General features: G+C 36.0%; 4 protein-coding genes across 5 annotated transcripts; 3 read left to right on the forward strand and 1 right to left on the reverse strand.

Moving 5' to 3' along the window:
- The first annotated feature begins 21,092 nt into the window (after positions 1 to 21,092).
- LOC142638965 (putative phosphoribosylformylglycinamidine synthase, chloroplastic/mitochondrial) lies at positions 21,093 to 26,350 on the forward strand. The gene is made up of 4 exons (XM_075813043.1): positions 21,093 to 21,209; positions 21,460 to 21,511; positions 21,802 to 25,996; positions 26,085 to 26,350. The coding sequence occupies exons 2-3, from the start codon at positions 21,470 to 21,472 to the stop codon at positions 25,993 to 25,995; spliced, it is 4,236 nt and encodes a 1,411-aa protein (XP_075669158.1). The 5' UTR covers positions 21,093 to 21,209; positions 21,460 to 21,469; the 3' UTR covers position 25,996; positions 26,085 to 26,350.
- A 962-nt stretch (positions 26,351 to 27,312) lies between these two features.
- LOC142638966 (LOB domain-containing protein 33-like) lies at positions 27,313 to 28,544 on the reverse strand. The gene is made up of 2 exons (XM_075813044.1): positions 28,147 to 28,544; positions 27,313 to 28,045 (listed from the first exon to the last, which is right to left on the reverse strand). The coding sequence occupies exons 1-2, from the start codon at positions 28,423 to 28,425 to the stop codon at positions 27,635 to 27,637; spliced, it is 690 nt and encodes a 229-aa protein (XP_075669159.1). The 5' UTR covers positions 28,426 to 28,544; the 3' UTR covers positions 27,313 to 27,634.
- Positions 28,545 to 33,363: 4,819 nt separating this feature from the next.
- Positions 33,364 to 37,248, forward strand: LOC142639260 (ribulose bisphosphate carboxylase/oxygenase activase, chloroplastic). Of its 2 annotated transcripts, none has more exons than XM_075813421.1 (7): positions 33,364 to 33,539; positions 34,307 to 34,623; positions 34,743 to 34,848; positions 35,128 to 35,213; positions 35,377 to 35,849; positions 36,198 to 36,514; positions 36,973 to 37,248. In XM_075813421.1, the coding sequence occupies exons 1-6, from the start codon at positions 33,495 to 33,497 to the stop codon at positions 36,482 to 36,484; spliced, it is 1,314 nt and encodes a 437-aa protein (XP_075669536.1). In that variant the 5' UTR covers positions 33,364 to 33,494; the 3' UTR covers positions 36,485 to 36,514; positions 36,973 to 37,248. The 2 variants fall into 2 exon arrangements, with proteins under 2 accessions (XP_075669536.1, XP_075669535.1); XM_075813420.1 differs by having other exon boundaries at positions 36,198 to 36,479.
- Positions 37,249 to 46,643: 9,395 nt separating this feature from the next.
- LOC142638908 (L-type lectin-domain containing receptor kinase S.4-like) lies at positions 46,644 to 48,761 on the forward strand. The gene has a single exon (XM_075812980.1). The coding sequence runs from the start codon at positions 46,665 to 46,667 to the stop codon at positions 48,660 to 48,662; it is 1,998 nt and encodes a 665-aa protein (XP_075669095.1). The 5' UTR covers positions 46,644 to 46,664; the 3' UTR covers positions 48,663 to 48,761.
- The last annotated feature ends 23,328 nt before the right edge of the window (positions 48,762 to 72,089 follow it).

The following is a 72,089-nucleotide window of genomic DNA, read 5'->3' on the forward strand; positions in this document are numbered from 1 at the left end:
TAAAACAAATGAAAGTGACAAATGTATATATTATAAAACTTTTGATGATGCTCATGTTATAATTTGTTTATATGTTGATGATCTTCTAATTTTTGGTCATAATATGGATATTATAAATGCTGCCAAGATGCTTCTTAAAAATAAATTTGATATGAAAGATTTAGGAGAAGCTAATGTGATTCTTGGCATGAAAATTTCTAGAACTTCAAATGGCATATTTATAGATCAATCTCATTATATAGAAAAAATTTTGAAAAAATATAATTACTTTGATTGTAAACCTGCAAGTATTCCTTTTGATTCTAGTGTGCATCTTTTTCCTACTAAAGATGAAAATGATATTTACAATAAAAAAGAATATGCTAGTATTATTGATAGTCTTAGATATGCTACTGATTGTACTAGACCTGCTATTGCTTATGCCGTAGGAGTTCTAGCAAGATTTACTAGCAAACCTAGTTTTGAGCATTGAAATGCCATGACTCAATTAATGAGACATTTAAAAAGAACTGCGCACTATGGTTTGCTATATCAAAGATATCCTGTTGTTCTTCAAGGATATAGTGATGCTAGTTGGAACACCTTATCAGGTGATTCTTTGTCTACCACTAGCTATGTATTTATTATAGGTGGTGGAGCAATAAGTTGGAAATCTAAAAAACAACAGATTATTGCTAAATCCACCATGGAGGCAGAATTAATTGCCTTATCTTCAGCTAGTGAAGAAGCGAGTTGGTTACGAGATTTATTATCTGAAATTTCCATGTGGGAGAAACCTATTTCACCTGTCTTAATTCATTGTGATAATACTGCCACTTTGGTAGAGTGCGCAATAAATACTATAATGGTAAATCCATATCTATTAGAAGAAAATACAGTATTGTGAGATCATACATAAACAATGGTAGCATAAATGTTGATTATATTAGTACAAATGATAATATTGCGGATCCATTAACTAAAGCTCTAACTAGAGAAAAGATCTGGATAGCATCGAGGGGGATGAGACTTAAGCCCAAAGAAGAATAAACTACCTATGAGGATACCTTACCTAGGGACTGGAGATCCCAAGAACTAGGTTCAAAGGGAAAAACTAATCATAGAGTAGTTTGATTGACATGCACTAAATATATGTATGAGTAATAATACTCATGTCCCTCCCTATGGTGTGCGCGCATGTATCTTGTAACATTATATAGGATGAGTTTTTATTTTTATTTTTTTTAAAACTCTTAATGTGGACTATAGCTCTTATGAGTGGGATGTTAGAGTTACAAGAATATCCTTGATAGCCACACCTAAGTGAGCATGGAAGTGAGGCCGCTTCCTTTGAGAATGGGGCTAGTTTTCTAAATAGCTCATGAATGCTGGGATAAAGCACAAGGCCGTAATGTGCTGGCTTAGAAGCTCGTAGTAGAGTACTAGAATATTATGTGTGTGATGTAATGTTTTGTATCCATAGAAAAAGTTATAGTTCAAGACTTAGATTACTACTAACTTCGGAACAATGTTGCTAAAACACTAAATGAGGGTTCAAGCCATTGGCACTCTCATTATGCATAATGCTCTACTTAACCCAGAAAAAATTGTTCTTTTATATATATATATATATATATATATATATATATATATTTATATTTATCTATTTATTTTTTATAAAAATAAGTGGGGGATTGTTGGATATTTTTATAAAAAATATCATATTTATTTAATACTCATTTATGTAAATTGAGAAAATCAATTATCCCTTAATGTCAGATACATTAATTGCTAAATTTTGAAAATTCAAATATAATTCAAAATTTGAATAGCTATTGTCAATAGTTTTAATCAGGAAATCTTTGAAAATTAATGTAAATTTTAATACCATATATTGCCAACTTTTAGTATACTTTCCTTTATAAACTTTTGCTTTAAAACGTTTCTTTTAATATATTTAATAGTGACATTATAGATAGAAAGTATCAGATATTGTACAAATATATATTTATATAATTACCGTTGATGGGTTATAGCATTATATAGTACTTTCCATTCTTGGTTGTTATTATTGTGTATAGTCAAAATTTCAAAGAAAATTATTACTTGGTATTTAAAGGACAGCCACGTAGGGGCTGTTATTTTGTTTTTGTGGCATCTTGACACTAAAAGACAAACTTGTTTTGTCTATTAACTTACCTCAACGTACAAACTTTGGAGAAAAAAAAAGTTTTGACCGGTTTATATATATATATATATATATATATATATATATATATATATATATATATATATATGTATATAAAGAAAGCTATTGAATCAGACATTGATTTCAATATTTTTATGACCATTTAAAGTTTTAAAGATAGCAAATGGCTTTATTTTTTGGCTAAGGATAAGCAATATGTTTGGCTATATATATATATATATATAGAAAGAAATAAAAGTTTCAGATACACTTTTCATTTTTGAATTACTAAGCTGCAAACTTTTCAAAAACAATTTTTTTTCTTAAACACTTAGGGTATGTTTGGTAACTGTTTTTTCATTTTATTTTCTGTTTTCAAAAACAATTTTCTATTTTTGGAACTAAAAAACTTGTTTGACAAACCTAAAATAGCTAGAAAACAAAAGCTGTTCTTAAAACTCAATTTGTGAAGGAAACTGAAAACATGCAAAAGACTGTTTTCAGTTTTTAATTTTTTAAAGTTAATGAAAATACGCATTTAATTTAATGAATCTGTATCATTTAATGAGTTAGCATTAAAGTTCAACTTCTAGTAACAACATATTTTATTATTTTATTTTTCAAAAAACTATATATTTTTTTAATTTCAACTAACCAAACATGTTTTTCATTTCAAAAATACAAGAAAATTGTTTTTTCTTTATATTCTCAAAAACAAGTTTTTGAAAATAGAAAACAAAAAATGTTACCAAACATAACCTTACCATCTTTTGCTTCTTACTACTCACAAAAAAACATTTTATCTTTTACAAAAAAAAATTTGGGAAAAGAAAGTACTATAGAGAGCTTATATCCTACAAGCAGTGTAGGCTCGCAAGGATAATCAGCAAAGGTGGCTGGACTGTTGTATCCTGGGGACAACGTGTAGAAACTATTTGTCTAACTACATCGGATATACCGTAGACGACACGATTTGTCTCAAGACAGTGACTTGGTCCACACCTCATCTTTGCCACCTCTTTTTGGTAAAATCAAATTGTGTAATTTCCAAGAAAAATTCAGGTATTATTTCTCCTTTATTTCCAACAGTTAAAGCCTAGTGCACTTTTAGGGAATTAAAATAGTTAACACACTCTGTAGTCTAATACTATATATAAAAGCAGAAGCCTTTAAGGAGGTGCTGCCGTGTTAGGAAAAGTGCCCATCTAAATTTCTGACATGTATAAGTTAAAAAACGATAAATTATGTTAGTTGGCAATACCACAACACCGTTTAAAAGCCTCTCTATAAATAAAAAAAATTAACCGGTTAAAATACAATTAGGCTTGCGATATAGAGACAAAGAAGGAGAAAAAGAAAAAGAAAAAAAAAGCTTGCGATACGGATATGAGAAGGAGGCAGAGTTCGTACGGCCGGCCGGCTATCACCATTATTTTCCCACCACCGTTCGACCCTTGCCGAAATTAGACTACCGAAACCAGCACTGGTAACCTAAAGGTGCACGCAAGATTTGAGATACGGACATAGAGAGAGAACTACCACTAGTAAGTTTTTTTTTTTTTTCATTCTTTCTTAGATCTGGGTATGAAATATGAATTCGTTTTGAGAAATTTGGTTGGATTGATTTGTATTTAGGTATTTGGGTTACATTAGGTTTTGATTTGATTTTTTGATTCAATTTAGTTTCTCAGTATGCTAAAAACTTTTGGGAGTATTTGGATTCAATTAATTTTGTGTTTGATTTTGGCTTAATATTAGGGTATTTATAATTGGCTTTGGATAATCAAGGTTTAGAGGCCAAAAGTACGAGAACGGTAGAGAGAGATTTTGAAGAAATCTGGTGATAAAAACTGAATTAGGGTTAGATTTTGTTTGAATTGAGGTCTTTAGGTTAGAGTTGATTTTGTTTTTGCTAATTATGTTTGATTTGATTTTGTTCAGGATTTTTTTTGGTAGAAGAGATTGAAACGGTGTGGCCGTGTAGGTGCTGCAAACTGTCCTTCTTACCTTACTACGTAGAAACTTGTCTCGATTCTCAGAAAACCATTTTCTCTTTGTTTTTTTTATTTCTATCTTGCCCACTTGATAAAACCTTCTTCTTTTACTCTCCTGGGCTTTCTGCCTCTCTCAATTCTCGTAGGTGAGATGCTCTTAAAATCATTTGTATCCAATCTATTCCACCCTCTTTCTCTTTCTAAATATTTTTTTTATTAATGTTTGCTGGCTTTGCTTCTTTTTGTTGATTCCTAGACTGAATTATTATTTTTGTGTCAGTAATATTTTTTATTAAGTTTCTTTTGCTAATATTTTCTATTCATTTTCTTTTGCTAATACTGTTGTTAGGTATTTTTAGTGCTACGTTTGTTAGGTTTTTGCTAGTATTGTTTTTGGGTATTGTTAATGCAACTTTTGTTAGTTTTTTTTTTTTGGATTTAGTTTTGTGAATTCTTATCTGGGTTCTTGTGGCTATCACTTAGAAACTTGATTTTAGGGTATAGTTTCTCTTCTAAATACAAATTCGAAATTCTCAAGGAATTTTAAGTTCTAATTTTTTTTTGTTTCCATTTAGGATTTATAGGTTCTAATTTTAACCAAGATGGAACCACAACAGACTTTGAGATTGTGTATTTGAACTTTTAGGGAAAACTGATCTTTGGGTTTGAATTTTATAATTCATTTTGTGGTGGGTTTGTGCTTTGAGATTAGAGTTTGGTATTGGTTTCTTTTGAATTGTAGGTTTGGGTTTGATTTAGAGGTGGATCTGTGAATATGAGGTCATATGTTAGATATTTTTACTGATTTAGTAGACTATTGGTGGTGGTCTTGGTATTGAACTTGGACTTGGTCTTAACGTTTTGGTATTAAAGGAGATAAATTGAATCACAATGGTCTTTGAGATTATGTATTTGAAAGTTTAAGGGATATTGAGAAGAAGGTTTGATTTTTCAATGTTTATTTCATGGTGGGTTTGTGCATTGAGATTAGAGTTTGGGATATTATCTGCAAATTTGAAATTTATCATTGAGAATGAATTGTGAGTTCAGTGAATTTGGGTCTAATTTAAAAGTGGTCTTGGTCTTAGGTTTTGTCCAAATAGGAAAGATTTATACCAAACAACAGCAATGGCTGCCACTACTGCATAAGATTGGTTTACAAAACTAGGGGGGCCATTGCTCCTTTGGATCAGCATTCCCCAACTGGTTTGAGAGGATCACATAAGCACTTGGTGTGTACTTTCTCACAGCATCATACCCAGATTTATAATAGTCTTTAAGGTTGTCTAAAGTGACTTCTGGTGCATGATGTTTGTTCATTAACTCAATTGCTGTAAGACTTGGATTGTTGGCATAACTGCACAAAAAAAGGTCTAATTTAGGATTTAAGGAACATTCAAAAATCATCTGTTGCTCTAATTACATTTGGGTCTTAAAAAAAAAACAATTTTATCTTTTTAAGCCTTGGTATTGAATTTGTGTTGTGAGTTTTGTATTGTAGTTATTTTTATGGGTTAGTTGAATGGTGGGTTAGCATGCAAAGCCAAGATTAGCGCCATTAATTAAGGACAATTTGCCATTACAGATCTTTAGAATAATATATAGTTCATGGCTATGGGAATTTACTTTTTGAACTTAGTATTTTATAAATCCTAGGGTGTTGAAGCTTTATTTCATCATAGTTTGCCACAAATCCATTGGTTTTGTATGTATGACCTATTACCTATCCCTTTAAAAGAAAAGGTCTATGAAAGAGTGTTTTTGGCCACTGTTTGATACTTTCTCAATGGGTATCATGATTCATGACAAAGTTATTATAATCTGCCCATCCATTTTAAGAGAGACTCATGGCCATCATCTATCTCTAAAGTATGGTCCTTCATTACACTACTTACTAGATTCATTTATAGACTTATAGTAACCCTGTTCTCTATTGGAGAAAACAAGGAATTAAAATGTTAGAAATAGAAGCAGTAGCACCCTATTTCAGCACTAGTCTCATTTGCTATATAGTTTATAAGATTAATTTTGCAGGTGATATATGTCCTGGAGTTTTGTGAAATTTACTTTGATCTTTTGGGAGTTTTTGGAGTTAAAAAGTTGTGATTAGGATTTAGGGCTATTATAAAATTGTTTTTCTACTTTTAGCATAAAAACATTTTTATTTTTCATTTCCCTTATCCTTCTGCCATTTATTATATATCAAATTTGTATCTTGGGCTAGCTTTTCCCTTTCCATAATTGCGTGAAAGGGCTCTTAATTGGTTTTAGGGAACAACTATCCCTTTGTTTGTAAGTTTACTTCAGTTGTGACTAATTGTTAATCTTCTCTTCTTATAGGGGCATCTCGATCGCTTAGGCGTGCATGTTTGCAATTATGCAAGTCTCTCAGGTAAAGGTGGTATGTAATAATACTCATGATCTAATAATTGTTGAATTTCATGTATATTTGGACATATCAATGCATGTTTTTGTTTGAAGAACTTTGAGGAGTAGTTTTCTTTTTTCTCTGTCTTTGCTCATAATTAAGTGTTATCCAATCAAGATTGCCCCCATTTAAATAGTGTGGAAAATTTAGAATAGCTGTGATTGCTTGTGTTATTACTTGAGCCTAAGTTATTGTGTTGAGTGGTTAACTCCTTTCCAAATATTTGAAATGTTTTAATATCATAAAGCAGCTCAGCAAAGTGCTTGGCCACCTGCTGTAAATTTTACATTTTATGAGTGGTAACCTGGTGACCAGATATAAGATGTTATCACTTATCATTGTTATAAAATATGGGAAAAGCAAGAACAAGGTAGCAGCAGTTATAGAAGAGAATGGTATAGAGTTGTGCTTTTAATTCTTGGTCACAAATTTAGAAGCTCGCTTACATGCAATTAAGATGTTGTGGTAGTTATTGGCAGGTCACATTGTGTTATAGATGACCTGGCTAATTAGGCATGTGCTCAACGTATTATAGAGAGTGAATGTGATAGATTAGGAGTTAATCAGTTTCAGTTTCAGTTTCAGTTGCAGCTTAGTTATTGTTATTTCCTTTTATGCATGTTTTGATCTCATGTTGGGTTAAAATTATAGGAAAAATTAATTGTGTTAAGTTCTTAAAATTTTCTATTGCATATGACTAATTGTTAACAGTGTTCTATTAAGTTTTTATCTTTTTAAAATTAGTTCTAGGACATATTTTGTTTGATGTTTTTGAAATGATTTCAATCTGCAGAGTGAATATTTGTGGTGTAAATTCGAAATTATTTTCTAGGATGTTTAAACTCTCATTGTGATTCTATTTTTGAAAAATTATCTCCTCAAACTAATTTTCAAACAGAATAATAACAGAAAACATCATCTTTTAAAAATAGTATTTCTCACAATAAAAAATCTGGGTAAAGCCTTTTTGGCCTTTTGACACTTTAGTAAATAGTAGTTAATCTAGGTGAAATTTATTAAGTGGTTATAATATTATTTACTTGAATGGTTTCAGATAAATGCCTTCACAGATTTATATGTTTAATATTCAATTGCAGAAGAAAATCATGTAATAACATTATTGCAGTAGAATATACTATTACTTTACAATTTGATTCAAAATATAGTAATGAAAAGTGAAAAAAAATCATTAATAGATATTGATGAAGATCGTTAAAAAAAAACTTTTAATGTGATTTAGTTAGCGAAGAAATTTTTTTTTTTATAGGGCTTTTAAAAAAATAAAATTTCATGCCCTGTCATGGTTATTTCTGTTACGAATATTAAATGAAGAAGAAGAGCATCAACTTTACTAAAATGTTATAGTACTGTTACGAATTACTAAATTATATGCATATAAAAATGGACTTAGTAGTTTGCTATTGAAGAAACAAATTACATAGTCTTTTTTCAGTTTATGTAATGTCTCATTCCCAACTATTTAATGCTACAAAGGGCTCTCTCACTAATAAGACCATTTATTATACTTCAACATGAGTTGCTGAATTAATTTGAAAGGTTAGAATTGCTTCATTTATCTTATGTTGCATTTATTTTTAAATGAATTTCTATTTCATTTGTTACTGCTTGATTATTGAACAAATAAACAGAGAATAGAGTCAGTATTTGGCTGTCTCCACACTAATGTCAAGCCTCTTGCCACTATCATGCCAGAACCACTACCAGTAATTTTTTCTCTTCGCTTTTAAGTTTGACCATTAAATAAGATCATAATTTGATATTTGTTTGGGTAGTTTCAATCTAGGTCTTTAAGTTATGTTTTTCTCTTAGCTTTTTAGTTTGTGCATTAAATATGATCAAGTTTTTTTTATATTTGTTTGGATTGGTTTTAGTTTAGATCTTTAGGTTATATTTGGTTTTGATTAAGGCATTCGAGTAAAAGTGATTTTAGTTTAGTTATTTGTGTTAATTTTTTCGTATTTATCTATCTATGGTGGCTGGGTTAAAACAAAGGAGCGGATTTAAAGAACTTAAGTGAGTCTTAGTCTCTTACGGGCACTTCGAATATTGAAATAGAGCAGGAGATTATTCTAGACAAAGTTATAAGCAATACAAATCAAGTGGGAATGAAAAAGTAAATTAGGAATTTCCCCTTAATTTATATAAGTAGTAATGTGAATCTCTGTGGAGGGAAGGCTTTTCAATTCTTTAATTTTTTAATTCTGCTGAAGAATGAAAGAATAGGATGATAAATTCAAAGAATGGGTTTGGGTCATATTCAATGAAATTTCATTTAGAATCATTTGGGCATTATTTATGATTTAGATTTGGGTATTTTGGTTGATTGGTTATGATTTAGGTTTTTGGGTTAGGAATGGTTTTGTTTAATTAGTTTAAATAGATGGATTAGATTTAGTTTTGATTAAGGGATTTTGGTTAGAAGTTTTGTTTAGGTTAGCTAGCTTGGCATAAATTGGTTTTGGTATCTAGAACCGATTTTGCATATTTGGGCCGCTTTGATTTTGAATTTTCCTTCTCATTCAGAGTTAGATGAAGATTTGCTCCATCACTCAAAAGGCAAATCTTTAATAATCAAAACCACACCAAAGTTTTATTTTAAAATTTATTCTTTTGGGTCTGTTGTTTCTAAAAGGTCCCTTTTTAAAATCCCTTTTGGCCTGAATATTTTGGCCGGATTGGCTTTAATTCAAGTTTGATGATTTGGGTTTATACTAAGGTATTTGGTTTAGAAATGGTTTGGTTTTGCATATTTGTGTTAGATTTGATGTTGTTTTGAGTATTTGGGTAATCGAGGTTCGTTTTTCTAGAATAGGTGATTGTTAAGGAGGCTTACATGCAAATAATTCATTGTAAAATCTACAAATTTTGTTTTCAAAGCTATGTAATTGTTACTATTGTTTGTTTGCTTTCTCATGATTTTTTTTGTTCTGTTAAGGGTAACTGGAGATCTCTCATATGTCATCTTGATCTCTTAAGGGATTATATAGGATGCCAATAGAATAAATTAATTGTTTTATGGCAGATGCTACATATAGATCTTAAATATGTACAATTTCCCATGTCATCTTTAATTTGCTTATGTTATATGTAATTTCTTTACACACGTTCTCTGTTGTAAAAAAAATATTTTCGCCTTTTAATATTGAATTAGATCTGTTATAGAGAAGAAACTCTACTCGTAAAATTTGATTGAAAATATGAAATATTTTAATAGTAAACTAAGTCTTAACCTTCGTAATACATATATAAATTCCATATAAACATTTATAAGCCTTAACACACTAGAAATTTGGACATGGTAGTAGTTTCCTAACCACAGTGGGAAGGTTGAGATGTATACTCTCTCCAATCTGTTGCTTAGTTCCATGCTTTGCCTTCTCAACCCTCTTTTTTGTTTTAAAGAAAGATTAGATAGATGTTAGCAGATTGAGCACAAGATTCTTTCTTCAATATCTTTGCTTAATTTTGGTATAATATTACTTTAGCCACTTATAGTAAAGAATTAAGAAATCATTTTTGTAACTGAACTTGCATTTGAATAGAAACTAAAAGTGCTCATATATAATTTTTCAACAAAATCTCAAAATTAGCATTTTCTTTGTCCATTAACATACAGCTAATAATTTGGTTTATAAACAATATGTTTTGTGTAGTAATTTTGGTTGGTATATATGTTATGCATTAAAAAAGTGCATATAAGTTTAGACTTCAATAGGAATTTTTTTTTCTTTGTTAGTTAGTATGGTTTAGTAGGAGTTGTGAAATTGAATTAACCATCTACTGAATGGATAGAGTATGGAGAATATGTGTCTAAAATTAATGAGGTTGAGAAAATTTATGTCCTCAAGTGGCTTAAACAAAACATAGATTATGATCAAACTTTATGGTTTATATGAATTTATGATTTTTTTTTATATTATAATTTCTTATTAAGCTTCTAAGATACATTTACTTTGTGCAGTATATAACTGTTGGCATTAAACGGAATGTACAAAGGTCTATATTTATTCCTCACAAAAGGGACATGATAGGCAGAAAATAAAAAAGGGAAACGATATTTGACCAATTGGAAGGGAGCAGGAACAAAAAGAACATCTGAGATATGAAATGAGCATTGAGCACATAACCACACAAAAAGCAATGTAGAGGCACATTGGAATTCAAAAGAAAAAAAAAAGTTAGCTGATGCTGAATCAGCATCTTTAAATGCACTTGGTTGGATTGTTTTAGATTTAGACATTTGAGTTAGATTTGGTTTTATTGGGTTTAAAATATTTTTTTTTTTTGAGTATATGTATTAGATTTGGGTTAAATTAGTTTTTAATATCTGCCTATGGTGTTTGTAATTAGATTTGTAAATGGAGATCTGTGTTAGGTGTTTAGTATGTGGTAAAAGTGTATTTAAATATTATTAAAAAAAATTCTTTTCTAATAAATGTAAATAAAAGGTTCCCGCACATAGTGCGGTTTAAAAAGCTAGTAGTTATAAACACAGAGTAAAAAACATGGATAAAGACGAGGGAAACACTTCAACTTGTCCATGGTGCCGCTTGTCCAGGATGACCCTTCATTGATAGTATCTTCTCAGATGCTCGACGTTCTAAGGGTGCTTTAGCTTCTGTCCATCTAAGGCTTTCAGGTAGTAGGATCCTTGCTTTTTGCAATTAATGACCCTATAGGGTCCTTTCCAATTAGGTCTTAGTTTTCCATGAGCCGGGTTCTTGGTTGCCAAAGAGACCCTTTTAAGGATGAGGTCCCCAGTGTTGAATTGCTCGGGTTTCACCATCGCATCATATTGCCTAGCCATAAGATTTTTTTACCTTGCTCTACGTCCATCCTTACCTCGTCTATCAGATCAAGGATGAGACGAAGTTGCTTTTCATTATCCACATCTTGATACTTCATCACCTTGTGATTTGCCATGTGCACTTTTGCAGGTATCACTGCTTCACTTCCATAGGCTAACTTGAAAGGAGTTTCTCCTGTGAGGGTTCTCACAGTTGTCCTATAAGCCCATAGAACACCTGGTAGCTCGTCTAACCATACTCTCTTTACCCCCACAAGCCGGATCTTAATGATCCTCAATAAGGACCGGTCTGCAATTTTTGCTTGTCCGTTCGCCTGTGGGTGGGAAGGTGAGGAATAATGATTCTTGATTCCAAGTTGCTCGCAAAAGTCCCTGAAAGGTGTGTTGTCAAACTGTCGTCCGTTTTCAGACACTAGTACTAGTACCTTAGGTACCCTGAACCTTCATACAATGCTCTTCTAAACAAAGTTTTTGACATTCTGCTGAGAAATTTTTGCTAAGGGTTCAGTTTCCACCCACTTAGTAAAGTAATCGATTCTTACTACAAAAAATTTCATCTGCTTGGTTCCTAGTGGGAAGGGACCTAAGATATCTAGTCCCCATTGCACAAACGGTCATGGGGCCATCATTAGGGTTAGATACTCTAACGATTATCTGGGGACGTTGCTGAATCGTTGACACTGGTTACACGCTTTGACATAAGCCTTAGTATCTACTTGAATAGTTGGCTAGTAGTAGCTTGCACGGACGACTTTATGAACTAGTGATCTCACTCTCGAGTGATTCCCACATGCTCCTTCATGAACTTCCCTCAGTATGTAGTTTGACTCGTCTGGAGCTAAGCAACTTAAGTAAGGCTGAGAGAAGCCTCGTTTGTACAACACTTCATCTATGAGGACATACTTGGCAGCCCTGATCCTTAATTTCCTAGCCTTGTCCTTGTCTTCTGAAAGCCTTCCATCCTTGAGATAGACTATTATTGGGGTCATCCAATTTTCTTCCCCTCCTATTTGCTGTATCTTTGGAAGATCTATGCTTGACATATATTGGACTTTGTCATACTCGTCCATAACTCCGCCTGCTGAAGTTGCTTTTTACAAAGCATCTGCTTCCATGTTTTCCTCCCTTGGGAGTTGAATAAAACTGGTCTCTTTAAACTTTTAAATGAGCCGCTTTACTTTGTTGAGATACTTCTTCATTCGATCTTCCTTAGCTTCGCACATTCCATTCAATTAATTGATAACTAACTGAGAGTCTCCTTGGACGATTTCTGACTTTGCTCCTAAGGACTTAGCCAATTCCAATCCTTTAAGGAGAGCTTCATATTCAGCTTTGTTGTTGGTGGTTTGGTATTGTAGACGGGCTGCATATTCCAACTTATCTCCCTCGGGGGATTTGAGTATGACTCCAATCCCCCTGCATATAAAGTGGACGAGCCATCTACATTGATGATCCACTTTTGAGCCCCTTCCTCTCTATCTAGCTCGTCCTGACTGGGAGTGAACTCTACAATGAAATCTGCCAATGCTTGTGCTTTTATCGCACTTCTTGGTTGGTACCTGACATTAAATTCACTAAGCTCCACGGCCCATTAGATTAGTCATCCTGCACCTTCCAACTTGCTTATGGCTTTCTTTAGGAGATGGTTTGTCAGGACGTTGATGACATGAGCCTGAAAATAACGCCTCAACTTCGTAGAAGCCGTAACCAAAGCAAAGACTAGCTTTTTCATCATTGGATATCGTCATTCCGCTCCTCTTAGCGCCCAGCTCGTATAGTAAACTGGCTTCTGTATCCTCCCTTCTTCTCTAATCAATGTCGAGCTCACTGCATGTGGGGACATCGCTAAATATAAATATAATTCTTCACCTGGTATGGACGGGCTCAGCAGGGGTACTGTGGTGAGGTAGGTCTTGACACTCGTCCGTCTATTTAAATGTCTTCTTGAGAACTTTAAAGAATGGTAAACACTTGTCAGTAGCTTTTGAGATGAACTTGTTAAGGGCGGTAACTTGTCCGGTGAGAGATTGAACTTCTTTGATATTTCTTGGTGGCTTCATATTCAGTATCGCTTGGATTTTATTAGGATTTTATTAGGATTTGCCTCAATTCCTCTATGCGAAACCATGAGCCCAAGAAACTTACTTGACGAAACTCCAAAAGCACACTTGCTCGGATTTGACTTCATGTTATACCGCCTAAGAGTATCAAAGGTTTCTTGAAGGTCGTGCATGTGCTTTTTCTTGTCCAAACTCTTTACTAGCATGCCATCTACATAAACTTCTACATTCCATCTAATCTGTGGACGAAACATATGGATAACCAACCCTTGGTAAATTGCTCCCGCGTTCTTTAAACCGAAGGGCATCATCTTGTAGCAAAACAAACCCTGGCTAGTAATGAAAGATGTCTTCTCTCCATCCACCTCTCCATCCTGATTTGATTGTATCCTGGAAAAGCATCCATGAAACTTAGCAATTTATGACCCACAGTCGAGTCCACCAGCTAACCAATGCGTGGCAACGGATAATTATCCTTGGGGCAGGCTTTGTTCAGATCAGTGAAGTTCACCCACATTCTCCATTTGCCATTAGCCTTCCTGACCATGACCACATTAGCCAACCAGTCCGGGTAATAGACTTCCCGGATAAAGTTTGCCGCAGTTAACTTTTGGACTTCCTCTTTAATGGCGTTGTCTCGCTCAAGGGCAAAAATTCTTTTCTTTTGATACACAGGCTTGGACGAAGGATACATGTTTAGACGATAGGTAATGACACTTGGGTCAATACCTGGCATGTCCTCATGACTCCATGTGAACACATCAAAGCTCTTCTTTAAAACTGGACCAGGTCTTGCCTCGTCTTCTTTTCCATGCTCGCCCCAACCCTAGTAAACTTTTCGGGGTTGTTCTAGTCCAAAGGAATGTCTTTCAGTACTTCCGTGGACTTCGCGGTAATCCTTCCCTTATCTATGCTCATTGTCTGTATGTACTCGTCCATAGCCAACATGGCTAGGTAGCACTCTTTGGCGGCTAGTTGATCTCTTTGCACTTAACCAACTCCATACTCAGCCGAGAACTTGACAGACAAATGGTAGGTAAATGTTACCGCCTTCCAACTATTTAAAGTCAGTCTTCCAATGATGGCATTGTATGACGATGAGTAGTTAACAACAAGTAAGTTTACTTCTTTGGTTATCTGTTGTAGATATGCTCCGACCACCACAGGTAATGTGATGGTACCCACGGGTTGCACTTTCATTCCTCCAAATCCTACCAAGGACGAGTTTACTGGACGAAGCTGATCTCATCCAAGCCTTATTTGATGAAAGGCGGGGTAATACAAGATGTTTGCTAAACTCCCATTGTCTATTAACACCCTTTTAGTCGTATAATAAGCAATGAGCAAGGTAATGACGATCGCGTCGTCATGTGGGTGGTGAATCCTTTCAGCATCCTCGTCTGTGAATGTAATGGCTTACTCGTTAGCTCTCTTCTTCTTTGGAGATCGTCTAGACAGTTGGATGTTTTGCACCACCTTTAGGTATGTCTTCCTTGACTTGGTAAATTGACCTGTCGAGGTTCCCCCTATAATAACTCTTATTTCTCCAAGTGGGGTCGTGACGACTCTTCCACATTTGCCTTCAATTTCTCGTCCTTGTGGTCTCATCCAAGAAAATTTCTTAATTTTCCTTGTCTGATGAGATTCTTTATCTGCTGCTTCAAATCAAAACAGTCGTCTGTGTCATGCCCATGATCTATATGGAAGCGGCAATGCTTGTTCCTATTATGCTTGTTGGGATCTCTTTTCATTTTATCTGGCCACTTCGAGGATGGGTCATCCTTGATTTGCATAAGCATTTGTTCAAGTGGCATATTCAAGGGCGTGTACTGCTGACTCCTTACTGAAGAACCTGCTTTTTTGTTATCTCTGTCTTTTTTCTCTCTTGCCCGAGCCTTCTTTGGACGAGTACCTTGCTTAGGATGGCGTGGGAGATTTGCTTCCATCCGCTCTGCTCTCTTCCTCTTCTTGGCTATGATTGCATCCTCTGCATTCATGAAATTTTGGGCTGAATGGACGAGTTCAGCCATGGTTTGTGGCTCTTGCTCGTAAAGCTTATGAATGAAAAAATCAGAGTTAACTCCATTATGGAAGGCTGCCAATAATAACTTGTCATCCATCTCATCCATCGTTAGTTCTTCCCTGTTGAAATGGGTAATGAAGGACCACAAGCTTTTATTTTCCCTTTGCTCTATGGTTAACAGGTTAGACGAGGAACGCTTATGCTGTTGTCCTCGGATAAAATTGTTCACAAATAACTTACTCAATTCTTCGAACGAGCCCATAGTATTTGGAGGTATCTTGCTGAACCACACTCACGCTGGCCCCTTGAGGGTGGTAGGGAAAGCCCTACACATAATCTCGCTCGGAACCCCCAAGAGGTGCATGGTAGTCTTGAAGGTGGCGATATGATCACATGGGTCGCACGCTCCATCATATGAATCCAAAGAAGGCATCTTGAACTTTGGAGGTAAGGGGTGACTGTTGATGGAAGCAGTGAAAGGGGAGTCTGTTCAATGAACCAAATCATCCATGGGGTTTGCCCTTCTCATATTCTCCCTCATCTTGTCCATAGCCTTCCTCATTTGGTCCATCTCTCTTTTCAAATGTGGAACCCTTCGCGAAGTGGTCCCCCTTGACTGGTTCTCGGGCTCAACATTATCTCCTCTATCTTCTTGACTCTAGACTTCTCTTCTCGCGTGTCTTTCATGGTACTGCCTCTTTAGACCAATCTCCCTAGTCAACTCTTGGTTCTGATGGGTTAATGCCGCCATGGCGGCTGCCATGGACTGTATGTGCTAGACGGAAGGCAATTGCATGACAGGTGCTGACTGACGGTCACGGTGGGGATTACTAGAAACATCCCTACTCTCTTGGTGGCTTGGGTTAGTGGCCCTTGATTTTGTCCGAACCATACAGCCTTTTGTCGGAGAAAAAATGTTGCAAAACACAATTTCCTTTCCCACAGACGGCGCTAACTGATGATGCAAGGAAAATCAGTAGGCTGGATACTTCGGGCTTCAAGGGGCTAGCGATTGATTGGAAGGCCTAAAAAAAGAAAACACGATCAAAGGTGACTGGGGTAGACCGGCCAAGGACCCTCCGATGCCAAAGTTAGTTTCTTTCTTTTATTCTAGAATTTCAACTTTTTAGGAGTTGTTTTTAACTTACCTTCACTTGATGTGAATGAACGTTTATATAGTGTGGTCTTGGAGTAGTTACTTGTCTCATAACTTCTCCTACAAATGAAAAGGTTAGGGGATTCAAGGTTAACTTCCACAACCACTATATGAGTTAGAACATTTTATTTCCTATAACTGTTATGGAAGTTAAGTCCTGCGAAGGAAGTTACAATGGTGAATCAGGACCTAAATCATGCCTCCAAATAGTGACACGTGGTCCAATTAGTTCTTGTACATTTTCTGGAATTATTTCGAGTGTTAGAGCTCGTCTAGGGGTTTTCCTTATGGACGAGCCACATGACTATGGACGACCTTCTTGACAAGGGAAGCCATTCTTGCCTTCTTGCCCTGGACGGCCCTACCCTAGACGACCCCTATGGACGAGTTGGAGTTTGTCTATTTTTGCTCACCATCATATTGCACTTCCTAAAAGGGCAATTGGACTAATTGCAACATGTAATGTCACTTAGAAGCTTAATTGTCTTTAACTTTCTTGTCTTAGGGAAAGTAAAGAAGACAAGTTAAAGGATGGACATAAAGATGTTATGTGCATCATTACTTTGTGTGGGAGATCCTTGATCATGTACAAAATCTCATAATAAAATGATAAATCATAATTAAAAATAACATATTTCATTATTATACTCAATTATTTTTTTCACATATTTTAATTAATTCAAAGAAGAAATTTTATACCACTGCGCACCCTTGATGCAGTGGTCACTCCACAAGTATAAGTGATTATGAGGTGTGGGGGGTAAGGGCCGGAGTTCAAGTTTTCAGAAGAGAGCTTCACGTATATGTATACTTAGATTAGGCTAGAGTAAAAATTCTATATTATATATATATATATATATATACGGATTTAATGAGTATGGGATAGTAATTGGTGCATTGGTATATAGAATGAGATAGAGTAATTAATGCATTGATAGATGCATTATACCTGCGAAATTCTTTTATCTCATTTTTTATGTTTTATTTTAGGTGAAATTATGTTGTAAGTCCTTAAATTTTGCTTGCTAAGCGCAATTAGTCTTTAAAGTTTTAAGTGAGCACTATTGATCCTTGAAGTTTTAAAAATGAGCATAATTGGTCACTTTGTTAACTTATATTCTTTTTTTTATTTTATTTTATGTGTTTGACAAAACAATATATGCCTTTTTAATGACGTGGCAAATGTTTTTAGTATTAAAAAAATTACATGTCAGCAAACACACCACCCACCTACCACTACCTCAAGTCTGCCATAGTCTCCAGTTTTTCACTGCTTGATCTAGCTAATACTTTCGTCTCGCTCCTCCTTGATTCATAATTTGTCACATAATGATTTTTTTTTTAATCTTATAAATTAACTAGAGTTTTAAAAAAAATAAAAAATCAATCACATCTTAAATTGTGATGTGCTTTTGTGTTAGAACATATATATATGTATATATGTATGTGTAGACAAAACTTAGGTATAGTACCTTAGGTGTTGTTCCTTAAGTTCATTTTTTAAGATTCAGCCATGTGGCTACTTAACTAAAAAATACACTTCCATCTTATGAGAAAAAATTCACATGGCAGAATCTTAAAAGGGGAACCTAAGGAACAACACCTAAGTGTTTGTTTGGATACCGCTTATTGCTGAAAACTAAAAACACTGTAGCAAAATAATTTTTAAATGTGTGAATAGTGCCGTGAGACCTAGTTTGAAAGAAAAATTTGTTGAAATCCATACTTGCGAATCTCGTGAACAGTGCATGGGACCTACACAAAAAATGCTAGACGCAAATTTTTTTCCTTTTCAGTGCAATCCAAATGGAGGCTAAGTAATGTATCTAAGTCTTTTTTTAATAAACTACTGTACCTAAGTTTTGTTATATATATATATGAGAAAGATTTTATCAATTATAAAAGTTAGTCAATAAATAAAAATAACAATATCCAACAAATAATACGGTTAACTCGAAGTGCACGACAAACTTTAATAGTAATTTTTTTTCTTTTAGAATATTAAGTATTTTTAATACACACACGAAGAGAGGAGAATTTAAAAAAAAAAAAAAAAATTTACAATAGTGTATATTCAAAATAGCCAAACTCTTGGATACATAAGCTTTTTTTTTGGGAGAGATTTGGATACATAAGCTTTAAAACTACCTTTAATTGTAACTAAAAAAAAACAGAATCAAAGATCTTCAAAACGTAATCCAACAAGAATAAGAACAAGAACTACCCCGGCAATTATTGTAGGAAGTAAGTTGGAACAGGGAAAAAAATTCTATTAAGGATTTAGTGGGCCAACTCCAACATGACAAAGATTAAGAAGAACTGTACTGAAGCCCAGCTTCATTCGATTTTAGTACTCATCCAAAATGCAAAATCACCCAACCTAAAAACCATAAAAGATTTTCTAGTACACGTGCAATATATATATAACATTAGTTAATTACTACGAGTCAGTTCGTGTAACATGTTAGATTTTCTTGCATAAAAAAGAAAAAGAAAAAGAAAAACTGGATTTTCTAGTACACGTGCAGTGCCCAAAAAACCAAATTGACTTTTTTTTTTTTGATGGGATTTTTATTTTATTTTTATTACTTTGTAAGAAAAGAAAGATGAAAAAAGAAAGAAAGAAAAAGCAAGAGAGAGTAAACACTTTACAGCGAGAGTAAGAGTATCACCGTCGCATGACTATGAACCCAACTGACCTTCATTATCACATGTTAGATTAAAATCCTTTTGAGTTTTTTGGTTACTCTATCGCATAGAGCTTCTTAACAGAGGCGGGTTGATGGATTTAGGGGCTTAGGCGAAAATTGACCGGAGACTTTTTATATATTTAAATATGATTTTTTTTAATAAAAAAAAGAATATTACTTAAATTTTATTATTTTGTTTTAGATGTAAAATTATTAATTAACCATGTAGATTTTTTTTTTCTTTAGAAAATTTATAGACACAAAAAATTGACAACTTTTCAGAGTTGTTGATGTAGGATAATGGTAAGTAAAAATGTGATGTTAGTGGTAGACCTAGATGAAAACTAGTAAAAGTTTGCCAGCTCAACTGTTGTGAAATTCTTTGTGTATTGCTTTTTTTTTTTTTTTTTGTACAAAGTGCTATATTGAAAATATTTTCACAACAAATCCTAAATATTAAGTTGTTACTGGTTCTAATTTAAACCCACTACTGAAATTATTATTATTTTTTTTCAACTAATAACAGCCGGTAACAATCTGCCACTTAAGATTTGTTATGAAAAATGTTGTGGACATAATATTTTTCTCTCTTTTTTCTTGTTTTTTATTTGATAAAAAAATTATTTTATTTATTGGCTAATATTTTTGGGTTTAATGAATAAGTTTATAACATAAAAAATTACTTTATTGGCCAAAATTTAGGGGCCTTTTTCTACTTGGGGGCTTTAGGTAACCGCCTCACTTGCTTTCATACTAGAGCCGGCCTTGTACTTAAATCCTAATATTTCCTTTTGTATCTTTTGTATTTAAAAGTCCAGATTATGCTAAGTTAAAATTCCACTAACAAACCCATTAAAAAAAATTATGCCATAGTATCAAGTCATTCTCTCTTTTACGTGGTTAGTGAAAGATCCAAAATTTGAGTCCAAATTGCTCTCTTTGGTGATGCAAAGGTTTGAAAAGTGTTTTCGATGATTGAAGTGCGATGGAGTTTTGGCCAGAGAGACTTTTGATATTTTCTCTCTCTAGAAACGTTAACATTAAAGTCAATGTTAACCATTAATTGGATTTTTTGTTTTTAAAAACTTGCACACTATATATTTTAGATAAAAGTTAATAATATGCATTTATTACAATTTGGAAATATATATTTTTATTTTTCAAACAAATAAAAAGGATAAACTTTAGTTATAAGTATAAACTGTAATTTATTTTTTGAACATGTATTTGAAAGTGTTGCAAAGATATAGACAAAAGTTTGGGTAGCAAAATAAGATCAAAGTGAGGGAAAAAATACTAAATTTTAAGAGTTCTCTTAGTTTTTTATTTTTTAGTTTTAAATTGGGGTGTTTTACTTTTATTTGAATAAAAATGGCTAAATTTTAAGAAATAAAAAGATGAATTTGAAAGGAAAAAAAATCTTAAATTTTAGAATTTTTATTTTTGAATTCAAAATAAAATTTGTTATTTGACATTTATAACTCTATTTTTAAGATAAGTTACCATTTATTAATGATGATATTTTTAAACTATATAAAAATTTCAAAAAAGGAGTTCTTATAAATGGGTTTTTACTGCCCTAAGCGCTATGTTAATAAACTATTTTAAAAAATTTTTATGAAAAAATAAAAAAGGTAACTGATTGATTTGGAATTTTTTTTTATATGACAAAATAAATTATTAATGTATATCTTAACGGACCAATATTACATACTATAAAATAGATAAATAGATTATTTTATATAGTTTATTAGTAGAACGCTGACTTGTTGGACTCAGGAACTCTAGCTTGATCCCATACAGTGGGGTTTATATCAGTCTAAAACCCTAGCTCATCGCTCTTTGCCACTGATTCACACAAAGGTTCTCTCTCTGTTGTTATTGTTCTTGCTTTCGTGCTTGGTCGATTATATTTTCGAAACTTATATTATCATTGATAATGAAATGTTGGTATAATTGAGTTGTAAAGGAGGTTTTTTTTTTTTTTTTTTTTTGGGGATTTGTTTCTGGGTACTTCTTTTTTCCTTGGGAGAGCATCAAATTTTGATATGGGTCTATGTAAAGAATGGTTTTTGTTTTTTTGTTATAATTATGATGTGTTATGTGGTTTCAGGTCTTGGGAAATGGCTGGTGCTCGGGAAATTACAGCGGCAGAGTTCTTGCAGGTATGTTGTCATGTCCATTCTGTTTGGTTGCAGAGGAATTATAGGAAAATGTATGAAAGATTGGGAATTTTGTGATGGTAAAGTAACTTTTGTTTTGTTTGGGTACTAAAAAGTGCAAGTTGTTAAAATTCCAATTTTTCTTTTGGTACTTTTTCATGGTTTCTAATCAAGCAAGCAAAGTTTTAACTTTTTGTGTTTGTGTGTGTGCAAATTGGTTGTCTTTCTGGGCCGTGGCTCAAGCTAGCTTAAAAAAAAAAAAATTTGTGTCTATATTTTGTTTTGTATTTCAGGGTACCAGTAGGCAAAATCTGTTTTTACATAGAAATTTTCAAAGAAATAGAAGTCGTTTGCTGTGGGGTACACTCAATAGACAGAATCCAAAACTGGGTATTTCTAATAGAAGAGGTGTTTCATTGAGGTGTTGTGCTCAAGCAAAGCCCAGAGCTGTTGTTTCTGGGGGTGTGAGCAGTACAGTAGATGAGCAATCAAGCTTGGTTGAGAAGCCTGCTGAGGAATTAATCCATTTTTTCCGGATTCCGCTGCTCCAGGAAGGTGCAACTGCTGAGCTTTTGAAGTCTGTTCAAACCAAAGTCTCAAATCAGATTGTTGGTTTGAAAACTGAACAGTGCTTCAATATTGGGCTTGATTCAAGGCTTTCAAGTGAAAAGCTAGCTGTCCTTAAGTGGCTTCTTCAGGAGACTTATGAGCCTGAGAATTTGGGGAAGGAGAGCTTTCTCGAGAAGAAGAAGCAGGAGGGGTTAAATTCAGTTATAGTTGAGGTTGGGCCTCGGCTGTCTTTTACTACAGCTTGGTCTTCTAATGCTGTATCAATTTGTCAAGCATGTGGGTTGACAGAGGTGACCCGTATGGAACGATCGAGGAGGTATTTGTTGTTTTGTCAGGGTGTACTGCAGGATCATCAGATTAATGAGTTTGCTGCAATGGTTCATGATCGTATGACTGAGTGTGTGTATACCCAGAAGCTCACATCATTTGAGACTAATGTGGTTCCAGAGGAAGTTCGTTTTGTACCTGTCATGGAGAAGGGCCGGAAAGCATTGGAGGAAATTAATCAGGAAATGGGCTTGGCATTTGATGAGCAAGATCTACAGTATTACACCCGGCTATTTAGGGAGGACATCAAGCGGAATCCATCCAATGTGGAATTGTTTGACATAGCACAATCCAATAGTGAGCACAGCAGGCACTGGTTTTTTACTGGTAAAATGATTATTGATGGACAGCCAATGAATAGGACTCTCATGCAGATTGTGAAGAGCACTTTGCAGGCAAACCCAAACAATTCTGTTATTGGGTTCAAGGATAACTCGAGTGCTATCAAGGGCTTCCATGTGAATCAATTACGACCTATTCAGCCTGGGTCAACATGTCCATTAGAGATGGCTGCTCGTTACCTTGATATTTTATTTACTGCTGAGACCCATAATTTCCCATGTGCAGTGGCACCTTACCCTGGTGCAGAAACAGGTGCAGGAGGTCGTATTAGGGATACCCATGCGACGGGAAAGGGTTCTTTTGGGGGTGCAGCTGCAGCTGGTTATTGTATTGGGAACCTCAAAATAGAGGGGTCTTATGCTCCATGGGAAGATCCATCTTTTACATACCCTTCAAACTTGGCATCGCCTTTGCAGATCCTTATTGATGCTAGTAATGGTGCATCAGACTATGGGAACAAATTTGGAGAGCCCTTGATTCTGGGCTACACTAGAACTTTTGGAATGAGACTGCCGAGTGGGGAGAGATGGGAATGGTTGAAGCCAATAATGTTCAGTGCAGGAATAGGTCAGATTGATCACACCCATATAGTTAAAGAAGAGCCTGACATCGGAATGTTAGTTGTGAAGATTGGGGGCCCTGCATATCGTATAGGAATGGGAGGAGGCGCAGCGTCTAGCATGGTTAGTGGCCAGAATGATGCAGAGCTTGATTTTAATGCTGTTCAGCGTGGAGACGCTGAGATGGCACAAAAGTTGTATCGTGTTGTTCGTTCCTGCATTGAAATGGGGGAGAATAACCCAATTGTCAGCATTCATGATCAGGGGGCTGGTGGGAACTGTAATGTAGTTAAGGAAATCATATACCCAAAGGGTGCTGAGATTGATATCAGGGCAGTTGTGGTCGGTGATCACACAATGTCTGTCTTAGAGATTTGGGGTGCAGAATATCAGGAGCAAGATGCAATCTTGGTGAAGCCTGAAAGCCGCAACCTGTTACAATCAATCTGTGATAGAGAAAGGGTTTCTATGGCTGTTATTGGAAAAATAAATGGTGAGGGACGTATTGTATTAGTTGATAGCTTAGCTATTGAAAAATGCCATTCAAGCGGACTCCCTCCTCCTTCTCCTGCTGTGGATCTTGAGCTCGAGAAAGTACTTGGGGACATGCCTCAGAAATCATTTGAATTCCACCGGGTGGTTCATGCACGAGAGCCCCTTGATATTGCTCCTGGGATCACAGTGATGGATTCTTTGAAGAGGGTACTGAGACTTCCATCTGTCTGTTCAAAACGCTTCTTGACAACAAAAGTGGATAGGTGTGTTACTGGTCTTGTGGCACAGCAGCAAACTGTTGGCCCCTTGCAAATTCCTCTATCTGATGTTGCAGTCATTGGTCAGACTTATACTGATTTTACTGGAGGTGCATGCGCCATTGGGGAGCAGCCAATCAAAGGTCTGCTGGATCCAAAAGCAATGGCAAGATTGGCCGTAGGGGAAGCACTCACAAATCTTGTTTGGGCAAAAGTCACTTCACTTTCTGATGTTAAAGCGAGTGGTAATTGGATGTATGCTGCCAAGCTTGATGGGGAAGGAGCAGCTATGTATGATGCCGCTACAGCCCTTTCAGAAGCTATGATTGAACTTGGTATAGCAATTGATGGGGGGAAAGACAGTCTTTCCATGGCAGCCCATTCTGCAGGTGAGGTTGTCAAGGCTCCTGGAAATCTTGTAATCAGTGTCTATGTCACTTGTCCTGACATAACAAAAACAGTAACACCAGATTTGAAGCTAGGAGATGATGGTATTCTGCTCCATGTTGATTTGTCAAAAGGAAAGCGGAGGTTAGGCGGATCTGCTCTTGCTCAGGTTTTTGACCAACTTGGGGATGAGTGTCCTGATCTTGAAGATGTTTCTTACCTCAAACGAGTTTTTGAGGGCATTCAGGACCTTATAGCAGATGATTTGATCTCTGCTGGTCATGACATCAGTGATGGGGGGCTATTGGTTTGTGCCTTGGAAATGGCATTTGCTGGAAATTGTGGCATCATCTTGGACATTTCTTCAAAGGGGAAGGGCCTCTTCCAAACACTTTTTGCAGAAGAACTTGGTGTAATTCTTGAGGTTAGCAAGAAGAACTTGGACACTGTAGTAGGAAAGCTTGGCAGTTTTGGTGTTTCTTCTGAGATAATTGGACAAGTAACAGCCAGTCCCTCAATAGAGTTAAAAGTTGATGAGGTAATTCATTTGAATGAGAAAACTTCACTGCTTTGGGATATGTGGGAGGATACTAGTTTTCAGCTGGAACAGTTGCAAAGATTGCCCACTTGTGTTGAGTCAGAGAAAGAAGGGTTGAAATTTAGGCATGAACCTTCATGGGAATTGTCCTTTACTCCTACCTTCACAGATGAGAAATATATGAATGCAGCTTCAAAACCAAGAGTAGCTGTGATTCGAGAAGAAGGCAGCAATGGCGACAGAGAAATGTCTGCAGCATTTTATGCTGCTGGTTTTGATCCATGGGATGTTACAATGTCTGACCTGCTTAAAGGAACCATCTCTCTGGATGAATTCCGTGGAATTGTGTTTGTTGGAGGTTTTAGCTATGCTGATGTGCTTGATTCTGCAAAAGGTTGGTCTGCTTCAATACGATTCAATCAGCCCCTTCTGAATCAATTTCAGGAGTTTTACAAGCGACCAGATACTTTTAGTCTTGGTGTTTGCAATGGGTGTCAGCTCATGGCTTTGTTGGGGTGGGTCCCAGGTCCCCAAGTTGGTGGTGTGCATGGTGCTGGTGGGGATCCATCGCAGCCAAGGTTCATTCACAATGAGTCAGGACGTTTTGAATGTCGCTTCACAAGTGTGTCAATAAAGGACTCACCTGCTATAATGTTCAAAGGAATGGAGGGTAGTACGTTGGGTGTATGGGCTGCTCATGGTGAGGGAAAAGCATTTTTCCCTGATGATGGCGTTTTGGATCGTGTGCTTCATTCAGACTTGGCCCCAGTAAGATATTGTGATGATGATGGGAATGTGACAGAAACTTACCCTTTCAATTTGAATGGCTCTCCGTTAGGGGTTGCAGCCATTTGTTCTCCAGATGGGAGGCATCTTGCCATGATGCCTCATCCAGAGCGTTGCTTCTTGATGTGGCAGTATCCCTGGTATCCAAAACAATGGAATGTGGACAAAAAAGGCCCTAGTCCATGGTTGCGGATGTTCCAGAATGCTAGGGAGTGGTGCTCTTGAGGTAATTAGTATTCTAGTGTTGTTTTAGCTGTAGTTTTTGCTTTAAATGCTTACTAATACTGTGCTTCTCTGTTTTTGATTCATAACAGTGTGTTCAGTGGCAGGAGTCATGGGGTTTTGAAGTTGAAGGTCAACAGGATGGATTTGTTCTTTTTGTCTTATGAAATCTATAGTGATGTCCAAGGTGTTGAGTTTCTTCCTTCTGTTTTTTTTGTAGACTAAACAGCGTTGAGCAGAAATGGCCATTGAATTTTTCATGGTTTCAAGTTGTTTCTTCAAATTTTGTTTTGGTCTAATTTTTGTAACCGAATGCTTTGTTTGTGAGGAAATTTCAATATCATAGAATTAGTTTAAATTTTATTGTCGTTATTTTTTATTCTCATTTCATAGGGACCATCTTGGGTGGATGAAATGTGATCTGCAGTGTGAAGTGATAATGGGCTTTCAACTGACCCCCTATGAATGAGATACTTATTACAAATGGGGAACACTCTTTATTGTAAAAAAAGCTCAAATTAGTTAATTTGTGGAATGTTGTCCAGCAGAGGTGAAGTTGTGAGGCTTTGGAAGACATAAAAATAACCCATCTTTGAACTGATTGATAGGTGACCATTGTTAAGTAAAATAAATGCAAGACTGTCCTCACTATTTCAATGCTTCCAGGGATATTGTATGGTCATTTTTTCCTGGGACAAGTGACCTTTTCAAGACATTCACATTTCGTAAACTAATCTTCATGCTAGTTGGTAAACTTGGTGGCAGTTTCCTGATTTCTCATTTTTTCTAGGTTCATTAAACTTGCAGCCTACTTCTAATAAAATCAAGTATAATTTCATGTATGTTGTTACTCATATATTCGCTCATTCAACTTTGCTTATGGTTTATATAATGTGTTGTGAGATTCCTCCAGTAGACTTTTATATTTAAAGGCTTGTATTCTCATTTAGTATATTGTATCTACTTTTTGAACAAATACTTTAAGCACACATGCAGCCATTTGATTCAGCAGTACTATTTCTTCCCCTTCTCTCTCTTTAATGGTCTGGCATCTCTGTTCTTTGTAGTCTTTTAACCCTTAAATGATTTGATTCAATTGGTTATGCTGCTTTTATGTGATTCTTGCTTTATGTTGTCTCTAGTATTTGTACCCTTTGGATTGCCTGTTAATATGGCCAGGTATCATCAAGTTTGGTGTTAACCTTTGGCATGTTTCTGGGAACCACTGCCTTGGAATCATCTTGGGTTCCCTTTTAATGTTTTTATGGTTATCCATGCAGGATGCTAATGCAAGCACTTAATCCTTAAAGCACCATTACCTGTAAATCTGCAATCAAATTGCCTGACATGTCACACTGCATAAGGTACTGCACTAAAATAGAGTAGAATCTTCCAGTTGATTATGATCTATGGTTAAGGGAAGGTATGGGGTCAGATATATTGACTTGAAGGATGTTTATTTAGGGTTCAAACTAGAATAAGCTATGCCTACAACTCAAAAACCAGGTCATCTATGTACTTAATTAGCAAAAGCAGGCCTAGTACAAAACTTGTTCCCATTGGAAGCTGGAAGGAGTCCTTTACTCCTTATAGAACACAAGCTTTACAAAAGCTACTATTAAAATTCCTAGCTTGGATTCACTCAATTTTTGGCATTAGTACTGTTGTACAACCATGGATAACATTTGAAGTTATCTTCATCTATTCCCTCCAGGAGTTTTCCTGAAGGATTCAGGCCAGAGTCATCAAATAAATTTTGGTTTTCCCATCCATATAAAGGAGGGAGCTGTATGTCCATCTGGCTGTCAAAGCCTTGGTTGGCAGCTGTACTTCCCGCATGGAAAAGTAGTGGAGCTTGTTGATTTTGATAATACTGTGTGCTTAAGACATCATGTTGTGAGGAGAATGGGCTTATGACATCATGTTGTGAAGAGAATTGTAAACCATTGTATAGGTTAGTAGTTGCTTGGGAACTTCCACAATTAGCAACACCAACTGCGAAATTAGCCATTTGGTTTCCAATGACTTCTATCTCCTCTAGTAAGCTAGCTACCTGCAAGGCAAGGTAAATAGTGTCACTCTTGGTTAACTATAACATTAAAAACTTGTGTGATTTTGTGTTTTGGAGAGAAGTTGAAGTTATAGCATGGAAACCTGTTGCTGGAGAGCAAATATATCACCAACACAACCGTATATTGGATCCCGTACTCTGGCTAGTGCTTCGTAAGAAATGGAGTTTGCTGCATCACGGCGGTTGTGTACTGGTAGGTGTAATAATAGCTTGGAAACATTACTTGCACCAAATACCTTGTGCACTGCTGCAAAGTGGGCTGCAGCCTGGTCATAACAGAAGTAAGGAGCAAATACACATTCAGTGGTGCATTTTCTCCTCAGGAACTTGCATGCTCCACATGAAGAGCCTGTTCCTGTCATTGTCCTAAGCTTTTCCTCAACTGTGTCAGTTGGGTTTTCAGTAGTAGCAATACCTGAGTGATTTGTCTAAGAAGTAGTTGAGATTTGTTCTTTATAGGCATGACTTGGAAGAGTTAGTAGTTTGTTTTGTGTTCTCCAAAGGACATTCTTACTTTTAATTTAAAGTATGTCCTTTTGGGTCTCCTTTGTGGCCTACATCGTTATTCTTAAATTGGGTAACCTTTACTGTTCATTCCCTCAAAGGGCTATATTCAATAAGAAAAAAATTCTTCAGGAATTAGATATAGACTATGTGATGGAATACCTAATCATTATTATCATGAGTTGGGCCATAGAAAGAGAAATTATTTTTGAATAATGTAATTTAATTAAGTATTGTCTGTGCAGCAGTGTAGGCAAGTACAATGGCTATTTCTTCCTTTTGGCAATTAATTATGATAAAAGTTCATCATTCGAAAAAATAAAAGGGATAAAAGTTAATCATTTTTGATAGAATGATCATGACTAAAAGAGAGAGAGAGAGGATTTCACTTTACACATTAACTAAGAAGCTTTTAAATAAGCAAGCTCTAGATCATTGTTAATAGCCTTTGATAGGTATAAAATACTAGATCATTCATTGCATTTTCAGTAGTGTTTGTTCTTTGTGGTACGACAATCTAACTCAGCAATCTTAAATTCTTAATAACCTGTGCATGGTTGGTAGTACAGTTCTATTCCTCCACTTTTTTCCCTTGAGAGGTTTATTAGATGGCTGACTGTTGGGGCCTCTCCATTTGTTTTGAATATTGGAGATGCTTCATTCATTTCATGGGAGAGATGTATCTTTATATTTTCTCATGAATACAATAGTGTAAATGATGTCACAATATTTATAATGGAGAAAACCCTGATCCCAATTATTTGATCATTTCACACTAAGTATACTGCTGAACAAGTCTACATGCCAGTAATTGCATGTGGATATCAAGAAAGAAAAAAAAAAAACTTGTAGCATATAATATATAATTTCAGTCAAAATCAAGTATAGGGTTAGTAAATTATTGCTCAAAACATGGTCTATACTCAAGGCGGCTATTTGTCTGGATGTTACTAATTCATCATTATTGCACATATTATATTGTTACACTAGATCAGGTTTGGCTGTTGGCCACTTAAAATATGGGTCGGTGATGAAAGATCCCTTCTCTTTGTCTTACCTTATAGAACAAAATTCCTCAAACAGCATACTTCCAAAAACTCTCTAGCCCAACAGAGAGGCTCACGTATCTGTCAGCAACAGTTTTGTTTTTTTTTTTAGTGCATGAAACTTTAATTTAATCTCTATTCTTCATGGCTCTAGGGAGTAAAAAGCAGCATTGGACGAATGTAAGAGTGAGTGTGTTTAGGAGACAATGTGCCATTTCCAGTAAATATGAACTCCACTTTCTGTCAATTCACAACTGTGAAACCTTTTGTTTTTGACTGAAATATACGCATGAGAAAAGGAATTTTGAGAGATGGTGGAGGGGAAACTTTTCGGCTTTTGAGTCTAACGATGAAAGTGCCTTTCTTTATCATGGATCAATTATCATGCACTTTCTTCCCATCTGCATTTCTAGCTAGGTTTTCCAACACTAACAATGGTGTTCATTTGTGCATGCCCATTAACCTAATACCAAACAGACAAAAGTTGTAGGCCTACAGGTCATCTTGTGATAGTGTAAACCTTTCCCATCTTATGTTCCTTGCAGAATATGCTGTCATCAACTCAAAACTCCTTCTAGGTTTAGTGTTATTGAGTTAATTGGATTAGATTATTTGAGTGTGTATTTTGTGAGAATGTATTGAATCTCATATTGAGTGTTTACTAGGTCAAATTGAGTTATATATCGGTTATGAGCAACCTCAATTGTAACTTGACTAGTCCTTTTGAAGTTTAAACGTAAATGTGATTAATGTTTTTCACTGACATTTACAATTCTGAAGTAGAAGTTGCCTTTGTGTCCTTTTTGTGTATTAATTTCTTGAAGTCACTTCTAGATGGACGGCTAACATACCCAAGGGGCTGAACCAACATTCTGATGTGTAATATTTTTAGTTTGAGAAGTTTGCTACTGATATATATAATCTTGCAGTCATTTCATTAGTGCATTTACGCGTGAGATACACAAGATTTCAACGTTTAAGATTGTGCTTTTAGCCTACTCTTTTTCCAAGTTATATGCCATTTAAACGGGGGTGGTGTCTTGCCAAAATCAAGCTAGGTTCCAAGAAGAACAATTCATGGACATTGAAGGTACCAGTTTGATTTCAGGTAAGGAAAAATACTGGTACACACCCTATATTACACATGCACTTAGAATGCATTGAAATCGTAACTTAAAGTAGTAAGAGATTAATCTTTCATGGCCACATCACCTAAGATGTTATCCAATCTGCACCGCCAGATTTTCTATTGATGAGAATGATTCTTTGGCTGGTACTTAACGGGAGGTAGGGGTCTTAGGCAAGATAACCCCTTAATACTATTTCATCAAGAACAACAAGCCTTAATGCTAAATTATATTTAAAAATGTGAGGTTTTTAAAAATTGTGCTTAAATATTACTACTACTACTACAACAACAACAACAACAACAAATCTTAATTCCAAAATTTTGGGTCGCCTATAGTCCTCAATAAATTAGTTAAGGTCGGCTAAATGTATTTTTTTTCCTTCATTTTATTCTATTTGAAGTCATACTCTCTATTACTTCCTTAATTGAATTTTTTTTAATTTTAATTTTAATTACTTCTACTAATGATATTTTGGATCTTTGTCTACCTATTTTTTTCTATTTGATACATTAATCGCTGTTTTTTGAACATGATCAAATTATCTACTCTTCCTCATATAATTGTTAAAAAATAAAAAACCTTTCTTATCTATATAAAATCTAAAAATAGAAGCGTAATATTTGTTGTTGCTATGTTTCTATTGAACCACATTAACGTAGCATTTCAGTCTATTTAAGTCCATTCGGTCCATTTCAGTCCACTTTGTTTCATTCGGTTCAGTTTGGTCTATTTGGTTCATTTCGGTCCATACGGTGTATTTCTGTCCAAGTGGTCTACTTCAGTCCATTTCAGTCTATTCAGTCCACTTCATTGATGGTTTAGGAGGAGAGATTCTTTTATAAAATTACATTTTTCTTAATCTTATGTTATGAAAGTCTTGTATCTTTTTTTCTAATATAAGTGATAAATTTATTTATATTTACTTACCCTTTAGGCTATTCAAGACGATAGGTGGTGAAGAGTTTGAAAAGAGCACTAGAAACAAATTCTAATAACATCTTACATTATTTGCAAGAATATCTTGTCTTAAATAATAATTGAATACAAAATGAATTATGGTGTCTTTAAAATGAAAAAAAAAATTACAAAATTTAGAATACTTTAAAATAATAAATATAGATGATTAATTTAGAAAATTTAATATATTATATCAACTATACTTTGATATAAAATAATCACATAATTTTAAAAAGGGTTTTGAAGTGACGTTTATAAGTCTCGTTTACTATTTTTATTTTTCACTTAACAAAATTTTTTTTTTTCAAACTTTTTTGGCGCGTAATGCGGATTTGCTACTATTAAACTATAATAAACGAGATTGAAAACAAAATAGTACTACCAAAGTAATAGAGATCAATACCGAAGAGGAGTTGCTGGCAAATAGCCCTAGAGTAGAGCCCTTAAAAATTAAAACATCTACTATTTCTCTAATTCCTATGCTATTTGTCATAAAAATTTTAGGGTCAGTCAACTATATATTAATTGGTCTGACCTGAAGAAGTGCCAGATTTCATCTTGAGTTATATACAGGATGATGTAAGAAACTTTTGATTATTGGAAAAAATCTGTCATTTTCCCAAAAAAAGAAAAGAAAAAATAATTGGTGATTTTTAAATATGGTTATCAAATGTAACACGCGTGACGTGTCAAATACCATACAATGAAAGATGATTTTGTATTGATGCGGTGCTCGACAATTCAAAATTTACATCACTTTATAGTAACATTTTACAATAATTTTATTTTTGCTAGACAGTAGTAACATTTAACTGCTCTATCTGAAGTAATGGCTGCTTTATCTGAGAAATTTTTTTTACCTTCATCGGTTGAGATGTTGGAAATGTTGGCAGCTAGATGAGCAGTTCAATTTATCGTGGAACTCGGGTTTTTCCCGTCTGTATTTGAAGGAGACTTTGAAGTTTAAAGTTGTCGTTAAGACCCTTTCCGTGGGGGACTTTTTTCTAAGTCTATTGCTTATAGTAGGAGGCAGGGCAATGCTATAACCTATGCCTTAGCAAAGTGAGCTAGAATTTTCTTTCCTTTGCTAGTCTAGATAGAGTATATTTCACAGACATTTTACATTTTGTTGTTGTTGATGACTTTCCAGTTTCATGATGGGTATGTTTCTCAAATTTTTACAATAAAATTTACTGTAGCTGAAGGCTGAAGCATTTATATAAAATCCTAAATTCCTTAATAACCAAATTTCTATGGTCCTGAAAAACTAAGAAATTTCATTTTATGAAAATATTCCTTCCAAAACCGGCCATGTATGTGGGACCCTTAGCAGCAAATTCACCTCAAAATCCACCTCAATTATGAGAGGGAAATCAAATCACACACATTCTATTCAGTATTCACCTTATCCAAATTTTCTCTGTTGCTAGAAAGTTCCCTTGCACAAATCAAATACAGAAAAAAACAAGTAATGTACTTTGTTTTTCTATGCTTGTGGTAATGAATTGACTTCAATTTTTAGTGGAGAAGAAAACAGCTTCAATGTTAGCCTCAAGGACCAATGAGGTCTTAGTTTCAACCTCCCTCAGTTTGCCACGTGTCAGCTAGGCAATCTTTATTGTGTGGACGTTAAGAACTCATAAACCAATCCTCAGGATATCTCAATCTTGAAACTGCTATAAGTCTCACCAGTAATCTCAATTTCTCTCCTCAAAAGTCTACTTCTTCTGCTTTTAGCTTACTGTACTGGCAATAGTGCCTCTCTCCACTTTGCGACATTCTTACTTGACACCGATGGCTGCCACTTTCTCCACCATTGGAGCCGTCAACCGAGCACCGGTATGGTGTCTTTCCTGCCCATTTGAAGCCTTTGCTGATCAAGTCTATCTTTTTTTATCAATACCCAATTAATATATATGTACATAATGTACTTATAACTTATGTATGTATTGGTTTATACTCTATTATCAGTTGTTCTATGAACTTGTAGACATGGACCAACAATTCATTTCGAAGTTCTTATGCATACTTATAGAAGTGTCTATGTATAGACATGGATAATTCTTTTGTTGCCGAATAAATTATCTGAATTGAATTATGTTTAAATTAAAGAGAAATCCTTAGCAGTAATCATTATGGAGCAAACGTTATAATTTTAAATCATATCCTACTAATAGTAAAAACTAGATGTGTATGTATGTATGCATATCTTATTTCTTAGTATTTCGAGCTGTCCTGTGACTGTATGGTGTTGTTATTTACTTAGGTTTAGCCTCTAGAAGTTGTTACATGTATTCATATATTAAGCATAGGCATATGTATGAATGTATCTATGCATGCAAGTAGCCATAATTCCTTTTGTTTTGAAGGAAAAGAGAAAAAAGAAAGGTTCCCCTTCTTTAATTTTCTTCATATTTTGACCAAAAAAAAAAATTGACGCAAGGATCTTTGTGTTTCTCTGGTGATCATTGATTAAACAAAATTGGAAACCGTTAAGCTGAGTTATGTGGTTTTCATTGTACGGGTATGTCTTTATCCTGTTCTGGAAGAGTTGGGTTTTCATTGTATGAGTATGTCATTAAACTATGTGGTATGTGTTGATGCAGCCGAGCTTGAACAGCTCTAGTGCTGGTGCTTCAGTTCCAAGCTCGGCCTTTTTGGGCAGCAGCTTGAAGAAAGTGACCTCAAGAATCACCAACCCCAAGGCTTCCAATGGGAGCTTCAAGGTTGTTGCAGAGGTTGAGGAGGAAAAGCAGACCAACAAGGACAAATGGAAAGGCCTTGCTTTTGACGAATCCGATGATCAGCAAGATATTACCAGAGGAAAGGGTATGGTTGACTCACTCTTCCAGGCACCAACTGGAACTGGAACTCACTATGCTGTCATGAGTTCTTATGAATACCTCAGCACTGGACTTCGCCAGTAAGATAACTACTCATTATGCAAGTTGTTGATTCAGATAGTGCTTGCTTATATATACTTCTACTTGAACTGTTATGATGTTGGTTTTGATCATTAGCTGTTTATGATTAATTCTTTAGGTACAATTTGGACAACAACATGGATGGTTTTTACATTGCACCTGCCTTCATGGACAAGCTTGTTGTTCATATCACCAAGAACTTCATGTCCCTACCTAACATCAAGGTATTCTATAATCTAAAACTGTTTGATTTCAAGGTTGGAAAATTCTAAGCTACTACTAATTTATTACATTGATTCTGCATCAATAACATGGTAAATACAAAATTTTAATTATTTTTGATGTGTTTTAAAGTTAAACACATCAGTTTGTAATGTCTACACGGTAAAATTTGTAATAGGTATAGCATGTAGCATCACTCTCCAAATTTTTTGCTAAGATCCCTTAGTCTTTTATTTTGCTATAATACTACAAAAGTGAACAATTCACTTGATTTATCACAGGTTCCTCTCATCCTGGGTATTTGGGGAGGTAAAGGTCAAGGGAAATCTTTCCAGTGTGAACTTGTCTTTGCCAAGATGGGAATCAAGTAAGTTGCATATTTCTTCTTGTTCTTTTTCTCTTTCCTGTGGGCCTTACAGAAAAATAATATGAGATTAAGACTAATTTGCACATTCCAAATTTAAACCTTTATTAAGAAATAAGTTCATGCTGCTTATGCTTCAATCTTAATTACAACAATGAAATTTCAGCCCCATCATGATGAGTGCTGGAGAACTGGAAAGTGGGAACGCAGGAGAGCCTGCAAAATTGATTAGACAAAGGTACCGTGAGGCAGCTGATATTATCAGGAAGGGAAAAATGTGCTGCCTCTTCATCAACGATCTTGATGCAGGAGCCGGTAGGCTTGGAGGAACAACCCAATACACTGTCAACAACCAAATGGTTAATGCCACCCTTATGAACATTGCTGATAACCCAACAAATGTCCAGCTCCCTGGTATGTACAACAAGGAGGAAAATCCCCGTGTCCCCATCATAGTCACCGGTAACGATTTCTCAACATTATATGCTCCTCTCATCCGTGATGGTCGTATGGAGAAGTTCTACTGGGCACCTACCCGGGAAGACCGAATTGGTGTCTGCAAAGGGATCTTCAGGAGTGACAATGTTCCTGCGGATGACATTGTCAAGCTTGTTGACACCTTCCCTGGTCAATCAATTGGTATGCTTCTAACTAGAAAGATAATTTTTTTTAAGTAATTCTTGGTTAATATGGAATATAGATCCCTATTTATATCTGAGTTTTCATATGTTGTATGAGACATTATCTCATTGAGGCCTCTCTTAAATCCTATAGAAGTGGTAGTTTTGTGTATTGGTTACAAAATTTTCTGTGACACAATCTAATTAGGCCAAAAACTATTTTTCTGATACCAAATTGTGAACATATTAGCATATTTCTACGTAAAAATTGCTTCTTTATTCCCTTCATCTTGATTTAATTGACAGACATATAGCAAAATATTGGTAATTGTGTTTGATATGATTTACACTATCCATGCTTTCGCAGATTTCTTTGGAGCCGTTAGGGCCAGAGTTTATGATGATGAAGTGAGAAAGTGGATTTCAACTGTTGGGGTAGACGGTGTTGGGAAAAAACTTGTGAACTCAAAGGAAGGACCCCCAACTTTCGAGCAGCCAAGGATGACCATCGAGAAGCTCCTTGAGTATGGAAACATGCTTGTCCAAGAGCAAGAGAATGTGAAGAGAGTTCAACTTGCTGACAAGTACTTGAGCGAGGCTGCTCTTGGAGAGGCAAATGAGGATGCTATTAAAAGTGGAACTTTCTACGGTTAGCTCCCTTGATCCTAGAGGCCTTGATGGGAGGTTTGCACCCTTCTTTTTGCAGAATTATTATTAGAATAATGATTAAATGATTAACTTCATAGTTTAAGCTTTTGGACTATTTTATCATACCATCAGAGCACGTAAATCTCAAGTATGCATTTTATCTCCACTTTACCTCTTGTTTAAAAAGTTAAAAATCTCACATTCAATTATTGAAGACTTGCTTGAATTCACATGTGAGGAGAAGTATTAAACTAATAGTTAGACCTGCATGTTGAATTCCACTTTTTGGGACAAGTTGCATTTTATCACTTGGTATATTAAGCAAGGATAATAGTGTTCGAAATCATGCGTTATGAAGTGAAAGTCCTTAGTTCAAATATCCCTCTCCGCTCTCCTCAGGCTACTGACTCATATATATATATATATATATATATGCACACACACTTAAAGTATAAAAAGGAATTCTCCTAAGCTTTTGTCATGTTCTGGTGCAGGCAAAGCAGCCCAGCAAGTAAATTTTCCTGTTCCTGAAGGTTGTACTGATCCAAATGCACAAAACTTTGATCCGACTGCTAGGAGTGATGATGGGAGCTGCCTGTACACATTTTAGGCCTTTTCTAGGTATTAAGTGGAAAGGAGAAATGCTTTCTAAGAATGTTAGATAAACAATTATTGTGCTACCATGTTTGAATGGATTGGTATCCTCTAATTTTGTTTCATAATGTATACTGTTTTCAATCTTAGTGCATTTAATTGCTTGTTCTACCCAATGTTTGACTGTGTACTCTATGCCTCTTTAAATTTTTTTGATATAGATAGTGTACATTCTATTCCATCCACCATTAAGATCCAGGAGCTATATTCATTTTAAGTTTGAGTAGCATACTAGTATATAAATGACTCAAATTATATTTTCCAATCATATGACAGTGGATTTGTGTCCAAGTCCACATGTTGCATACTTTATATTAACATAGACCTTCCTTTCGCAAATAATAATACTAATTAATCTAAACCAAAAGTCCATTTCAAATAGAGAGCATCTTCTTCTTCTTCTTCTTCTTCTTCTTCTTCTTTTTTTTTGGCATAGGATCTTAGATCAACAAAGTACACGATTGTATACATGTTAACAACAATCAAATATCGTGTCGGGTACGTTCTGTAAAAAAACCTTGTGTTTGTATAACTATAACCTTAATTTTTGGGTCCCTTTAGTGCAATCTTGATTTAAAAACCTTGAAAGTTGGCACTACAACTCCAATTTGGATTAGTGATTTACTAATTGTGTCTCAAAAAATAGTTGTTAAGATTATGACAATAGGTTACATCTAGATGAATACGTATTTCTAGAATTACAAAGTACATGCCAATCTTCAGCAAACCAAAATGTAATTTCCATTTCCTTTATTCTTTCAAAAATCATATTGTAAGTCTTAAACAAAGTGGTTTTTGTAATGGGTTCTAATTCTTGGCAAATAAAAAGCCCGAACTTACACACCCGTCCAGAATCACATCTCTTACAAAATTAAAGGCCCATTCGATGAACAGATCAAAGCTAGACCATATCAGGACTTAAGCTGATGGGCCGGTGATTATACCTGTGAACAAACACGATTTCTTTAAGTTGTGTCAATAAACAGAAATTATATTCTTAAAAGTCCTATGCAGATGTATGTGCCAGGTCTAATCTGGTCTCTTCCACTTACTCCACTCTCCTTTTTGTGAGTGAATGCTTGATTTCAATATTGATGGTGTAGGCCCATGAAACAAACAGAAGTATAAGTCCATCAGCTTCTAAAGGTTCTCATCAAAAAATTATTAGGTACATTTCGATCCCCTCTCACAAGAGGATGATTTCCACTCATGAGTGATTGAGTGTGAGAGTTGGTGAGGGAGGAGGAGAGTTTATGCAATTATGCAAGATATAATAATTTTTCATTTTGATATGATGTTTTTGTTTATATATATGTAGGATTTGAAATCTATAATGTTTGTTTTACTATAATTACTCTTTATTATTAAACCAATACACATTTTTGACCATATACCAAAGGTAGTAGACATTTTTTTTATTGACTAGAAGACAACTAGTATGTGGGTAGGTTTTAAAGTAATTATATGTAGACGAAAATATCATAGAGAGATGCCTACTTTCACTTATAATAATAAAACTTCTTAACAATATATAATATATAAGGTATTAAGGAAGGTTCAATATTTCATATCATAGATAATAATGTAAAAGATAGTAGTTTAAGTATATATATTTTAATAAAAGACAGGTGCTATGATTTTGTCTATGTGTGCAATGAAATCCACAATTCAATAACCTCAAAAAAAAATCGTTTAACTTCACTTATTGAAATCAATTTAGAAAATGTCTCCCTATATTATTTATAGATTTATTTGAATGGTTTTTGACCTAGAAATAATCTCATTATCAACGTATATAAAATTAGTTGGAACGCCATCAATGTTGAAGAGATCACACCCCATCATATATAATCTATCCTTCAAACTTTCACACTTTTTGTAATTTTTTAGAGGTCAATGAGCATTCTTTCAATGAAATCCACGGGACAAAATCTTAGTACATGATAATACAAACAGCCTTATAATTAAGAGAGGTTTTTGACTGAGCCATGATGAACTTTTGTTTATTGAGAAATATTACGTCTACAATATTTTTACAATAAATTATAGGTAGAAAAAAATTATTAATTTTAATTTGAATTCAAAACTTAAATTACTTTTTTCAGTAAAAAAAACTTAAATTACTTTTTTATTCATCCGTACCAACTAATAATAAATTATTACTTAAAATTTATTGTGAAAATATTGTCAACATATTATTCCTCCTGTCTATCATGCGGACTTTAAAGCAAGAAAACCAATTTAATTTCAGACAGTATGAAAGTAAAAATCAAAGCTTTAGAAAGCAGACATCAATAATGCTGCATTCAATCAACTTTTGAAAATTATTTAGTACGTAGAATTGGTACAGCATTGAGATCGATTCAAAGTGTATGCAATGGTATGGTAACGAACTTTCGGTGTTTTCACTGAGCACCAAATTAATGGGTTTGGAACTTTGGATTAACTTTTCAGCTGAAAAGAAAAAAAAAAAAACATTGATCGTGAATTTCATGTTCATTGCACCAACTCCGATCGTACATGCTTGGCGACAAAAGTAACAAAACTGATGGGTACGGGGTACCTCACAATTGATTCTCGTCGTGTCAAGTCAGACTGTCGTCCAATTTGATCCCCTCCTTCATCATTGCACTTTTACACTAAGCCCTACATAGGACACAAATAGTAATACCATGTTTCGTGTTTCATGGATTAGGATCAGGTTCAATTACCTCATACTCTCGCAAATATTTTTTACTATTCTAACTCTTTAAATATTTTTTCTTAAATTTTTATTTATTAAACGGTTGAGATTTAAATTACTTTTTCAACTTTAAATCTCAGCCGTTCATAATTATTGCATTAGATGCGGGTCTTACGCCTGATTTTCAAGCCGGCCGAAGAACAAATCTCTATACAATGAAAACACACCCCTCATGAGTTATGTCAAAAAGGCCCGAGGGTTTAATCGTTTTCATATTTTATGGTGTATAGTTTTATGAAGGAGTCAAATTCTTTTCAAAGTGAGAAAACCGCATGTGACATGGTTATATGTGACATGGTCACAATCATATCGTTGTATTTGCTGCCGTATAAATCAAATTGCATGCAATGCACGGCTAAAAAGCTAGTTAAGTTGAATTCTCGTCCTATGTTCCAAATTTCAGTCCAAAATGAAGAAAAAAAAAAAAAAAAAAAAACCACCAGTGTGTACAGCCCTACTTTGAAGTTGAACTTTTACGCACAAAGCATACAGTTCGTAGGAAACATTTGCAGGCCATATGGGACAATGATATCGTTCATAACCACAGGCAGAGAAATTTACACAGAAACAAAAGCAATCTTCCTTGTTAGGTACAAGCAGATCATCGATTAATGTTTTAAATGTCATTCAAGAGACGACTTTTCTGGTGCTTGATTTAAACTGCTATCTCTGTCTTATTTTTGAGTAAAATGATTTCAATGACTACTTTTCCCGTGATTGATTGAAAGTGTTGTCTCTTCCTACAGAAAGAGCAAGGGGGGAAGAAATTAAAGCCCAGAATCATTATTCACATGTAGGGGTGATAATGTTTTACGTCACGAACATGACATGATATTTTCCGGGTTAGTGTAATGTAAATAGGTTTGTATCAAAGCCAGTTGTTGAGATGCTTTAATGCGATGTATTATAAATAGATGTTTCAATTCTGTGTTGACCTGCTTAACTCTCAATCAATTCAAAATGACATGTTTCATAAAAAATAAATGTCATTTATATCTAACATAAATTTGTATTTTAAATATAATTGAGTAAGTAAAAGAATTTTAATGGTTATGTTGATAAATTCTCCATTGAAGTACTCTAAAATCGCTAAACTTTTTTTTACCCAAAATGACAAAAAAACCTATCTTTCTCGTTTTATTTTTCGTAGATTGTATATTAAATAATTCAAAATGGATCATGGCATGTTAATTTTGCTTAATAAATCAGTGTGTAAGAGTTGAGAGGTTTTGACATAATTATTAAATAAGTTGGGTTATGGTTGAGTTATGTATTCAAATATCCTTACTATGACATGACAGCTAACACAACCCGTTAAAACAAATTTCCATCTCTATTCACATGAAAGCATGCTCATTTAAAAAAAAAAAAAAAAAAAAACCAAACTAGCATTCATTTAGATGACTTATTTGCTTATTTATTGAACATGCTCATCTAAAAAAAAAAAAAAAAAACCCAAACCATCATTCGTTTAGATGACTTATTTGCCTATTTATTGAAAGTGGATAAAGATATATTTATATATACCTTAAAAAATGAAATTTAGAAAAACTATATATGAGGAAGAGTACACCTTAAAAGATTTGAATTGAGTAGTTAATATAAGCTTGGTTTGGATACAACTGATAGCGTCCATGTTTTGGTTTTGGGCGTTTCAGCTTTCTTTTCTTTTTTTCTTCTTCTGCTGCACGTTTTCTTCTGCTGCTGCACACGTCGGGGGGGGGGGGGGGACAAATTCTTCTGTCATGCTATTGTGCATGAACAGTAGTAGCATATTGTTGACTTTTCAGCTACTTTTTATCACATTAGTGGGTTCCACGACACTATTTACCTATTTAAAAATTATTTTGCTATAGTGTTTTTTCAGTTTTCAGTTTTCAGTTTTCAGCTGTATCCAAACGGATCCATAATATATAGAGACACCATTTAATCCAAAAGTTTAAGATTATGAGTTAGGCATATATAGCTATATTATATTAATTACTTACTCTTCTTATTATTATTCGATGTGAGACTCTATTTATTTGTGTATATCTAACAATGTATATAAAGAAAAGTTAAATAAACATAAAACAAAAAACAAAAAACTGGAAATGCACACTTGTAATAAAAAGGATAATTAAAAGAAGAAGTTAAATACTTAGATGAGACCTCTGTGAACTGTGAAGAATTTTTGAAGAGATCCTATGTCTAAATCATTATTCACCTGAAAGGATGCTCATCTAAGAAAGCAAAAATTGAATTATAAAGAAAACTAATTTGATGAGAGCAGTCTGAATTTTGAATAATTTCAGAGGATGTTGTGTATATTCCATGAAAATGTTTGTTAATCTCCATAATTCTATTTACACATGTACTAATACAAGTGTTGCATTGACAAAAATTTCATAACAAATCTTAAGTAGTAAATTGTTATTGGTTATAATTTAAATCTACTACTGAATTATTTTTTTTCATCAATAATAGCTACTAATAATCTATTATTTAGAATTTATTATAGAAGTGTTGCGAAAATGTCGTGGACATAATATTTTTCTACGGTAATCGGAAAAAGGCATTATTGCTTTTATTACATTAATTAGAAAGTCATTATTGCATTGATTATAAGGGTATCATGACATCCATAATTATATTATAAGCGTAATAAAGAAGGAATGATAAGGATTCCAACCGAGTAAGAATAGCGCGCAAGATATATGCAAAGAAATAAGAAACAAATAAATAAAAAAAAGAAAAAAAAGAAACCAGCTCCAAATAAATAAATAAAAAAAAGAAAAAAAAGAAACCAGCTACTATGTATATCGACAAGGCGACAACCAACGTGAGGGGTTGGACGTAACTGATATAGTCTTTACTGTAGTGGATTCCACTTAAAACCCATAGTTTTTTTTCTTTGCCACATGTTCTGAAGCCAAAGGCCCATAGCATTACTCAAGTCTTTTTGTTTTTTCCTGGAAATTTCAGCTTTAACTTAAGAGTCCCACATAATCATAATAATAAACCTTTCTTATGTCCTTCTATGTCACAATGTCACATCAAAACCCTAGCCTCCACTATTTTTATTTTTTATCTCTTTACTCTTTCAAGGTTTCTAAAACTCTATATTTTTGTTATAGACTCGAATGTTAACTACTTAACAAAAATAGAGAAAAAAAAGTTTGAATTATGCATAATCTTTTAAAAGTATTCAAGTAAGTGAGGGTACAAATTTGCAAGTATAATACTACCTTCTTAGCATTTTTATGTTAACTTATTTAAAAGAATCAAATAATGATATGAAATATATACTTGTAGTTGATTGAGATTATAGAGAAACCAAATCATAATGATGATTCCAATTCAAATTCTAAATCAACTAATATCAAGGTATATTTTGCAAATCTTTCAATTGAGCAAAACTAAACGTGGGTATGAAAAAATAAATTAAATTTTACATTTTTATATTATATTTTGTCTGACAATTACGTTAGTATATAAATGTTTATCTATTTTATTATTAATATCAATTACTGTTGTTTAGATTAATTTTACTTTCAACATTTTCTTCTAATCTTGCTTCCTCTAATGTTGGTCATAAGCCTTTTGAAGGTTAAATTAGGATATGCCAAGATAAGAAAACTGCAAAGTGACAATCTTAGTTAGGAAAAAAAAAAAAAAAAAACTTCTTATCAACTTGGGATGTGGTAATAATTATAGGCCTTTGTTATTGAGAATGTATTATATGTATCTTAGGAATATATCACATTTTCTCTCACAGGGCCTTAGGGTATAAAGCTTAGGATAATGATTAGTGCACACAAAGTACACACGCGCCAATGTGGCGTGCCACTAATTTTAAACCAAATCCACTTATGCTTATTTCTTACTATTTATTTCACCATGTGACATTTGTGTGTACGAATACGTGTAATGCCAAGATAAGAAATCTGCGAAGTGACAATCTTAGTTAGGAAAAAAAAAAACTTCTTATCAACTTCGGATCTGGACCACTCGGATCTGACCCATGAGCACTGATCTGTTAACTTTGACCATTGTTGACTTTGACTTTTGCGTTGACCTTTGACCAAAAGTCAAAATTTTGAAAGGACCTATCTTGCTCAGTTTTTCGCATAGATTCCGATTTTGTACTCTGTTTCTTCATTTGAAACTCCAAAATTGGTCAATCGGCACATTATTTGTTGTGGTTTCTTTAAGGCATCTCCAATGGATCTTCTTATACTTATCCAACCTCAAGCCTTCATTGAGCTTTTGCCTTGAGTTTGAGGGATGGTGTTAGAGATATATTAGACATATTAGCCAATGTAATAGGCCTAAGCCCACTCCTACTTGTACTAGTAGTCTAGGGTTTAGTCGCCTATATATACTCATGTTAGGTTCATTGTAATACAGGTTATTATACTACACTCTTATACAAAAAAAATGTAACCTTTAAGGGATTTCTCCGTGGATATAGGCTGATAAGACTGAACCACGTAACCCTCGTGTTCTCGGTGTTCCTATTCTATGCTTCTTCTTCTGCATCTATTCTAGTTTATACAACATAATATAACACATTACGTTACTAATAATGTTATATTTAAAAAAGGAAATAATGAATCTATTTAATAATTTATAATTAATATTACAAGTTTAAAAAGGTAATAATGTGGCTTTTAGAACAATGTCAGATTTTAAAAGAACAGTAAAATTCTAATTATAAAATATACATTCTTTCTCTCTTCAAATGGGAAATGGAGTGGATGGAAATATTTTAGAGTCTTTTGGCTAAATATTACAAAAAATGAAGTTTTTTGTTGTTATAGGCACTGTTCAAAGTTATTTGGTAAAATGAGGAAAGAGAATGAATTTCGGCAACAGCGTTGCCGAAATTGCATAAAAAAGTATGAGAGAGAAATAAATGTGCAGGTGATGGCAGGATTTGAATTTCGGTAATCCCATTACCGAAATTCCTGCTGCTCAAACCATTACCTGAGTGAGTGCCCAAATAAAAACAATTGTGGCAATGCCATTGACGAAAATGGAAAAAAAAAAAAAAAAAAAAAAAAAAAAAAAAAAAAAACAATTGGGGTGCCATTGCCGAAAATGAGAGAAAAGAAAGAAAAAAAAAAAAAAAAAACCAATTGAAGTGCCATGGCCGAAAATGGGAGAAAAGTAAAAAAAAAAAAAAAAAAAAAAAAAGTCAATTGTGGCAATGACATTGCCGAAAATGGAGGAAAATATTAAAAAAAAAAAATCAATTGTGGCAATGGCATTGCCGAAAATGGGGAAAAAAAAGTAAAAAAAAAAAAAAAAAAAAATCTATTGTGGCAATGGCATTGCCGAAAATGGGTGAGAAAAAAAAATTGTGGCAACCAAGTCGCCGAAAATGGAGGGAAAAAAAATGCTTTATCCACAACATTTTTCACAACAAATTACAAGTGGTTAGTTGTTATTGGTTTAAATTTAAACTTAATACTAAGATAACTTTTGTGCCCCAATAATAACAATCAGTAACAACCTGCCAGTTAGGATTTGTTGTAAAAATATTGTGAAAATATTGTAGACGTATCATTTCTCAAAAAAATCGTGGTGCCGAAATAAAAGGAAAAAAAAAGTGGCAAATTGTTTTTTTTTTTTTTTTTTCCCTCTATTTCGGCAATGCAATTGCCACAAAACAATTTGCCACTTTTTTTTTTTTTTTTCTATTTTGACACTACGATTTTTTTAAGAAATGATACATCCACAACATTTTTACAACAAATCCTAACTGGCAGGTTGTTACTGATTGTTATTATTGGGGCACAAAAGTTATCTTAGTATTAGGTTTAAATTTAAACCAATAACAACTAACCACTTGTAATTTGTTGTGAAAAATATTGTGGACGAAGCATTTTTTTTCCCTCCATTTTCGGCAACTTGGTTGCCACAATTTTTTTTTTCTCACCCATTTTCGGCAATGCCATTGCCACAATAGATTTTTTTTTTTTTTTACTTTTTTTCCCCATTTTCGGCAATGCCATTGCCACAATTGATTTTTTTTTTAATATTTTCCCTCATTTTCGGCAATGTCATTGCCACAATTGACTTTTTTTTTTTTTTTTTTTTTACTTTTCTCCCATTTTCGGCAATGGCACTTCAATTGGTTTTTTTTTTTTTTTCTTTCTTTTCTCTCATTTTCGGCAATGGCACCTCAATTGGTTTTTTTTTTTTTTTTCCATTTTCGTCAATGGCATTGCCACAATTGTTTTTATTTGGGCACTCACTCGGGTAATGGTTTGGGCAGCAGGAATTTCGGTAATGGGATTACCGAAATTCAAATCCTGCCATCACCTGCAAATTTATTTCTCTCTCATACTTTTTTATGCAATTTCGGCAACGCTGTTGCCGAAATTCATTCTCTTTCCTCATTTTGCCAAATAACTTTGAACAGTGGCTATAACAACAAAAAACTTCATTTTTTGCAATATTTAGCCAAAAGACTCAATATTTTATATTCTTGAATTCTTATGTCAAATCAATCATGTCTTTTGGAATATAACACTACATTGTTTCCTCTTCTTTCTTGTTCATTCCAAATAAAGACAAATAGAAAAAGATGCAGCGTGACAATCTATCAAACATTTCTACCTTTGAGGAAAAAGAGTCCAAAATATATAAAAGAAAAAAAAAAAATGTGAATATCATGGGTGGAATTAGGAATTTTGTGTGAACAAGGAAAGTGTATGCGAACAAATATTTGAGGCTTTCATAAATAAATAAACGCACCCTAAGCTTCCTTTGCGTCAAAAAGTCATTCTTTTTTTCTCTCCTATGGCAACAAAACTCATCTTTCTCTTTTGGGTTTTCCTTCTTCTCCTATACAAAGTAAAGCCTGACCTAGACAATGTTGGACCCTTGTTGACCCAGCTCACTGACGGGTTCAATGCTGAGCATAATAGCATGAGCTTAGACGACGCCGTGATTGATAACAATGGCGTACTTCAGCTGACAAACGAATCGGTTCAAGTTGATAGCCATGCTTTCTATAAATATCCAGTCAAATTCAAGAACTCCTCCAGCGGCAAAGTTATGTCATTTTCCACTACGTTTGCTTTTGCTTTGATCAATGAACATGGAAATCAAGGCCGCTACCACTTCGCTTTCACAATCTCTCCTTCTGGGGCTCTTCCAGGCCCTTATCTTGGTCAACTCAAGGCCAGAAATGATGGGAACATCTCAGACCACGTATTCACGGTGGCATTCACTATCAGGCACCCCAAGTTCAGCGACATCGATGATAACCATGTTGTCGTTGGCCTCAACTGCAGCAAATTATCGAACAAATCTGTTCGAGTCGATCGATCTCTGCGTAGAAAGAATTCCCTTACACTGAAGAGTGGTCATGTAATTCAGGTATGGGTTGAATATGATGCAGGAATAAATCAATTAAATGTTAGCCTTGCGCAAGAATCTGATAGACCCAAGTCTGCATTTTTGTCCTATAATGTGGACCTCTCACCAATTTTCAAAGAATCCATGTTCATTGGGTTCTTTGCTTCAACAGACCGTCCACCCTCAAGTTCGCACTATGTCTTGGGCTGGAGCTTTAATATAAATGGAGATGCTAAAAATCTCAATTTGGATAAACTCAGGCTTAAGCTCCCAAAAATGAATGGGTCAAAAAAGAACCACCCAGGCCTAGGCCTAATTGTTGGTGTTTCAGTCTCTAGTGCTTTGGTTGTAATTTTGGGGATTGTTTTGGTTCTTTACAATGTCAGGAAACTCAAGAAGACAGATGTGGTTGAAGCCTGGGAGCTTGATATTGGACCACATAGATTTTCTTACGAGGATCTAAAGAAAGCAACAAAGGGTTTTGGAGACAAAGAGCTACTTGGGTTTGGTGGATTTGGTAGAGTTTACAAAGGAACTTTGCCGAATTCAAATACCCAAGTTGCTGTAAAGCGTGTTTCTGAAAATTCGAAGCAAGGTTTGCGAGAATTCGCGTCTGAGGTTGGTAGTATTGGCCATCTTCGTCATCGAAATTTAGTTCAATTATTGGGTTGGTGTCGTAGGAAATGTGATTTATTACTTGTGTATGAATTTATGCCTAATGTAAGCTTAGACAAGTACCTTTTTGATGAGCCTAAAGCAATCTTAAGCTGGGAGCAAAGGTTCAAGATCATCAAAGGGGTTGCTTCAGGGCTTTTATATTTACATGAGGAATGGGAAAAAACCGTGGTTCACAGAGACATCAAGGCAGGCAATGTGTTATTGGATTCTGAGTTTAACGGGAAGTTAAGTGATTTCGGTCTTGCTAAGCTATACGAGCGTGGCTCCAACCCAAGCACAACCAGGGTGGTGGGCACATTGGGTTATTTAGCACCTGAGCTCACACGCACAGGCCTGCCAACAACAAGTTCTGATGTGTTTGCATTTGGTGCTTTATTGCTAGAAGTGGTATGTGGTAGAAGGCCTATTGACCATAAAGCAGTGTCTGAGGAGCTCATGCTTGTGGATTGGGTTTGGGAGAAGTGGAGCTTAGGAGCAATCTTAGATGTTGTGGATTCAAGGTTGGGGGGTGAGTTTGATGAAGTTGAAGTTGATTTGGTGCTTAAATTGGGCTTAAAGTGTTCCAACCATGCACCCGAGTCAAGACCCACTATGAGGCATGTGGTTAGGTGCTTGGAAACGAAGTTGGCTTTGGAGGAGGAGGATTTTATGCAATCTTATCCGACTACTTCAGTCTCGGTTGGTGATAACGAGGATATTGCTGATGTTGAGGATGTTTTAACTCCATCCTTTTCAGTTTTTAGCGGAGATGATAGGTAGTCTTGTTTCAATGGTTTGAGATTTTCAATTTCAGTTGCTACTACATGGTTACGTATGTTGTATTTGTTTGGAGATAAATAAATTAATCATTATCTTGTCCACCCTCACCTTTTGTTTTCTTTTTATATTTATTTTATATATATATTTTTTTATGTTGGAAGTACATAATATTTTTGATGAAAAGCATGATATAATATTTTAGATGGGAATTAATGCCATGCAACTCCATGCTTCAAGTTCACTTGTCCTAATGGTATTGATAATTATTAGGTATTTTGAGAATAATAGAATGTTTTCTCAATGGTTCTCTCTGTTTGTTGAATTGGTTGCTTTCATCAAATCCTTCAATTTTTTCTCACAATCTGATAACTAAACTCCAATCTTAGATTTTTAGGATGATAGGCCAAAAATATATTGACCTCTTGTGATGAATTAATAAATTAATTAACCAAGTTGATTAATTAATCAGATTAACATATAATATGCGTGGCAGCATAAACAAATTATCAACTAAACTAAAATGCAGTGGAAAATAAAGTTGACAAGGTGATTTGTTTACGAATGGAGAAAACCTCTGAGGCAAAAATCCCACCAGGTGATTTTAAGGTCACTACTCCCGAGAATTCACTATTATCACAACAAGCGGTTACAAGTAAAGGAATACCAGTACCTTATACCAACCTACAGTTGAACCCTTACCCCAATACCCAATTGGACTTGTTCTGTAGTGACAATCTTTTCTTTTAATGTACAGCTCCTAGTACGTGACTAACCAATAGATGCGCGGATTCTAGTACGCGACTTAATCACCAACTTGAGAAAGATGTTGGCTGCAAAGTTCTTCAGTTCATCAACACGATGAAGATCATGAAGCTCCTTGGTCACAAAACCCAATGGCGTACAAACGCAGTAGCTTCTTCAAGAGAAAGAAGATCTAAGGCAAATTTGGTTTCCAGTCACAATTTGCATAAACAACTCTTTGCTTCACACTCGTACAACTGTGCCACCTGTGACGGCCCTTAAAATAATCCTTATATATGTTTAGGGTTGTGAGAAAAGAAAACCCAAACATCTATTCACGGATTGGATGAAAATTAGGATTAAAAATATGTTTTTCATAAATCTCGATAAATACCTATCTATCGAGCAGCTGTCGAGCATTGGGCTAAAACAGATTTTTAAACCTTGATAGATACTAGCTGTTGATATTTAAAAACCAACACTTCATCACTTGTTCCTTGGACAGATTTGCACAGTTTTAACACTTGATCTTGAAACCTTATTCTTTAAAGTATTAAACACATCCTAGATCTACCAAATTACAAGTGCATTTTGTCAAAGAATTAGCCAATACATGATGACATATGTTTCTAACATGAAACACATATGTCCTAACATAAGAGACTGTTATTCTACTAGTGTCATTCTAGTTTTATGTAAAGCATGCTTATTATTTACAAATGTGGCACATATATAGCCTTTAAAGTCAAATTCAATGAGTTGTCCCTAAAGGAAATGGACATTTAAGATGTGGGTCAAGGGACATATATTTTCCAATCACATCAAAATCCAAACAACATGAGCAACTAATATTGATATTAATAAAGGGAACCAAAGCTTATAAAAATTGATAGAAAAATTAAGGAAAGCTTCTTCAGGATTCCTATTATCTCCCAATCTAGCATGCTTTAGAAAGCGCAAGTCAAAAAAAGAGTAAGACTTAGGTACAATACTTAGGTGTTGTTCCTTAGGTTCTCCTTTTAAAATTCTACCATGTGAATTTTTTCTCATAGAATGGAAGTGTATTTTTTAGTTAAGTAGTCACATGGCTGAATTTTAAGAAAAATTAAAATCAAACTTGTAGGTCATGACCAGCATGCAAATGGCAGCTCTGGTCTCTCTTTACAGACTCCAGCAGTGTCTCTGGTGGTGGCTTCTCTGCTTGGCAGCATTTTCTAGTTGTTCATTTCACCAACCCTGATCGTGCTTGACAGCAAAAGTAACAAAACTGAGGGTACCTCACAATTGATTCTCTCGTCGTGTCTAGTTGGAGTCCAATTTGATCTCTTCCTACATCATTGCACTAGTTTCTACCTTAAGTCTGACACAAATACTATGTTTCATTGAAGAAAAAATCTCTTTACAATGAAAACAAGCCCCTCATGAGTCATCAAGCGGCTCAATAGTATAGGTGAATGAAGTGCTTGTCTATGCTCTAAAGAGGAAAATTTTTCCACATTTTAACTAATAGAGTTTTTCTTTCATTGTAATAGTATTAATTAAGCCCAAATACTAAACAATAAATAAAATAATTTTTTTATCAAATGAAAATCGAGAGAGAGAGAGAGGGCCTGGGGGGGGGGGCAAATGCTGCATCCACAACATTTTTCATAACAAATCATAAGTGACATAGGTTGTTACTGGCTGTTATTGGTGGGCAAAAAAGTAATTTTAGTGGTGGGTTCAAGTTAGAACTAGTAACAACTTAACACTTAGAATTTGTTGTAAAAATATTAACTGTAAATGTAGTACTTCTAAAAAAATGAGCAATACACAAATCCTAAATAGCAGGTTTTTATTGGCTGTTATTGATGGGCAAAAAAGTAATTTCAATGGTGGGTTCAAATTAGAACTAGTAACAAGTATACCATCTAGGATTTGTTGTGAAAATGTTGTGAATATAACACTTCTCAACAACAAAAAACCAATATAAAAAAAATTTCACAACATTTTTCACAATAGTTGAGTTGAAAAACTTTTATTAGTTCTCATCTAGATTCACCACTAACATGACATTTTTAGTTACCACCATCAATCTGCCACATCAACATGTGTGAAAAGTTGTCAATTTTTTTTTTTTGTATCTATAGATTTTCTCAAAAAAAAAAAAAAAAAAATTTCTATGTGATTAATTGATAATTTTGCATATAAAACAAGATGATAGAGTTTAAGTAATATTTAATTTTTTTTTAAAAATTAGATATAAATATTTAAAAAATTTCAATTTAAAGTTTACCTAAAGCTTCTAAATGCATCAAGCCGTCCTTGGAGTCATGTCAAAAAGGCAGGGTTAACCCTTTTTATTTTTTATGGTGTATAGTTTTATAAAGGAGTTGTAAGGGCACTATTGCACCTGGCTCCAAGAACAGTTACGGGCTCAGGCCCAATGAGCCTTAAACAATATGAATTTGTAGAGTGTGGGCTTGAAACCCAGGTTAGAAGTGTCTGAGGATTAAATGACAAGCCAAAGATTGCAAACACTTGAAAACAACAAGGAATATTGTAAATCAACCTACTCGGACGTAAGCCGAGAGCTGTTCTTATATTATCTCTTTCTCTTTTTTTCTTTTTCTTTTAGATTACAAAAAAGGGAGCCCCATATTCCTGTTCTAGGTTGCTTCTTAAATACTCCTCTTTTTGATACTTTGTACACGTGTTGCCCCAACTCCCCCTTAGCCTAGATATTTCTTTTCTCAGTGCCTTTGAATAGTAACCAGAAGTTTCCCTTCCACTGTTCAGGTGTCACTTCCCCATTAATGCGGCCAGGGTGGTAGGTGCAGGGTCTTTAATGTGGAGGTGGCAGCCTTTATCTTTGGTATTTCTCTAATATCGGTGCTTCTAGGACATTCAAGGGTTCACCCCCTTTAACCATTGGTCTTGACCATGTCATTCCCTAACCTTTACCATGAAGTCCCGGGTTCTCCGGTGTCCGTCCGAAGGGAAATTCACCCTCGGCTGGATCCTCGGATCCTCGGCGTATGGGCCGACCCGTAGTAATAACAAGTTCTAAACCCAAGAGCAGGTCGGCCTTCCTTAGCATGGCCCAAAGGCCCACATCCCCATCAGGGTCTTTTTACTCCCTACAATAGCCCCTCAAAACTCTAATTTTCAACATCCGAGGAGAAAAATAGGGTTTTGATCTGACGAGAACCTACTCCACACACTTTGTGAGTGATTGCACGTGTGGAAATCGTTTCGCGTCCCAGAAGATGCCACTTGGCGGTTTTATTTTCAAAAACGCGCGCATTTATTGCTGTAAGCTACACTTTGTCCCCCACGTTCAACGGCTAGATGGGTATCCAACGGTCCTCGTTACTCCACGAAAATTTGGGCGGGACGAATATAATTTCGAGGCCGCTTTTCCGCACATCGTGATGCTTCGGGAACCTGCGCCTTCATTTAATTCCCCAGGGGCTAATCCCATCAAAACATCAGCAATCATACTTTACCTGCAGAAAACCGTGGAAATTTGCACACCTTCAACTTTGTAAGTTCTTGCTCTCTCTATTCTTAACCTTTTCTCCTCAGATATAGTCCTCGGCTGTCCTCGTAGATATTCTCCCCTTTAGAGTTTAGCCTTTCGTTCTTTTCTGATGGGTAGGTTTAAGTGTCTAGTTGATACCGACGCTGGAATGGAAGGTTTCAGAGCCAAGTATAACATTCCTGGCGATGTAGGTTTAAAATATTGCCCGGCAGAAGCCGTGTCCGGTTCTAGAAAAGAGGGAGAGTTTATCATCCCAATGATAGCCTTTATAGAGGGTGGGATGACCCTCCCAATGAAACCTGTAACTAGGGAGTACCTTCGCAACCACCGGTTATGTCCCGATCAGTGCCTCCCAAACGTTTTTAGAGTTTTGGGTAGCGTCGATGCCTTAAACGAGCAAATGGGTCTAAACCTCACCTGGCACGATGTCGTCTTTCTGTACGAGTCCCATAAACTCTCCAACGTAGGTTACTACATTAAATCCCGCTCCAGCGTCGTTAGGCTAATCTCCTATCTGCCCAAATCCAACAAAGGCATGAAGGATGACTACCTGATCGTCTCTGGAAACTGGTACGACGGCCTCCACTGCCTAGTTGAGTGGGGAGATCCAGGTGCGACACCTTAGGATTAACCTCCCCCCCCACACAAACTCCTCTAACACTTACAAAAAATGCGTATTCACTTGTATTCACGTTTATTTAGATTTATTGTGTGTTATGTGAATCTGACCATGTTCGTTTGCTTTGATGCCTTTCTTTGCAGATAAGCAACACGTGCGTCCACGCTTGAGCCACTGCAGCGTTGCCGATCTAAACCGAGTGCTTCGCTCCGAGGTGTTTGTCAGCGAGGACTTACAACTTAGAGCTGCTCATCTGATTCTGGGGTACACTCCCATCTCTTCGGACTTCCAGGAGATAGAAAACGCCATAGTCGCGGGTGACCGAAGACGAAGGAGAATAAACGTAGCCCGGCCCCACTTTTTGGACGACCATGATCTCCCTGACGCCCCTCACACCGTTTTGTACAACCAGCCCATAGCGGCAATTCCCCTCGCCGTGCACTCTCAGACAACTGTTGTTCTAGAAGAGCAGGTGTCTTCTTCACATACACTAGACGAAGAGATAGATCAATTCCAACTTGAAGACAGCGAAAGACCTCGAGGGAACCAGTTCGTCGTACTCTCTAACGAGGAAGAAGAAGCCACTGAGGCCTCTGGAGTTGCAGGATTAATCGTTGCCCAACCAGAGGACGAATCCGAAGACGATATGGACAGGATGAAGGGTCTCCTAACCAATAGAGCTGCGAAGGTTGTTGCGAGAAAGACGGGGGGGTCCCAAGCTCTTTCATCCTTGCCACATCCCCCTCCTCCAACTGAGCCAAAACTTCCAGCCGAGGATCTTAAAAAGAAAAGAAAGGGGGAGGCTGAGGGGACAGGCGGCAAGGAACCAAAGAAACCGCGACAACAACTGCCAGCCGTTCAGCAGCAGAAGCTGGATAAAGGCAAAGGCAGGGCCCGCTCAGTTGAAAGTGGGGAGATCAGGGACGAGGCCGAAGTGCGCCGAGCACCGGCCACCTGGTCCCCTGACTTAAGGCTGGACGGTGCACCCATCTCCTGCCAATCCAGTATAAGGGCGGTTTAACAAGGCCATGCCCACCACTTGGCCGAAGTGTTGGAGCGCCCTCTTCTGCTGCCCAAGGACATGGAAACCTTGGAAAGAATGAGCCAGCCACAACTATTCCTCTCTTTAAAAAGGGACTTAGCGCTGGTAAGTTTACCCCTTTTTAGGAAGATTCCACTTTTAACAATATTCATAAGTTTTTTACTAATCCTGATTCCATCATACTTTGTTACAGGCCATTCAGGAGGTCTTTGTAGCCGAGAAGTTCATAGAAGACACTTGAAAGAAAGCCAAAACTGAGCAGGAGATTAGGATGGAGACTGAGAAGTCCCTGGGCACAGCCCTTGCTGAGAACGAGAAGCTTACCTCAGAGGTGGCTGATCTAAAGAGAGAGAAGAATGGGGCCGAGGCGAATCTGAAGACCATGAAGACCCAGATAGAAGGGCAGCGCAAGCTCCTTCGCGAAAAAGATGATGAGCTCTCCCGAGCCCAAAGGGAATGCTCAGATTTGGAAAAGGAACTTGCGCTGATGAAGGAAGAAACCAGCTCATTCCAACGCTTTTTACAGGCTGCCAAGCAGACGAGCTACGAGGAAGGGGTAGCAACCACCGAGGAGCAGCTGACAGAGGCCTTCGCGGCTTTGTGCCGGGAGTACTGTCAGAAAGTCTGGGGGGAAGCCCTAAACGTAGCTGGAGTTCCTCTATCCTCGGATCTGAGGAAGTCCGAGAACGTTTGGCTTCCCCTGGAGATACAGGAGATTGAAGAGGCTCCTGCTGCTACTCCTACCCCTGAGTCAACTCTCCCTGCTCTGCCTCCGATGGTCCCACAGCTAATTCCAGATCCTACAGAACCTTCAGGTTCCAACAAAGAGAAGGAAGGAGGCGGGGATACAGAGAAGGACTTGAGCCAGAAAGTGGAACCCAACATCCTCCCAACGAAGACAGCAGACAAAGGAAAGCAAGTCCTGACTCCCTTTGAGCTGGAGTTGAGAAAGACCGAGGCCACCAGTACCTCTTAGTAAGACCCCCCTCCAAAAGCTTAGGACCTAGCTTTAGGACTTCTCTTTTTCTACATCCGGATTAAATATGTAATGTACATTTAAGTGATTAATGAAGAACTATTTCGTTTGATTCTCATTTATGTCGCATCTATTTTACTTTATTCTTGTTATATTGGTAATAAAGATTGCCATTAGTACATAGTCAAAAAGGTGCAGAGCAAACAAATCTAACTTCAAGTTTTGCACAATCATAACCTCCACGCAGTCATTTGCGTGTTATCAAAAACTTAATAAAAAGTGATATGGCTAATATGTTTAAACAATGCCTTGGTTAAAAAAGAGAGACCTCATATAACGATTAAAACCTTATAATGTGTAGCATTGTTTTTAGTAGGATGTAAGATCCGAGGACCACTCCTTCCTCACATAAATTTGCTTAATACTTTTAAAGAAATAAAACTTAAGATCCGAGTTATTGAACGGTAAGGTACTAACTCCCAGACACAATAAGAAGTTAACTTTGATCAAGTTTATAGTCTGAGGACAAGACTTAACTAATTTTCCATTTGATTTTTTAGACCATTAACTTCAAATGTTAATTTTCCCAAAGTAGGAGGTCCGAGGATCCGGCATAACTAAGGTTCTGTTTAACAAATGACAAGACATCAATTTCCACAAGGTTTGTGGTCCGAGGACTACACTTAACCAAGTTTCTGTTTGATTCTTAAGAACAATAGCTTCAAATGTTAATTTTCCCAAAGTAGGAGGTCCGAGGACCCGACATAACTAAGGTTCTGTTTAACAAATGACAAGACATCAATTTCCACAAGGTTTGTGGTCCGAGGACTACACTTAACCAAGTTTCTGTTTGATTCTTAAGAACAATAGCTTCAAATGTTAATTTTCCCAAAGTAGGAGGTCCGAGGACCCGACATAACTAAGGTTCTGTTTAACAAATGACAAGACATCAATTTTCACAAGGTTTGTGGTCCGAGGACTACACTTAACCAAGTTTCTGTTTGATTCTTAAGAACAATAGCTTCAAATGTCAGAGATACTCATAACTTTAAAATGTTCACTGACAAAAGCACATTTTATTAATAATAATACCTTCTAAGATTGTTTACATTTCATGGGCGTGGTACAATTTTTTCATCTAGGTCAGCTAGCCGATATGACCCTATGCCGGCTACTGAAACAATGCGATAGGGGCCTTCCTAGTTGGGTCCTAGCTTACCCTAAGCTGGGTTCTTAGAGGTACCCACAACTTTTCTTAGTACGAGATCACCAGGTGCAAGTGGCCTTAGCTTCACGTGGGCATCATATCCCCGTTTTAGCTTCTGTTGATAATAAGCCATTTGGACCATAGCTGCCTCGCGCCGTTCCTCAAGCAAATCTAGGCCTTTCTCCAAGAGTCCCGCGTTATTCTCTGGATTAAAAGAGCTCGTCTTTAGGGTGGGAAAACCAAATTCCAGAGGTATCACCGCCTCGGCTCCATAAGTCATAGAGAATGGCGTTTCTCCAGTGGACCTGCGCGGTGTGGTCCGATACGTCCACAGAACATGAGGGAGCTCTTCTACCCATCTGCCTTTCGCATCGTCCAACCTTTTCTTCAGCCCACTGACAATGACCTTGTTAACGGCCTCGGCTTGCCCATTTCCTTGAGGATAAGCTGGGGTGGAATATCTATTTATGATACCCATGTCACCACAATACTTCCTAAAAGCCTTACTGTCGAACTGAACACCATTGTCTGAGATGAGTGTGTGTGGTATACCGAATCTAGTGACGATGTTTGTCCAGACAAACTTCTTGGAGTCAACATCTCTAATATTTGCTAAGGGCTCGGCCTCAACCCATTTAGTGAAATAGTCTGTTCCCACGAGAAGCCATCTTTTGTTACCTGTTGCCCTCGGAAATGGCCCAACTATGTCTAGTCCCCACTGTGCGAAGGGCCAAGGACTGGAAAGGGGGTTAAGAACTCCTCCAGGTTGATGAATATTAGGGGCGAACCTCTGACACTGATCACATTTCCTGGCATAGTCTTGAGCCTCCCTTTGCATATTGGGCCACCAATAACCCTGAGTCAGAGCTCTGTGGGCTAAGGATCTTCCCCCAGTGTGGCTGCCACAAATCCCTTCATGCAGTTCTTCTAGAAGCCCTTCCGTTGAGTCAGGGTGTACACACAACAAGTACGGTCTTGAAAAGGATCGTTTGTACAGTTTCTGGTCCTCGGACAACCAGAAACGTGGCGCCTTTCGGCGTATCTTATCTGCTTCAGATTTGTCCTCAGGAAGGGCATCATTCTTAAGAAAAGATATGACCGGGTCGATCCAACTAGGTCCAGGCCTTATTAGATGGATGCGAGGCGCGTTGGCAATGACAAGAGAGGGTTCTAGTAAATCCTCAACGAGGATAACCCTAGGTAAACCTTGAGCCGAGGACGTTGCCAGCGTGGCTAAGGAGTCTGCATGGGTGTTTCCGCTCCGAGAGATATGAGTTAAGGCGAAGGAGTCAAATTCAGTTTGCTGGCGCTTGATCTGGGCCAAATATTCTTGCATCCTTGGATCTCTAGCCTCCATGGTCCCTGTGACCTGGCCGACCACCAGTTGAGAGTCCGAGAAGACATGGACTTCCTTTCCACCCATTCTATGCACCATTTTCATGCCTACCAAGACCGCTTCGTATTCGGCCTCATTATTAGTGGCCGAGAATGCCAATCTCAAAGACTTTTCGAAAACAATTCCCTCGGGGGACGTCAGGACAAGTCCAACACCTGACCCTCTCTGATTGGCTGCCCCATCCACATACACTTCCCAAATCGGAGATACCGCAGCTGTGATCACACCAACTGATTTTTCACCCATGTGGGCCTCTTTTAGAGTTTCTTCCAGCAATGGCTCGGCAAATTCCGCCACCAAGTCAGCGAGGACCTGGCCCTTCACCGAGGTGCGAGGCTTGTATTTAACATCAAAAGCCCCCAGGATGGTCCCCCACTTTGCTATCCTTCCTGAGTAGTCGGCGCTACGCAGTACTGCCTTGAGGGGAAATTGGGTCAGAACAACCACTGTGTGGGACTGAAAATAATGGGGAAGCTTTCGCGTGGCATGAACCACGGCCAGAAGCGCTTTCTCTAAGGGTTGATAACGCACCTCGGCATCACCTAAAGACTTACTAACGTAATATACCGGTCTTTGCACCCCGTTATCATCTCTTATCAGGACCAGGCTGACCGCATGGACGGCCACCGCCAGATAAGCAAACAAAATCTCATGTGCCTCCGGACGAGACAGAATGGGTGGCCGAGAAAGATATTGCTTGAGCTGTTGAAAAGCTAACTCGCAGTCCTCGGTCCATTGAAACCCTTTCCACTTATTCAACAGTTGGAAGAAAGGACGACACCGGTCAGCTGACCGAGATATGAACCTATTCAAGGCGGTAATCATTCCCGTTAACTTTTGAATTTCTTTTGGGTTCCGAGGAGGCTGCAAGTCCTGAATAGCCTTGACCTGCACCGGATTTACCTCTATGCCTCTATGAGTAATCATGTATCCCAAGAACTTTCTAGACCCCATGCCGAAAGAGCACTTTAAGGCGTTGAGGCATTGAGGCGCAACTTGTACTTTCTCAGTATCTGAAAAGTGTCGGCCAAATCTTTCACGTGTGAGGGTATTGTTTTTCTTTTCACCACCATATCGTCCACATATACTTCAATGGTTTTCCCCATTTGCTGTTCGAACATTCTGGTCATCATCCTTTGATAGGTAGCCCCAGCATTCTTCAAGCCGAATGACATGACCTTATAATAATAATTCCCCGTCGGTGTAATGAAGACAGTCTTCTCCTGATCCTCTAAGGCCAAGGGAATCTGGTGGTAACCCTGGAAGGCGTCCAAAAAACTCATCCGAGGATGTCCGACAGTGGCATCCACCAGTTGATCAATACGTGGCATCGGGAACGAATCTTTTGGACAGGCCTTGTTCCGATCAGTAAAGTCCACACATACCCTCCACGTTCCATTTTTCTTTCTAACAACAACAGTATGAGCCAACCATTCGGGGTAGAAAACTTCTTTGATAGCCCCCGCCCCTTTGAGTTTAAGAACCTCTTCCTTCACAGCCTCAGAATGTTCTCTGGAAGATCGCCGAGGTGGCTGCCTCCTCGGAACAATAGCTGGGTTGACATTTAAGTGATGACAAATGAAGCCCGGATCCACGCCTGGAGCTTCATAAGGATCCCACGCAAAAACATCAACATTGTCCTTCAAGAATTCTAACAATTCCATCTTCTCTTGGTGTGGCAAAAGTACACCGACTTGGAAGAATCTCTCTGGGTCATCGGCTACTGGAAACTTCTCTAACTCCTTGCAATGTGTCTCATCTCTTGTCACCATTCCAGATGAATTAGGAGCCGTTAACTGCTATAAGTCTTTGGTGATTAAAGCCGAAGACTTGGCTTCTGTCTGATGTAGTACCGCAGCCGATATGCACTGCCTGGCTACCGATTGGCTGCCGAGGATTTCCTCAACACATTCCCCCGAGGGGAATTTGACTTTAACGTGCAAGGTAGAGGAGACAGCCCCAAGCGCGTGCAACTAGGGCCTGGCGAGGATGGCTGTATATGGAGAGTACGCGTCAACCACAATGAAATCCACCTCAACCATTTCTGAGCCGGATTGAACGGGTAAACGGATCTGTCCCTTCGGCACAATGGCTCTCCCTTCGAAGCTTATAAGCGGCGAGTCGTAAGGAGTTAGATCTTCCAACTCCAACCTTAGCCCCTTAAATAGATAAGGGTACATGATATCTGCACCGCTGCCCTGATCTATCATCACCCTTCTCACATCATAGTTCCCTATCCTGAGGGTGACCACAAGAGCATCGTCATGGGGCTGGATAGTCCCAACCTTATCCTCCTCGGAGAAACCTAAGACGGGCAAAGTGCCCTTCAACCTCTTTGGCCTGCTACCCACATCCTCGGCCTGAGGATGGGAAACCGCCATCACCCTAGTGGAACTTGAGCCGGTCCTACCAGGTGCAGCGAAGATAACATTAATTGTTCCCAATGCTGGCCGAGATGAATTGTTCCTCTGGTTGTTTGAGCCAACTTGACTGACCTGCCCAGTGGGCTGACACAAGTGCTGCTTCAACTTTCCCTCACTGACGAGCTGCTCCAGATGGTTCCACAGGGTCCGACAGTTCTCGGTAGTGTGGCCCACATCCTGATGGTACTGACAAAAGAGGTTTTGATTTCTTTTCGCAGGGTCCCCTGCCATCTTGCTGGGCCATCTGAAGAAGGGCTCTTTACGAACTTTCTCTAGTAATTGATGCACTGGTTCTCGGAACACAGTATTTACAGCCTGAGGTGCTGCCGAGCTGGATTGCCCGAAGTAATCCCTCCTCGGCTTGTTGTTGTGATATCTGTCCGACCTGAAATCCCTTCTCTCCTGCGGGATAACCTTCTCCTTTCCCTTCCCCTGCTTCTGGTCTTCCTCTACCCTTTTGTACTCATCAATACGATCCATAAGGCGGCGTACGCTGCGGACGGGCTTTTTCGTCAAAGACTTTCTTAGGTCGTGGTCAGTAGGAAGACCTACCTTAAAGGTATTAAGCGCCACCTCATCAAAATCACCATCTATTTCATTAAACATTTCCCAGTATCGGTCGGAGTATGCTTTCAGCGTTTCCCCTTCCTTCATGGCCATGGATAGCAGCGAGTCCAATGGCCGAGGGACTCTGCTACACGTAATGAACCGCGAAGCGAATGCCCTAGTTAGCTCCTCGAATGAGCCTACAGACCCCGATTTGAGACCGTTAAACCATCTCATAGCCACAGGTCCCAAGCTGGAGGGAAAAACTTTACACATCAGAGTCTCGTTGTGAGAGTGCACTGCCATCCTCTGGTTGAAGTGACTCACGTGCTCCACCGGATCAGTCCGGCCATTGTATATGGTAAAGGTGGGCTGGGTGAACCTCCTGGGAAGCCTCCCCCTCTCAATCCTCCGCGAAAACGGAGATTTGGAGAGCTGGTGTAACGCCCTACTCATAGCGTCGTTGCCTAAGCCCCTAGAAGGAAGATTCTTGCGTCTGTGAGCTGGCCGGTCGTCCTCCTCACCGGAGGACACTGAGCTGGCAAGTGAGCACGATCTCGAATTGTAGCCAGCTCGCCTATCCTTTTTCGAGGAAGGATTAGGTGAGGATGATGAAGGCCTACGTCTGGCGCGGCGTAGCTTTCTCTTTAAACGGTTGATCTCCTTCTGCATGGCTTTAGAGCCGTCCTCCTGGGGGGCGCTACCCCCACTATGAGTATGCCTGGCGCCTGGGTACTCTGTATGGACACTTGCCTCACGATCCCTTCGATGTTCAAGACGCTCGAAATGGTCCTCCGGTTGTGATCCCTGTGACTCTGCATGGTGAGAGCCTAAGCCTGCCATAATATCCCTACCTCTTCTAGACTAGATTTCCCACAGACGGCGCCAATTGTAAGTGCACTATTGCACCTGGCCCCAAGAACAGTTACGGGCTCAGGCCCAATGAGTCTTAAACAATATGAATTTGTAGAGTGTGGGCTTGAAACCCAGGTTAGAAGTGTCTGAGGATTAAATGACAAGCCAAAGATTGCAAACACTTGAAAACAACAAGGAATATTATAAATCAACCTACTCGGACGTAAGCCGAGAGCTGTTCTTATATTATCTCTTTCTCTTTTTTCTTTTTCTTTTAGATTACAAAAAAGGGAGCCCCATATTCCTGTTCTAAGTTGCTTCTTAAATACTCCTCTTTTTGATACTTTGTACACGTGTTGTCCCAACTCCCCCTTAGCCTAGATATTTCTTTTCTCAGTGCCTTTGAATAGTAACCAGAAGTTTCCCTTCCACTGTTCAGGTGTCACTTCCCCATTAATGCGGCCAGGGTGGTAGGTGCAGGGTCTTTAATGTGGAGGTGGCAGCCTTTATCTTTGGTATTTCTCTAACATCGGTGCTTCTAGGACATTCAAGGGTTCACCCCCTTTAACCATTGGTCTTGACTGTGTCATTCCCTAACCTTTACCATGAAGTCCTGGGTTCTCCAGTGTCTGTCCGAAGGGAAATTCACCCTCGGTTGGATCCTCGGATCCTCGGCGTATGGGCCGACCCGTAGTAATAGCAAGTTCTAAACCCAAGAGCAGGTCGGCCTTCCTTAGCATGGCCCAAAGGCCCACATCCCCATCAGGGTCTTTTTACTCCCTACAGGAGTCAAATTCTTTTAAATTGAGAAACTGCATGTGACATAGTTACAATTACATTAATTATTTGTTGCATATAAAATCACATGCAAGGTCCGGCTAAAAAGCTAGTTAACATTACAAGAAGTTTGGGTTTAGGCGACATTTGTAAAATGTCACTAAAAACCCAAAAAATGTCACTATAGACACAAATGGTCTATAGCGACCTTTTTGTTACTCTTTAGTGGCGTTCAAAAATTTTTAGTGACGTTTTCTAAAATGTCACTAAATAATATAACATTTTGGTATATAATGTAGGAAAATACATTTAGTGACGTTTTTAAAACTTCGCTATAGGATTGATTATTTGTGGCATTTTAAATGCATCACTAAAAAGGATTCCTCTTACTTTTTAGTGACATTTTTAAAACGTCGCAAAAACTTGCTCATTATTTTTTTAAAATATTAAAAATGCTAAATAAACCTGCTTAAAATTCAACAATAACTAACACAAGCTTGTAATAGATCAAATATACCTATTGATCATCAATATTCCACAATAACACATTAACCATAGATTAAATATACATATTTGTTTAATACCAGTACATGTATCATCTTGAATTGAACAAAACATTTGTCTACCTACACAAAACAAAGTGTGGACAACCACCTAAACTATGACAATATTAAGCAAAGTACAATATTTCCAAAATAAATGTGGTTGTAACAAAACACTTGTCTACCTATACCAAAAAAAAAAAAAAAAAAAACAACCACCCAAACTATGGCAATATTATAAACAAAGTACAATAGTTCCAAAATAATTGTGGTTGTTCAAAACAACTATGTAATAGCCCATGTAGTTCTTAAAACACTGCATGTACTGCTATCTGCTAGTTTCTTGATGGGATGAAGCCTGTGATCTATAAGGAGTTGGAGATTGATGATCTAAGCTGAAATTACCCTGAATCCAATCTAGTAGGTTCTTCAGGCAAAATCCATTTTGACTACATGCAATAGTTTAGTTAGCAAAATTCATATCAAGCTAAACCCTTGTGTAAAACTTAGTACAAGATAGAATAATACACATATAGTCTATAACTTCCTGAATACCTGAACAATATCCCATATTTCTTCCTTCAATTCATCTAGCATTCTTGTCCAATTCTTATACTTAATTGGGCTCAAATGAGATTTTCGTGCAATTGTACCCAACCAACCTGTGAAGTGCCTCCCTTTCTTCTTAATTGGCTGATTTGAACTAGTTAATGGCAATTCAGTCTTGTGATTTTCAGGGAGATTCCAAATGAATGAGTACTTGCTAGCACTGCAAGTAGCACGTACTGGTAGCGGCACAACTGTAATGGCTAATAAGAATAAAACAATAAAAGCCACTGTCATGCAATATGGGATATTTGTCAAATAAAATTAACCATAATCACAAACATGATCTTAGAAATATATAAAATACCTGGATTTGGTGCATTTGATGGATTAACTGTGGATGATTGGTCAATTTCTTGTTGTGACTCATGATCCACATCTTCATTAAAGGCTTGTTGTGACGACCTTACCAAAATGTCACGTATAACTATACCTCTCATTTTCATTTATACCTTCAAGAACTAAAATAAGCGAAGAAGATTTATATCCATTTCTATCCATGTCTTCATCTATACAACAAATTCAAAATCACTTAGTTTCATAAACATGCAAATAGGAATACACATAATCTTAAGTATACTAAACAAACCATATCAAGTCTATCAATATCCTCATTCACACAAATGGACTAAGTCTTGAATCTCTACAAACTTAAGCAAAAACCATGGAAGTAGAATTAAACATACACTTAAATATAGTGCACAACATATTCAAAATCACATAGTTTCATAAACATGCAAATAGGAATACACATAAAGTTAAGTATACTAAACAAACCATATCAAGTCTATCAATATCCTCATTCACACAAATGGACTAAGTCTTGAATCTCTACAAACTTAAGCAAAAACCATGGAAGTAGAATTAAACATACACTTAAATATAGTGCACAACATATTCAAAACCACATAGTTTCATAAACATGCAAATAGGAATATACATAAAGTTAAATATACTAAAAAAATCATACCAAGTCTATCAATATCCTCATTCATATAAATGGACTAAGTCTTTAACCTCTTAAGAAACAAGCAATAACCATCTAAAGGGGATTACAAATAAACTTATCCTATAATACACAACAACTTCATAACCACTTAGTTTCATAAACATGCAAATAAGATTACACAAGATCACTTTAAAACTCTTCACAAGCAAAGCAAATAGAAATACACATGATTTCAGTAGCATCACATTGAAATGTGAAGCATTGACCAAGTTAACTATTGGCATAATTTTCCAATTTCAGGTATGAGGTGAGTTTTGCAAATAACCAAAGTATTCAATAGTAGAAAAGATGTTTGTGATAGACGAATCTTTGTTCATAATTGTTAGTCATTATATTTATTATAACTTTTGCAAATTTGTGACAAATGCGTATTAGTTCATAATTGTGGTCATGGTAATTAGTATAATTATTATAAGTTTTTTTCATTATTAGGTGGGTCCCATTCCCACATGATTTCCTCTTTCCTTATGGCAGTAGGATGACGTTGTGTGATTCCTATCTCATTTTGCTGTAGAATCTTTTTTTCCTTTTTTTCCTTTTTTTTAAAATCATTATTAGGTGGGTTTCCCACATGATTTCCTAGAGCAACATAATCTACTTTTTGTGCACAACTACGCCTAGTGTCTTCCTTTGTCAGGGAGGGCATAATGATATATGTACTATATTAGCAGTGAAAAAATTTGGACAACAATCCACCCAATACAGATATTATAATCACAAATATAGAATGCTTACAAGTATTGAAGTCTAAAAATTAATCGACAAATATAACTTAACCATATCCATCCAAATTGCCAAATTTAATAAACACTCCCAATGTCAATTGCAACAACCTTATAACATCATATAGGCCACCCGCTTGCTCCAATACAACAATCCACTCAATAAAATTATCATAATCACAAATATAGAATGCTTACAAGTATTAAAGTCCAAATCTTCATAAAATAATAAACACTCCCAATATGAATGTAAACCGCCTTATAGCACCATGCAAGCCACCCGCTTGCTCCAACTCAACAATCCACCCTAACACAATTATCAACATCTCAAGTACAAATTTTTAAGCAAATATTACTTACTATGCTCAAGCCAAGCATGCACCTTTCCAAAAATAAAAATTCCAAATTTATCACAATAAGTGAGTGGTTAACTTGCAAAATAAAAGAGGAAACTTAAATGATGTGGAAGGCAAATAAGGGTGTCATTGCAAAATTTTTTAATGAGTCGAGACTTGGTACAATGAAGCAGAAAATTTAAAGACTACTTTGCAAATAACATTTGAAGTTTAATTGTATCCAAACTTTTTCATTTGGTACACATAAGAAAACTTACCCATTATGCCAAAATGTCTCAACTGAAATAGGTGCTCCATATACAGTCACAAACAGCCTCTTATTGTATTCAATCAAAAAATAAAAACTAAAGCAAGCATACACACACATATAGAGAATAAGGTGCCAATGTTTCACCATTCGTTTTTATGATTATCATCAATGTGAAAATAGAAGAATACAAGTACAACAAGTTGTATTTGTTGCCTTATCCTTAAAGGTCAATCTTCCTTTCTTCAAAGATTCATTACTATCCAAATATCCATGACTTTTTATGCTACTATGATGGACATCCAACACTTGTCTCCAAAGCAATAGTCATCGATCCACTAGAGAACTTAAAACCTAGCTTATTACTTTAATAATTACGTACAATTCACTAATCACTTTAACTAAGTAGGTTGGTTGCCTAAGATTAATTGTAGCTATTAAATTAAGTTTCTTAGTTAGTTAAAAACCCATTAATATATATGTTTGGACCATAGTCTATTTTGCAATCATATTGTCCATCCCCTGCCACTGCTAGATGGTATAATATTGAAAAACAAATACATACACTCTAAAGAAATACTTACAATGATTCAACCCTTGATCCTCAAGTCCTTTTGCCCAAGAAGCCAACTATGAATAAGAGCTTTCTCCACTAATTTCCAACCTAAATAGAAAAACAACAAAAATTAGCACAAAACTCCATAACCCATTAATGAAAAACCAAATCAAAGCAAACCCACAAGCCAAAAACAAATACTTACACTCTAATCAAACTTGAACAACAAAAACTTTCCAACCAAAACTGAAAAATAGCAAAAATTAGCACAAAAGCTCCATGACCCATTAAAGAAATACCAAATCAAAACAAACCCATAAGCCAAAACCAAATATTTACACTCTAAACAAACTTGAACAACAAAAACTTTCCAACCAAAACTGAAAAATAGCAAAAATCAGCACAAAAGCTCCATGACCCATTAAAGAAAAACCATACAAAAGCAAATCCATAAGCCAAAAATAAAGACTTACACTCTAAAGAAACTTGAACAACAAAAAAGAGGGAAAAGAGTATGGTGGTGGTAGTGGTCTTAGTGGAGGTTGACGACGGTCGCGGTGATAGTGGTGGAAGGGAAAAATGTGTGGTGGTGTTGAAGTGGATCACAAAGAAAAGAGACAATGAATAGTGAAGTTAGGAAAAGAAAATAACAAAGAAGTGGGACACAGATAAAAGAAAAGAAAGAAAAAAAAGGGAAAAAAGTGTGGGAATCGAAAATATTAGCAGAGAGGTAAAAGATTAGAACATATAGCGACGTTTCTAAAACGTCGCTAAAGAGTATTTGTTTTTTCAACCTCACTAGCACATTTTCTTTAATCACTATAGCGACGTTTTAGAGAGTATTTCTGGGAAAGTAAAAGAAAAAGTGGGAAACTTGTGCGGGAAACTAAATTTTTGTGAAAACATATAGCAAAACGTCGCTATAAGCCAAATAAATGCCGCTAAAACTAAATTTTCTGTGACGTTTTAGAGAACGCAGCTATTGATCTGTGATATAGCGAAGTTTTGTAGAAAACATCACTATAGTATCACTATTTAGTAGCGCTAGCTTGAAACGTCGCAATAGACCATTTATAGCAATGTTTTTAAAAACGCTGCTAAAAAAATGCTGCCTAAACCTAAATTTCTTGTAGTGTAAGTTGAATTCTCGCCCTAAGTTCCAAATTTCAGTAAAATAAAATTCATAAACCGACACACCACACTGAGTACAACCCAAGAAATGAGGGTGCATATTTATCTAGTTTGAAGTTGAACCTTACGCACAAAAGATACTGCTCGGAGGAAACATTTGCAGGCCATATGGGACAATATTGATATTGTACATAACCACAGACAGAAATTTACAAAGAAAAAGGAAGAAGAAATCTTCCCTTTTTTTGATGAAAAAAAAGAAAAAAGAAATCTTACTTGCTGGGTACAAGCAGATCATCAATTAAAAGAGTCATTCAAGGGATGACTTTTCTGGTGCATGATTTAAACTGTTATCTCTATCTTATTTTTGAGGTATAATGATTTCAATGACAAATTTTCCCGTGATTGATTGAAGGTATTCTCTCTTCCTATAGTAAGAGTAAGGCGGAAGAAATTAAAGCCCAAATCATTATTCACATGTAAGGGTGGTAATGTTTTTCGTCATGAATATGACACAATATTTTACGGGTTAGTGTAATGTAAATAGGTTAGTATTAAAACCGGACAACATGGTTTAACACGATTTCTTATAAATAGATTTGTCAATTCTGGGTTGACTTTCTTAACTCGCAATCAACTAAAAAGGACATGATTCATAAAAAAAATTAAATGTCATTTCTATCTAAAATAAATTTGATTTTTTTAATATATTGTGTAAGTAAAATAATTTTAATGGTTATATTAATAAACTCTCCATTGAACTCTAAAATCCCTAAAAAAATTTATCTAAAACAATTTTTTTTTTCATTTTTTTTTCTTGGATTGTGTATTAAACAGGTTGAAATGGATCCTGTCATGCCAAGCCACTTAATACGTAGGTATGTAGGAGTTGAGAGGTTTTGAAACCATTATTAAATAGGTTGGATTATGATTAAGCTATGCATTTGAATATCCTTACTATGACGCGACAACTAACACAACCCACTAAAATGAATTTCCACCTCTATTCACATGAAGGCATGCATATCTTAAGAAAAACTAAAAAAAAAAAACTAAACTAGCGCATTTAGATGACTTATTTGCTTATTTATTGGAAGTAAATATATGTATTTTTATACCTTGAAAATGAAATTTAGAAGAATTATATGTTGGGGAGAGACCAGTTTGAAAGACTTCAATTGAGTAGTTAATATAATATATAGAAAGATCACTCAACCTAAAATTTTAAGATTATGAGTTAGGCATAACTATATTATATTAATCACTCATTTTTCTTATTATTATTCAATGTGAAATTTTACTCATCCATATATACCCGACTATATAAAGGGTAAAAAGCTAAATAAACTTAAAAAAAAAACCTCGAATTCACACTTGGAATAAAAGGAAATAAAAATATTTAAATACTTAGATGAGGCCTCATGAATTGTGAATGAATTTTGAAGAGATCCTATGTCCTTATGTTGCATGTTTAAATAATTATTCACACGAAAGCAGCACGCTCATTTAAGAAAACAAAAATTGAATTATAAAAAATAAAAAAAAATTTGATAAGAGCAATCTAAATCATATACTATATATAATAGCAGAAGCATTTTCATACAATTAAGGAGATGCTGCCATGTAGGAAAAATGCTCATCTCAAATTCAGCCATGTATAAGTTAAAAAGCGATAAATTATATTGTTTGGCAACGCTACAACATCGTTTAAAAACCTCTCATTATAAATAAAAAATTAACTGCATAAAATATAAAAAAGAGGCTTGATTGTTGTACGGAGAGAGAAAGAGAACAGAATTTGGTAAAAATACAAACGAAAGGCGTAAGAAAGATACAATCACAACGAGAGAGAGTTTGTATGGCGCCAAGAAATACATGTACGCGGAGATAGAGATAGAGAGAGGTGATGAGGTTTTGAATTGAGTTTTCCTGTTGGATAGGTTTAGATTTGATTTGTTTTGTTTTGGGTTTTTAAAACACAGAATGATTGAGAGGGATACAGAGATAGTTTTCGTGAATGTTGTTGCCACCTGCGTTAGTTTGGCTTCCTACCATCGTCAGTAGCCTCGCCATAGAAGAAAAATCTATGGACCATCAACATCATAAGGCCATATATGCACCACCAACAAATTATTAGAACTGGCGCTAGCACATTCTTTCTTCTTTTTAGATTTAGGTATGATTTTTTTTTTTTTTGGATAAGATTTATGTATGAAATTTGAATTTTTTTTTTTTTGTTTTATAACTTACAGAAATTACAAAAAAATGAAGAAGAAGAAGAATATTTTAGTTTTGGTTTTTCATCGTACATAATTTTCTGCATAATCTGTGCTTTCAAGGGGCCTGAGTGTAATATATGTTGCTATATCTATGATGTATGTACATGGCTGTATTTCTACTGCTGTATATTCTATTTTCTATAGAACAGGTTCAGGATTTTTTGCATAATCTGTGCTTACAGGGGGGCTGAGTGTAATATTTGTTGCTGTTTCTGTGATGTTGTCCATGGGCTGTATTTCTGTTATTGCATATTTTGTTTTTTGCAGAACAGGTTATGGATTTTCTGCATAATCTGTTTTACAGGCGGGAAATTGTAATATCTGTTGTTGTTTCTGTATTCTATGTCATGGGCTGTATTTATTTTGTTGCAGATTTTATTTTCTGCAGAACAGGTATTTTTTCCCCCATATTTATGCTTACAGGGTTGTTATGTGTTTGTACAGGTATTTCCCTTTTATCAAATAAAATTTCTATCTTTATCTCAACAAAAAAAAAAAAAAAAAACTTTGTAAATACTGCCGACTGCAATTTGTTAGCATCGTTTGGTTTTGTTGAGTGCCTCATGGGTAGTTAGCATATCTTCTCAAACTTTCAAATGTCATTTATTTGAATTGTTAATTTAATTTTTTCCTTGCCAAAAAAGTTACTTGGTTCCCTAATAGAAGAATCACCGTTGGGTTCTCTACAATAAAATGAAAGGTATGATAGCCTAAATTTTCCTCTTTATTTCATTGTTCAATGAAATCTCTTTTCCATTTGCAATTGCTTTGATTTAGAACAAAGATTTCCTTAACAACAACACAAATTTAAGAACTTAACTGGAACTTAAAATAGATGGGTACATTCAAGGTTTTACTTTGAAGGTAGAAAACGCTGGAGGAACTGTTGTCGGGAGAAAGGAAGGAATTGAACAAATGGGAAGTAAAACCAAACTTCAAAATATAGATTTATGACAAAGAACAAAAAATTCAAAAACAAAAACGAAATGAAGATTATCAAATTAACACAGTCATAGACTATTATTTTCAAATTAAGCATATGGGCCAACATCAAAAATGAAGATTATCTATTCTGTGACTAATTAGTGTAGGTGAGGGAAGAATGCAAAAAATTAAAATGAAAACTTACTAGGAAATGAAAGAGGAGCCTTCTCTTTAACTTAGAGCTTTTTTTTTTTTTTTTTGCTAAATTTTAGTTGACTGTAGATTTAATTTTTAATTCTTTTGCTAAATGTTTTCCAACAGTAGATTTTTTTTTTTGATAGGATCTAACCGTAGATTGGTCATGAATAAATGTGCCATTTTATTGGGTTTGGGCTGGTATATAATTTGTTAGGATTGACATGTCACACATATATCTATTTAATAGAAAGGATTTGATATCAATATATTGCTTAGCTATAGATTTGCAATTTATAAATAATGTCATGTTACATTATTGGATGACATTTTCCAAAAAAAAGTGGGTGAAGTAAATTGAGCTAAGTGTAAATTTGTCTTTGAAAATATTTAAAATTCATATAGGAAAATCTACTAAACCTTGGAATTTTGGTCCACCTTCTTATTTATGCGTGAACTGTGGTTCAATTTTATAGTACGAAGAGAGAACAGTAAAATCTAAGAGGCCTAAGAACCCAAAATTCTTTCTCTGTTGTACGGAGGGTAAGGTTAAGTTGCCTTTGCTTAAGAAAGTACCTCCTCTTATTGATGAGCTGTTACAACATTCATTTTGTTTGACAAAGGAGCTGAGCAAAATTGTATCTAAGACTGCAAAAGAACTTGCAGAGATGCAAGCAGAGGCAATTTCAAATAGAAATGTCAATTATATTTCTTTATTGTTTGAGAGCTGAACTTTTATAAACCTTTTCCAGTGT

The sequence above is a fragment of the Castanea sativa genome, chromosome 6 (assembly GCF_040712315.1).
Source record: "Castanea sativa cultivar Marrone di Chiusa Pesio chromosome 6, ASM4071231v1".
Lineage (NCBI taxonomy): Eukaryota > Viridiplantae > Streptophyta > Magnoliopsida > Fagales > Fagaceae > Castanea > Castanea sativa.

Bases quoted from the DNA above. Each gene is read 5' to 3' on its own strand.
- LOC142638965 (XM_075813043.1), top strand. From the start codon at position 21,470: ATGGCTGGTGCTCGGGAAATTACAGCGGCAGAGTTCTTGCAG. The intron at 21,512-21,801 runs GTATGTTGTCAT...TTTGTATTTCAG, and splicing joins CAGCGGCAGAGTTCTTGCAG to GGTACCAGTAGGCAAAATCT.
- LOC142638966 (XM_075813044.1), bottom strand. From the start codon at position 28,425: ATGACAGGAACAGGCTCTTCATGTGGAGCATGCAAGTTCCTGAGGAGA. The intron at 28,046-28,146 runs GTTTCCATGCTA...CTTGCCTTGCAG, and splicing joins TATTTGCTCTCCAGCAACAG to GTAGCTAGCTTACTAGAGGA.
- LOC142639260 (XM_075813420.1), top strand. From the start codon at position 33,495: ATGGCTGCCACTTTCTCCACCATTGGAGCCGTCAACCGAGCACCG. The intron at 34,849-35,127 runs GTATTCTATAAT...GATTTATCACAG, and splicing joins TGTCCCTACCTAACATCAAG to GTTCCTCTCATCCTGGGTAT. The intron at 35,214-35,376 runs GTAAGTTGCATA...ATGAAATTTCAG, and splicing joins TTTGCCAAGATGGGAATCAA to CCCCATCATGATGAGTGCTG.
- LOC142638908 (XM_075812980.1), top strand. From the start codon at position 46,665: ATGGCAACAAAACTCATCTTTCTCTTTTGGGTTTTCCTTCTTCTCCTA.